The sequence below is a fragment of the Coenobita brevimanus genome, chromosome 106 (genome assembly GCF_032717465.1).
Source record: "Coenobita brevimanus isolate Jiangsu-jjx chromosome 106, ASM3271746v2, whole genome shotgun sequence".
NCBI classification, from domain to species: Eukaryota; Metazoa; Arthropoda; class Malacostraca; order Decapoda; family Coenobitidae; genus Coenobita; species Coenobita brevimanus.
In genome coordinates, this window is record NC_137059.1 from 15,590,654 (window position 1) to 15,651,601 (window position 60,948).

Below are 60,948 nucleotides of genomic sequence, written 5' to 3' on the forward strand. Positions count from 1 at the left end.
TGATGCCCCATTGCACGATTTTTACATGGGCGGGCCAGTCATCGTTTTTGGTGGCTTCTATCCGGGTGCAGAGCTGATTCATTAGTGTGCGATGGCTGCACTTGGGTACGGCATTTCCTTTTGGCCAGTAAGAGGATGAGTGGGAGATGTGATAACTGAAGATATGGGCCGGATCCTCCCAGATCTTACTGGTGAATTCGGGTGCGTTATCTGCGTGAATCCCTTGTGAGATGCCAAAGTAGGGGAACACGTACCGAAGGAGGGCGTCAGCCACTGGGACAGTGTGGTGTTCCTTCGCTGGGCAGGCCACATTGAATTTGGAGTACGTGTTGATGAAAGTGATAACGTACCTATAGTCTGATTTTGGAGGTAAGGGTCACACCAAGTCGATCGCCAACAGCTGCCAAGGTTTGTGGGCGGTAATATGGCCCGACGGACCTGCGGTATGGGTGATGTCTTTACCGAGGGCGCAGGGATTGATGTGCTCGTGGCCCTCTTGGACTTGTGCTAGCACAGCACTGATTGCAATTAGGGAGACGTTGGTATAGAGCCAGAACGGGAGGGCATTGTCAGGAAAGGCCATGATGGGGGCGGAAATGAGCTTATCTTTAAGGTGTTGGAAGGCGGCTCATCTCTCATCTGTCCAGAGGAATGGTTCCCCCTTACAGGTCAGGTCATGGAGTGGTTTAGCAATGTGGGCAAACCCCTTCACAAAACGGCGGTAATAGGACGTCAAGCTGAGGAAGGCCCAGATCCTGTGAATGTCTTGTGGTGGGGGTATGTCCACGATGGTGCGGAGTTTGTCTGGGTTGGGAGATATGCCCGCCTGGGAGATGACGTGCCCCAGGAATGAGACGGTTCTGGCAGCCAGGTCGCACTTGGTGGGCCGGAGTTTGAGGCCAGCCTGTCAGATCCTGGTGAAAACCCGGTGGAGGCACTGCAGGTGGTCGGCCCAGGTCTGGCTGAAAACGATGACGTCGTCCAAGTATGCGAGACAAATCTCCCACATGAGACCACTGAGGATGGATTCCATTAACCTGGAGAAGGTGGCAAGGGTGTTACAGAGGCCAAAAGACAGAACATTATCCTCATAATGCTTCCCATTGCTGGTTGAGAAAGCAGTTTTGCCTCTGTCCTCCTGGCGCACAGGGACCTGCCAATACCCCAACTGGAAGTCGAGGGTAGAGAACCAGGAGGCACTGTATAGGGAATCCAGGGAGTCGTCTATACGCGGGAGTGGAGTGGCGTCCTTGGTGGTTACGTCGTTAAGCCGGTGGTAGTCAACGGAGAACCGCATCGTGCTGTCCTTTTTCTTCACGGCGACGACAGGGGAGGACCAGGGGCTGGTGGAGGGGGAGATGACTCTGGCTTCGTTCATCTCCTGTACCTGGCGGTCTTCCTCTTCCCGCTGTTTGGGGTTCTTCCAACAGGATGGCTGTCAAATCGGTGGGCCCATTGTATGAATCTCGTGAGCCAGGTAGGTGGTGTGTCTGACGTTGGCTGGTCCTGCCGCGAACAGATCCTGGAAATCCAGGAGTAAGTGGCGAAGGGTGTCTGGTGGGTGGAGAGATGGTCAGGCTTAGGGGGGGGGGAAGTGGGAGGAGGAGGGGGCGCAGGGCTTGGCTTCCTCCATCTCTCTGATTATGAGCCCTTTAGGGAGGGTGAGGGGCGAGGAGGCAAGGTTGGCAATTTTGGACTGCCGTGTGATGCGGGGGAAGGAAAGTTGGGGGCAGAAGGCAGGCCAAGAGGGTTCTGGGCGGCAGGAGTTGGGAGAATAGGAGAAAGAGGTCGGAAGGCCGGTTGAGGGTCACCCAGGATTCATGGTGAGGGGGAATGGTGATGGCGGAGGAAATGGTGGCAGGAAAAGATAGGGGGGTAGGGGGCGGTGGGAGGATGAAGGGGTGGTCAGTCTTCCGGCCGGGGCCGTGGTGTGCAGGTGCAGACGGCCTGAGGGGAGGGGGGTTGGGTAATTGACAGAACTGGAGCTGTCTGTTGCGGCAATCTATGGTGGCTCCTAACTTCTGCAACAGTTTCAACTCCAGGTATCTGTCGTAATTGTGGCAGGAAGAGTCGAATATTATGAACTGGTGTTGGGTTGACACTGGTTGATGGGTGTCGACTCTCGGGGCCCGTATTTCCCCACGGATAGGCAGGGGGCCATCCCCCACATCCACAAGGTGGGTAGCCATTAGGCGGATCGGGCCAAAGGTCGATTTGTGACGAGAGAAGTAGTGGCTATATAGGCAGGATCTGGCCGCTCCCATATCGACCAGAAAACTGGCGTTCACCCTTTTCAACTTTATCTTGTGGTAAACTGGGGGGCGATATGTGAGGGAATGGCCCCTGCCACCGTGGGAAGGTGCGGGGACGGTCCTAAAACATCCAACTGTCTGGGGCCCGCTTCTTCTTGCTCCGGCTCCTGTTCCCTGGCATCAGTCTCCTCCACAGGTGCGGGTTTGTCCTCTGTTACCTCATCCTTTAGAGAGGAAACATTGTGTTGACCTAGGGTAGTAGTTTTTTGTTGTGCAGCTTTTAACTGATCTCTGATATCGTGCAGTGGGCACCTGGAACTGCACGCGGAGAATTCCCAGGGATTCACTAAGATAAGGTTGGGGTTCTCCCTGTTGGTGGGGCACCGGTGGGTGGGGTGTGCCCTAGGTGGGCTGGGTGCTGGGGTGGGGTTGGTATGGGCCATAGGCGGATGTGGCTTGACTGGAGGAGCCGGAATCTTTGTGGGAAACTTCCTTACCACATTGATTTGTTGGGGTGCAGGGCAGGAGGTCAGGAAGCGCCGTATCAGTTGCACATCCTTATCTACGTCTCCAGTCAGGTCATAGATGGTAAAGTGCTCTTTGACTATGCTGGGAAGCACTCTCAGAAGAGAATTAAAGGTGTGTTGCTCCCGGGTTTCATCATCTGCCTCTGGGTAGGCAGCAGTGACCAAGCGTCTCGCCTGGATTAAAGTATCGTTTAAGATGCCATCGAAAGTTAAACTATCCAGTTGGGATAGCGCCACCACGTTCCCTAGTGATGGGGTGATGGCTTGGATCATGAGATTCGTGAAATTCTGCCAGGTGAGCCCTGGGACGATTTTGGGTGCTATATTAGTTGCCGCTTTGACCAGCAGTGGGAATGTGATTGCAATTTTCTGCTTGTCATCCTCAAAACCGATATCTAGCAAAGGTTTAATAATTGCCAGGTATGTGTGAACATCATACTGTTCGGGGTCGAACTTAGGTAATTGCACATGTGGTTTGGTTGCCATATTCCAGTATTTCCTGATTACCTCTCTCGTATGCCCAGCTCAAGATACACCACTGTCCACCAGTGTAATGCTAGGTGTTTTAGGTCCAGCTTCCCGTCCCGTAAATGCCTAGTGTGTAGCAGGGCTCTCCTTCTAGACTGGAGCTTAGACAAATAACAGAGAGGTAGGACACAAAAACTCAAGGCAACAACCTTACACGTGTATTACTAAGTTGGTCAGGGGAACGAGTAGATATCGCTGATACAGATACACTGGGCAATTACAACTCTTATGTCTAGATATGGGTTATCAGTATCATGCAGGATACTGCTCGGGTCACAGTGAATAGCACTTGAGGCAGTGTTATTAATTATGGGAAGTCCGGGTTTCCTATATTCGGGGAGTTACTAAAGTTATTCCTTGCTGGTAAGTGTTTCATTGGCACTGGGGTCTGAATATGGTCTTAGTATCAGGAGGTATTTTCTTGTGGTAGCATATTCACTCTGATAGACTCGACTCTCACTGGGTGGCCGTATTTGTGGTTACACTGTCACTGTTACTCACTCCACCACTTTGGTATTATCACTGACTTCTATTAGAGGGTTAGTTCACTGTTCTGCCTTTATATCACTAGGTCACAGACACTGTACTATCACTGTCACTCCTTTCGGGTCCGGGCGTCGTGACAGTCAGTTACAAGGGTGGTGGGGTGTCACAGCTCCACTACTGATGGGGCTGGGTTCCGCCGGGGGCCTCTATATCCAGAGGCCACGGGATCATGCGTAGGGGCGTCCGTTCTCGTCCAGGGCTGTGGGTGGCGAAGGGTCCCGCACTCTTGGAGCTGGGGACTGGAGTACAGCCCTCAGGGCTGGGGCCGAATAACTGCCTGAACCTTTCGTTCAGGCTCCTGATGGAGAACGAAGATCTCTGACATTGAGGTGTGGGGAGTTCCCACCCAGGAGTCCTGGAGGCAGTCTGGGGTTCCTCAGGCATGCGATCCCCAGGGCTTGGCGGCGCCATCAGAAAGGGACTGCGGCACCGGTCTCCGTCGGGGTCCGACAAGTGGGTCTCCTCCAGATCCGGTTGTAGGGAGAAGAGGCCAGGGGAGACCAAGGAGCCTCTCCAGTACTCCTCTAGGCCTGAGACTCCCTCTGGGTCGTGGGTCGTGGAACAGGCGTCAGCTTCAGACGGAGGAGCGGCTAAAGGCCATCTCCTGCTGTAGGGCCCGGCTACTGGCTGTGGCCACCTGGGGGCGCGGCTACCGGCCGTTGCCAAGGCCTGGCTACTGGCAGTGGCCTGGGGGAGTGAGCAGCTACCAGCAGACCAAAAGGCACCTTCAGAGTGGCTACAGGCCATCTCCTGACGAAGGCGGGAGTGGCTACAGGCCGTCTCCTGGTTCCCCTCAGAGCAGCTACAGGCCATCTCCTTCAGGAGGGTTGAGCAGCTACAGGCCGTCTCAGGGAAGACACCTTCGGAGCAGCTACAGGCCGTCTCCTGACGAAGGCGGGAGTGGCTACAGGCCATCTCCTTCAGGAAGTTTGAGCAGCTACAGGCCGTCTCAGGAAGGACACCTTCGGAGTGGCTACAGGCCGTCTCCGTATTACCCTCAGAGCGGCTACAGGCCATCTCCTTATTACCCTCAGAGCGGCTACAGGCCATCTCCTTATTGAGAGGTGAGCAGCTACAGGCCATCTCAAGAAAGACACCTTCAGAGTGGCTACAGGGCATTTCCTGATGAAGGCAGGAGCGGCTACAGGCCGTCTCCTTATTGCCCTCAGAGCGGTTACAGGCCGTCTCCTTAGCAAGGGGTGAGCGGCTATTCTGTCTCAGGGGTGCTGGCAGGAGCTGGAGAAACAGTTCCACCCCAAAGCTGGTTGGGGAAGGCTCGTCCGGAAGGTAGTCTAGTATTCCTGTTATGGTTGTGGCGGGCGAGTTCTGGGTCATAGGGGTGCACGGCACGGGCTGACTTGTGCCGTTGTTGCTCCGAGTCCCGACACACCGTCATTGCTCCTCTGTGGGCTCCTTGTGGGGGTGTCTGGGAGCTTTTGGGGGTACTATACTGCATTTTACGGCTGTTCTTCAATATTCACTTACTTTGGTCTTTTCTGGCCTCACTGTGTTCACTGTGAACTCACATCTATACTCTTAGTGCCGATCCCACTGTTTACTATGAATTCACTGTCTTTTCGTGCACACTTGGTTTCACTCACTGGGGGAAGGGAAGGTCCAGGGCTCACAACTCTCGGCCCGGGGTGGGTGAAGGCCCTGCGGGAGTCCCTTTGTCCCGCGGCCACGGGACCACTCTCAGGGGTGCCGTCTCTGTTCTGGAGCTCGGACTGTGTGTGGCGAAAGGCCCCTCACTGTTGGGGCTGGGGACTGGGGTCTGGCCCTCGGGAATGGGGCCAAACAAGCATTGGAGGCACTCACTCAAGTGCCTGGTGAAGGACGGGCGTTGCCTTCATTGGGGTGGGGAGTGGGCCCGGCTGGGGGTCCAGGGGATGTCCTCAGAGGGGCACCAGCTGCAGTCTTCTGCTGGGGGCTCCGCCGTCAGGGCTGGGCTGCGGTGTCGCTCTCGGCCGGAGTCTGTCAGGCTGGCGTCCTCCTCCTCCTGATGTAGGGAGAATAACCCCGGGGACAGTACAGGGCCACTCCACCAATCCTCCAAGTAGTGGTCTTCCTCCTGGAGGTTGCCTTGGTCTGGGTGGACAGGTGGGTAACCTGTGCTCCTGCCAGAGGGCAGGACTGAGCACAGCTCACCATTTCGTTGTGGAGTCACAGGGGGCAAGAGACTTTGGTGACTTTGCCCGGCATGGGTACAGGCTGTCACTAGGTTCCCTTGGGCAACAGACGGAGGGCGGCTACAGGCCGTCCCTTCGCTGTCAGCACGGCTACAGGCCATCGCCGGGGCCCGACTGCCTAACGGGCACTCAGGCAAGGTGTGGCTATAGGTCTTTGCCTGCCTGCCGGTGCGGCTATTGGCCATCACCAAGGTCCTGCAAGGAGGGCACTGTGCAGGAGAGGAGTAGCTCCAGGCCAGCTCCTCCCTACGGGCGCGGCTATAGGCTGTCGCCGGTGGCGTGCCCTCCGAGGCAACTACAGAAGGAGAGGGGACGTACCTGTCTCTCCCCATCGCGGCTATAGGCTGTCGCTGGTTTCTGTAGGGGGTGTGAGCAGCACTTGGCAGAGCGGCTATAGGCTGTTTCCTAATTGACGGTCCGGGTATAGGCCGTGGCCCTTTCTTTTTGTGAGCGGCTATAGACAGCCTCTTTATTAACTGAGTGGCTATCGGCTGTCCCAGGTGCCCAACTATAGACCGTGGCTGGGGTGTTGCTCGGAACTGCTAGGCCAGTTCCACCCCGATCCTGTCGGTGGTCAGCTTACCCGGAGGGTAGTGCACTTTGATTAAGGTGGTGGTGGCGGGCAAGTTCCGGGGAATAGGGGCGCGTGGCCCGGGTGATCTTTTGGCCCTGTTGCCTGGGCGCAATCCATGCGCCGTCCAGCCCTCCGTGTCTTCCTCCTGGGGGTGTGGTGGCAGCTTGTGTTGTTATCGTTGGCATTTTAATTTCTTACCTGTGAAATGTAACGCCATCTCTCCTCGATGCATTCCTGTGCTCATTTTTGTATCCATAAGCTGTACAGTGGACCGTGGTACTATATTTTCTGGAATCATCAGGTGCTTTCAAAAACCCAAAGAGCAGCTCAGTAGAAAAATGCAGTCATCAGGCGTGGTGTAACATGGCTGCCACTACACCAGCACCGCCCTGGATGCAGCTACATAAACTATACTGTGCTACCCATGACAAAGCCTCTCCATACTATAACGCCCAGTGAGATTACCATGATGGCGATGACGAATGCGGGTGTTTTAATATGGCGGCCGCAAGTCACACGCTCGCTTGGGAGGTAGCCCTCCATGTTATACAGATGAGTGATGTGTACACAGCACTGAGCTCTGTAACAGAGTGGCTATATCATGGCTAACACAGCGTAACTGATGTAGCCACCGCCAGGGAGCACTGGTGTAGCGGCAGCCATGCTACACCTCGCCTGATGCCTACGGTTTTTGAACCAAGGTGTTCGTTGGATTTTTAACCCTTACACCGCAGGCTTGTTTTTCAATGTTTTGCATGTCCCGCGGGCATATTTGGGCTCCGACAGACTCTGAAAAAATATTTGCCAAAAATCAGTTATTAGTCCTAGAATATTAAAATTACATACGCATATGGCACATACCTTCAGCTTTCTCCTGGGATGTTTGTTGAACCTTCGTCGATTACTGTAGGACTTGTGGAGACCTCTGAAATTGGGTAACGAAGTTTCCACTTTACACTTTCCGACAACCCATAATATGATTACCACAGCCAGATATTATCACTAGAAACACTATTCTATGATTATCAAGTAGTTTGGGATCCATACTCCAAAAAAAAGCCACTGTGAAAACAATGAAAATTACGAGTGCGTGTGACCTTCCCACTTGCGCTATTATAGTTCGCTGTTGGTATTCTGTCATTTATTATTCATAAAACCCCTCACACTTTATATTTCTGTTACTATATAACACTTATATATATCTGCAGTCTTTATCCATAAGTTTCCTTCAGTAGTATTAGTTTATTGTCACTGAAGTCATTCAATTTTTCATCCAGTAAAATACGTAGAGAGCCACGGATTCACTTTCACTGTTATAACCTCAAGTATTTGTACTCATATTCTTATATTACTAATTACTTACATTTCTATTTACATTTTCTATTGTATTTTCAATATTTACACTTCTATTTCACTTACACTATGTTATTCACTGTCACTTGCAGTAACATAAAACTATATTACACTGTTCAATCATATATACTGTAGATCCATTGCTTTCACTTGCTATTTACACATTATTTTCCTTTCCCACTTGCACTTTTAGAACTGCTTCTGGCTGTGGTAATCAAAGAAGCAGGTAACACAGAGGGGAACCTGGCACTCAGCGCACTGCCAAGAGGTGCGTTTGTGCTCAGGTGTGCGTCGGGTGGTATGTGCACACACCTGGCACCTGCGGATCGCAGCCTTCCTCTTGGTTGTGGCAGGCATTTGCACCAGTCTGTGCCGATCCATGTACGCCCTCTGCTCAAGTCTGTCGGAAAGTGTTACTGCATGGTGCCTTGGAGTTGCTGCTGTCACCCTACCATATCTTTCAAGCAGCTGCTGAACACAAGTCCTGGCAAACAACCTCAGGGAGAAGGACTTGGGTGGCTTGACCTTCATCTTGTACAGGATGAAGGCTTTCAGCATCGTCATGTCTATGAGATGCAGAAAAACTTTCCTGTACCACCTAGTATTCTTCCTGAGGCAGTCGATCTCTCCAATCATCATGTTGGACTTGTCCACCAGCCGCATGTTGATATTGTGGTCTAAGACAGCATCAGGTTTCCTCACAGGTTCGCCTGTCCTACGGTCGACCTTCCCACTGTCTGTCATTTACCCCTTGTGTACGGTGGTGAGTAGGTGCATGACCCTCTTGTCATGCCACCGTATTGCCAGCATCTTCTCAGACTTGCTAGGTGCACGTCTCCTCGCTGCGAGGTTCCTGCCTCTGGGAATTTAGGGAAGTGGGCACGATTACTCTTGACAGTGCTGCAGGAGCCGATGTCGTGCTCTGAAAGGTATTTGGGAAGTTTCGGTGCTGTATAATAGTTGTCTGTATACAGCACATGATTCCCACCAAAATACCTTTCAAGGAGCACTTTCACTACACAGACTGAGAAGCCAAGGGGGTGTGTTTTATCAAGATCGACAGTGCTGGCTGAATAAATGACGAAGTCAAGGATGTACCCCGTCTTACAGTCTCACAGTACAAAGAACTTGCTTCCAAAGCGATGGCGTTTGCTTGGAATGTACTGCACAAACCTAAGACGTCCTCTGAACAAAACCAAGGATTCGTCAATGAGAACCTTCTGAAAGGGGTGGAAGAATGTCATAAACTTATCCTTCATTCTGCTCAGAATCTCCCGGCTCTTCCAGAGTGGGTCGGTTTGGGAACGTACATCGTTGTCGGCAAAGTGCAGGTTTCCCATGATGTTCCGGAAGCGATCTCTGGCCATGTACTTATTGAAGGTGGGTGAAGGTAGTAAGAGGTCCATGGACCAGTATTCTTCCAACTAATGCTTCTTTGAGTGTGGCATGAGAAGCATGAAGGCGAAGAACACATACAGCTCCTAAACTCCCAGTATGGACCACTGTTGCATCTTGGCTGCACCTGTACCACTTGCAGCACATTGTGATTCATACCTGTTGGTCTCATCACATATGTGCTGCATGACTTCGTCATCGAGGAAGGCCAAAAGGAAGTCCACACACTCAGCATCATCATCAAGAGTGAAGGCAGGCTGTATTCCTGAGGAACTCTCGTCAAAATGGAGATGTTCAGGGACAAAATCGGACCCTTCCGTCCATGCGAAGGCGTCCAAGATTCCCTGTTGTGGCGGTGTAGGGTGGGTGAGGGTGGAGGGTGGCTGTGAGGCAGATTTATCTGGTTCAAGGTCACTCGCACTGACCCTGGGTTGCCGTACAGCACTAGCAGCCCTTACTCTACTAGCAACTCTACTTTTACGGGTCAGGGATTTACCTCTTCCTCTACGGCCTGCCTTCACTGTTGATGCTGGTGGTGACTCCGACGACGAAGACTCCAGAGAAAATTCAGCAGAAGAGGAAGAAATGAGTGAAGTGGGGCTTGGGGAACAGGGAGGTGAATCACCTCGGGACTCATGGCAGGCTGGGTCATGCAGGGCCATTGTTCCAGGGCTAACCCGCCGCCTTTTCATTCCCTTCCGAAATTCCTTCCCTTGCTGCACTAACGGCTCCTTTCCCTTGGAGCTAGGGATAACTTGGGACACTGAAGCACTCGTACTAGTAGTTTCTGGCACGATGTCCTCATCCGGCTCATCACACGAATCCCCCGAAGGGACATAGTCACTATCCATCATTATCATTGATAATTCGGCTAGTTCACGTTCCACTGCAGAGTCACTTAGTCCTTTCCTGCTTCCCCCACGAGTTTTTCTGGGTGTAGAGGTCACGGGGTCCTTTGCAATGGGTAGAGAAGCGGCAGAAATGGCGGGGCGCAAGTGCGACATGCTTTGACCACAGAGGAGGACAAGGAACTAAATGGTGCGGCTTATCTGAGAAGGCAAGGGTTGACAGTGACAATGGGGCTGACAGCTGCTAACTTACATGCTAAGAAATTATTGATAGAAAATCTCGGCAATACATAAAGAAATAGGTAGTTCCAGGTGAATGTAAACGTCACTTAGTCTTCTCCCTTCCTTTCTGATATATATTTTTATTACAGAAATAGATTACAAGGCATAATTCAAAGGGGAAATTACCGTGGGAATTTAGCGAATGAATGCATGTGAGGTGTTGTCAGGTGATAATTAGCCAATTCCTGGTGTATACCACTATCACTTACCTTATTTTTTTTGGTATACGACGTTGAGTACACCGCTTCCCGTCTGATCAGCAAAGTTAAGCAATGTTGGGTCTGGTTAGTACTTGGATGGGTGACCGCTTGGGAACACCAGATGCTGTTGGCATCCCTACGTGTCAAGTGGGGTTGGTGGAGGATTAGTGCCCCTCCCTGTAAAACAACTAACTCTAAGCCCTTGGCCACCTCGTTCGGGATACATGGCGTCTGGCAATGGATGGATGGGATATATTATTTTGTATAAGTATAGGGCATAGGGCTTATTTCAATGAATGAAATCTGTGGAAAAATCCGGGGGAGATTTGCTTAGCGCAGCGCGGCAGGGCAGGCGATAGGAAAGGAGGTGAGGTAGGGAGGGGTGAGAGAGTACTGGAGGGGAGGTAGGGAGGGGAGTCAAGAACGGGGGAAAATGGCTAAATCGTCAACAATGGATGGGAGTACAGATGAGATTGGGAGTGTGGACTATTGGTGGACAGTAGCAGTACATGCTAAAAAATGATTAGTAGGAAATCTCGAAAATACAGAAAAAAGTAGGTAGTTCCAGGTGAATGTAAATGTCACTTTGGCTTCTCCCTTCCTTTCTTATATAAAATTTTTTTTACGAGAATAGATTATACGGCATATTTCAAAGGGGAAATTTCCGTGGGAAATTAGCGAACGAGTGCACGTGAGGTGTTGTCAGGTGATAATTAGCCAAATCAAGGTGTATAGCACTATCACTTACCTTGTTTCTTTTTGGTATATATTATTTTGTATAAGAATAGGGCATAGGGCTTATTTCAATGGATGAAATCAGTGGATAATTCCGGGGGAAATTTGCTTTAGCGCAGCGTGGCCGGGGAGGTGAGAGGACAGGGTAATGGAGGGGAGGTAGGGAGGGGAGTCAGGAACGGGGAAAAATGGCTGAATTGTCAACAATGGATGGGAGTACAGATGAAATTTGGAGTGCTGACTAGTGTTGGACATTGGCAGTAATGACAGATGATACAACCCACCACTTGTAAGCCCGGGATAATTCAAAATAACACAGAATCACAAAAGTGACGCCCTGTGGTATGATCCATTGCACCTGAGCGTCATGAAAGTGACACCCCGTGGTTAAGGGGTTAAAAACAGCTGATGATTCCATAATATAGAGTGCCACGGTCAGGTGTGTTGCTTCTGGATGCAAAGGATGCGGGAATTCATCAGAGAGAGATGGCATTACATTTCACAGGTAAGAAATATATCTTGTTGCTAAATGTTATGCAGCGTATTCTAGGTTCTGACTTCTCGGTCCTAGGTATGGTGCAATGTGGGGTTCTTTGTTCGAGACCGGGTCAGGGTCAGCCAGGAAGGGAAAAACACAAACACCTTGGGTCCAAGAGTACACTTATATATTTACTAAAAATACACACATACACTATTCCATGATCAAAGCTGGGTGGATACAATAGCAGTTACAAGGATCACTCTCAATTCCTAGTTCGGCTCGTCTAATATGGGATCGCACCTGACTAATTTTACAATATGTCCATCCAGTATCACAACAAGTATTCCACAGAATATTCAGGCACATGACATGTGACACATTGATATACAACAGGGCTTAGTGTCTCCGGCAAAACTGAGATGATAATATAGATATATACTCAACCTTAAGCCTAGGTGTCCGCGTCACAGAGATGAAAGCCTAGCTAATATAATATATTGCGTCACATAGACGAAGCCCTAGCAAACTTAGTCTATGCCGCGTCACATACAAGAGACTATATATGTATATGGTCTCACACTGGCAGTCACCCGAGGGGGATTTGATGAGGCTGGGGTGGGTGTATTCTCGTGGGAGTGGAGGGAGGGGGGGGGATTTAGTGCGAGTCCACGGGTGCGGTTACACTGACGTCTGTTGTCCAGTGGGGGAGGTGACACTGGGGGAATATTGGTCACAGTTGGGGGGAGGAACCGACTCGTGCGGGTGTGCTGAGTACTCCGTGTAATAGCACTTTGAGTAATAGGGTACACTAGAATGCACAGGGGGTGTGCATACTGGGGAAAGATCACACGTTATTTGCGGGGGATCACAGGGAGGGTTCACTGTGGGGTGGGGCTGGTCACACTGGGGGAATGTAAAGGGAGGATTTACTACTCACAGTTTCTGACAGAGAGGAGGGTAGGGCCCGCTATGACGGGAGTTCCAAGTGACGGCCTGGCGTGGGAGGGGGGCTGCCCGGTGAGTAGTATAGATGAAGGTGGTCCATTGGGTTGCCACGAGTGAGAGAAGAGTGGGCCGGTGGTGTGTAGGGCGGCTCTCTAGTCGCTATGGCCTGACAGGAGGCCGGGCTCTTGGGGCTGGGGCCAAAGAGGGCCAACAGGTGCACAGCTCGGTGCCGGCCCTTCATTGTTATTGGGGTTCTGGGAGAGGACCTGGGGAGGCCGGGGGCTGGGGTCGGGTGCAGAGGAGGCGGCGCTCTGGCATGTCTGCTGCTCCTTCTGGGGGATAGCAACCCTTGAGGCTCCTCCTGAGTCCTCTGTCAAAAAGAAGACAGGTCCAGGGGACTCAGTGTTCGAGGGTCTGCTTGGGAGCTTGTCTATGCAAGTCCCACCCCGATTCTGGTGAGAGTTCCCTCTGCTTGAGTGTAGTGTCGTTTTCCTGCACGCTGCCGGGTGGTCTGGCTGCGGAGAAGTAGGGCATCGGGTCGCGAGGGACATATGACGCTCTTGACTGGTAGATGTGACAGGTAAACCAGCCTCCCTGTCATCCCCTAGTGGGGTTGTTATCGCCCCCCTCCCCCGTACTCTCCTCCTGGGGTGGTGGTGTCTGGCTCACCTTGCCGCGCGGATATTTAACTAATTCTATAAGAGTGCTGCTCCATGGGGTGGGGCGGGAAGATTCTTCCACAGTATCCCTGCATGAATGAGGCCTCTAAAATGGGCCCATTTATCTTCAGTCTTTCTCTCCATGTCCTCTTCTCTTCTGTTCACATTCTCTTGTAGATATTTCCATGTTTCTTCCGGCCTTTATCAATCTGGACATTCGGTTTCATAACATGGACAGTGCCATAAAGGGTAAGACCTATGGCGTTGTTTTATACTCATTGGCAAAATGTACCCAATATAATTCGATGCACTAGGCAGGAAAAAAATCATAACCCATATATGTTTTTGTATTATAAGCAAAAAGTGTCTCTTTATTAATAATCACTGCTTAGTGGAAATAAAGTATTTGAATTTGAATTAGAGTGTCGGTGTTTCAATATGACCGCCAAAATCACACGTCTGCGGCGGGCGTGTGGCCAAGGCCTTCTAAAATTAGAAGGCTTCTCCAATCCTCTTGTGACGTCAGCCGCGTAGGTCAGGGGCAAGGTGCGTGGTCAGGTAGCGGTCAAGGTTCTGCCTCACTAACTCTTTGTTGTGTGTGTGTGTGTGTGTGTGTGTGTGTGTGTTGTTTAAATGATATTATATATTAATAGACTTATTGGTACTCATAATTTTATTCACATGAAAAATTTACAATGGTAAAAGAAGAGTTACTACAAAAGAAACGTATGTAGTGAAATCTGAAATCTGGCATTATTTATTATATATATATATATATATATATATATATATATATATATATATATATATATATATATAATATACGTATTGGGGCTGTTATATTGGAGGTATATTGGGGCTGTTATATTGGTGGTATATTGGGGCTGTTATATTGGTGGTATATTGGGGCTGTTATATTGGTGGTATATTGGGGCTGTTATATTGGTGGTATATTGTGATATTATATTGGTGGTATATTGTGATGTTATATTGGTGGTATATTGTGATGTTATATTGGTGGTATATTGGGGCTGTTATATTGGTGGTATATTGTGATATTATATTGGTGGTATATTGTGATATTATATTGGTGGTATATTGTGATGTTATATTGGTGGTATATTGGGGCTGTTATACTGGTGGTATATTGGGGCTGTTATATTGGTGGTATATTGTGATGTTATATTGGTGGTATATTGGGGCTGTTATATTGGTGGTATATTGGGGCTGTTATATTGGTGGTATATTGGGGCTGTTATATTGGTGGTATATTGGGGCTGTTATATTGGTGGTATATTGGGGCTGTTATATTGGTGGTATATTGGGGCTGTTATATTGGTGGTATATTGGGGCTGTTATATTGGTGGTATATTGGGGTGCTATATTGCTGGTATTACATTGGGGTATTATATTGGTGGTATTTTGGGGCTGTTATATTGGTGGTATATTGGGGTGCTATATTGCTGGTATTACATTGGGGTATTATATTGGTGGTATATTGGGGCTGTAATATTGGTAGTATATTGGGGTGTTATACTTAGAATCTTACTGTGTATTGGGGTGTTATATTGATGGTATACTGGAGGTATTATATTGGGCCTCTTATATACGGGGTGAACAAGGTAATGCAGATTTCGTTTGAATTCGATTCAGTTTCTTTATAGAGGAAAGCTGTGAAGATATGTAGGAAAAATGAAGGGTTATATTTTCCTCTCTTATCCAGCTTCTGTGGGTAGGGTGGTTTTCAAGAATACTCCCCCAGTATCCCTGCTTGTCGTAAAAGGCGACTAAAAGGGTTGGCGGAGGGTTAGTGCCCCTCCCCGGAAAACAACTAACTAAAAAAAATGAACAAGAAGCCTCGGACAAGGACTGATCAAACGATGACGACCCAGGACCGGACAAAGGATTTGGTAATGAGTACATGGAATGTAAGAGGAGCGAATGATGAGGTGAAAGAGAGAGAGATTGTCCAGGTGCTTGAGGGTGCGAAAGTGGATGTATGTGGAATAACTGAAACAAAATGGAAAGGAGAAAGGGTGAGAGAATGGGAGTATGGATGGGGTATATGTGCATGAGTAGGTGAGAATGAGAGGGCAAAGGAAGGAGTATGTATAGTTGTGAGTAAAAGATGGAAGAGGAGCATAAGACAGTATGGATCAGTTGGGTCAAGGATTGTGTGGGTAAAGTTGAAAGTTGGAATACAAATGTGGGCGATTGTGTGTGTGTATGCACCAACGCAAGATCGTGCTAGGAGAGTGGGAGAAGAGTTCTGGACAAATGTGGAAGTGTGCATGGAAAAGTTTGGAAGGAATGAGAGAGTGTTTTTGATTGGTGATATGAATGGTAAAATTGGGAATGTGAAATGGATGGAATAGTTGGTGAGTGGGGTCTGCCTGCTGAGATATATGAGAATGGGAGTGCGTTAGTGGACATTTGTGCTGGGAGGGGGTTGGTGATAGCCAATACCCTCTTCAGGCATAAAATGATCCACAGGTATACATGACGAGTGATGAGAAGGGTGGGTGGTGAACTGAATGAAAGGAAGGCAATGATTGATTATGTGTGTGTGGATGAAAGGATGCGAAGATGTGTAAAGGATGCAAGAGTGTATAGAGGTTCGGGGAGTGGACTTTCTGACCACTACTTGGTGGTGGCCAGAATTAGAATGCAAGTAAGATGGAGGAATAGAAGAAGGGAAAGACGAGAGGAAGGAGTAGTTGTTGTCCATTTCTCCTTTCTCTGAAATCTCCATTCTTGGAGATTTCAATGTTCACCACCACCTTTGGCTCTCCTCTCCTTTCACGGATCCACCTGGTGAACAAGCCTACATCTTTTCTATCCTTAATGACCTAGAGCAGCTTGTACAGCACCCTACCCGTATCCCTGACCGCCTTGGAGAGAGCTCCAACATACTTGACCTCTTCCTCACAACTAATCCTTCTGCTTACTCTGTTAATCTTTTCTCTCCGTTGGGCTCCTCCGATCACAACCTTATTACCTTAACCTGTCCTATCGCTCCAGTACGGCCTGCGGACCCTCCAGGGAAACGTCATCTCTGGCATTTTGGAGCCGCGGACTGGGAGGCCCTCAGGCAGTACTTCTTTGATTTTCCCTGGAATGATTATTGCTTCCATGGCCGTGAGCCATCTGAGTGTGCCTTGCGCATTACGGAGGTTATTCTCTCGGGCATGGAAGCATACATTCCTTTCTCATATCCTTTGACTAACACAAGAAAGCCTTGGTTTAATCACGCTTGTTCTAATGCTGTCCGCAACAAGGAGAAGGCCTACAAAAGGTATCGGAGCCAACCCACCCCTGAATCACATAATCTTTAAGTTTCTGCCCGGAATCGTGCTAAGTCTGTTCTTCGCTCTACTAAAAATAATTTCATCCATACTAAATGCTCTCAACTCTCTAACTCAAATTCTTCCCGCTCCTTCTGGCACCTTGCCAAAAATCTTTCTAACAACTTTACCTCATCATCCTTCCCTCCTCTTTTCTACTCTGATGGTTCTGTAGCTATTTCTTCTACTGATAAAGCAGATCTCTTCGCACAGACTTTCTCCTCCAATTCCACCTTAGACGATTCCGGTGCTGTTCCTCCATCACTTCCCCCCTCTGACTTCCTCATGGCTGACATTAAAATTTCTTCAGTTGATGTATTTTCTGCCATTACTGGCCTCAGTACTAACAAGGCATATGGGCCTGATGGGGTCCCTCCTGTTGTTCTCAAAAACTGTGCTTCTGTGCTTACACCCTGCCTAGGCAAACTCTTTCGCCTTTGTCTGTCAACTTGTACCTTTCCTTCTTGCTGGAAGTTTGCTCTCATTCAGCCAGTCCCAAAGAAGGGTGACCACTCCCAACCCTCCAACTATCGTCCAATTGCTTTAACGTCCTGTATTTCAAAAGTTTTCGAGTCAATTCTTAATAGAAAAATTTTAAGGCATCTTTCCTATCACAACCTTCTTTCTGATCGTCAGTATGGGTTCCGTCAGGGACGCTCCACTGGCGATCTCCTCACCTACCTTTCAGACTCCTGGTCATCCTCCTTTCGGGACTTTGGCGAAAGCTTTGCCATTGCACTTGACATATCAAAGGCTTTTGATCGAGTCTGGCATAAATCTTTAATTTCCAAACTGCCCTCCTACGGTTTCTATCCTTCTATCTGTGCCTTCATCGCTAGCTTCCTTTCTGGTCGTTCTATAGCTGCTGTCGTAGACGGCCATCGTTCTTCTCCTAGATCTATCAACAGTGGTGTTCCTCAGGGCTCTGTCCTATCACCAACTCTCTTCCTTTTATTCATCAATGATCTTCTAAGCTGTACATCTAACCCTATCCACTCATACGCTGATGACTCCACCCTTCACCTTTCCATTCGGTTCCCGCAACGCCCATCTCAACAGTTACTTCAAGAAACAAGGGATGAGGCTATGGCACACCTAATGTCTGACTTGGCTCATATCTCTGACTGGGGTAAAAATAATATGGTTGTCTTTAATGCATCTAAGACTCAGTTCTTACACCTATCAACCCGACAAAATCTTCCACAGGTATACCCACTAATGTTTAATAATATTCAGCTTAATCCTGCATCATCCTTGAACATGCTTGGGGTTTCATTTACTCGGGACTTATCTTGGAAAGATCATATTACATCTCTTGTAAAATCTGCTTCCAAGAGATTGGGTGTGCTAAGCCGACTCCGCTCTTTCTTTACCCCTGCACAATTGTTGACTCTATACAGGGGTTTTATCCGCCCCTGTGTGGAGTACAACTCTCATGTGTGGGGAGGCTCCTCACATACAGCTCTTCTCAATAGGGTGGAGTCAAAGGCTTTTAGTCTCATTAACTCTCCTCCTCTTACTGACTCCCTTCAACCTCTGTCTCTTCGCCGCACTGTTGCATCTTTATCTCTTTTCTATCGCTACTTTAATGGTCACTGCTCCTCTGAACTGTCTGCTTGCATTCCTCCACCTCTACGACGGGCGCGTAGCACTCGTCTGGCAGCAAACTCTCATCCCTTTTCTGTCCAACTCTCTAATGCAAGAGTTAACCGTTACTCCCAGTCTTTCATTTATGCAACAGGTCAGCTCTGGAACTGTCTCCCTCTGTCTGTATTTCCTTCTGCCTATGATCTCCAGTCTTTCAAACGTAGTGTGTCCAGGCATCTCAAAATGATCGGATCTTGAATTTGGCTCTCTATTGTATTTTGTTTTTCTCTTGGAGGGAACTGTTACTGCGGGCTCATGCCCTTTGGTTCCTTCTTCCTCGCATAAAAAAAAAAAAAAAAAAAGGAGAGTGGAAAGGTTACAAGAGGATGAGAAAAAGGCAGAGTATAAGAGAGAAGTGGAGGAACGATTGGGCAAATATGAATTGGAGCAGATGGCAGACGTGAAAGGTGTGTGTAAGATATTTACAGAAGAAATATGTGCAGCATGTGATGTGGTGTGTGGAAGGAAGAGAAGACGGAGGGGGGTGCAAGGAACAGCATGGTGGACTGAAGAGGTGAAACAGGCTGTGGTACAAAAGAAGAAAGCATACAATGAATGGATGAGAAATAGGGACGTGGAAGAAGTTGAGAGGCGGAAGAGAGAGTTATATGTGGAAAGAAAGAGAGAGGTGAAAAGATTAGTAAGAGAGAGTAAGAAGAAAGTGGATGAGGAATTTGGAAGGAATTTGAGTGTAAAGTAGAGGGACTGTAAGAAAATGTTCTGGAGAGAAGTGAAAAGAGTAAGACAGGGTGGAAGTGAAGTTAGCAGGGGAGTGAAAGATAAAAATGGTAGATTACTAGTGGAGAAGGGAGAAAAAGTGAACAGATGGAGAGAACACTTTAAGGAATTGTTGAATGTAGAGGATGGAAGTAATGCGAGTATAAGTGGCTGGGGAATGGCTGGGAGAAGGAGGGAGGTGAGAAGACAGGAAGAAATCAGTAGGATAGAAGTTGTGGAAGCAATGAAAAAAGTTAAATCGGGGAAAGCCCCAGGAATTGATGGAGTGTGTGGTGAAATGCTGATGCATGGGGGAGAGATAGTAGTAAAATGGATGTGGAAGATGTGCAGATTGGCCTGGGAGGAAGGTAGAGTCCCGGAGGATTGGAAGTCAGGTATAATTATTCCCTTGTACAAAGGAAAAGGGGAAAAAAAAGTGTGTGGTAATCATAGGGGCATTTGTCTTCTTAGTATAATAGGAAAAGTGTATGGTAGGATACTTATAGACAGAGTTAGAGAAAGAACAGAGAAATTAGTTGGAGAAGAACAGGGAGGCTTTAGGAAGGGAAGAGGTTGTGTAGATCAGATATTCATTCTTAGATCTTTAGTGGAAAAGTTTTTAGAGAAGGGAAAGAAGTTGTATGTGGCTTTCATGGATTTGGAGAAAGCATATGACAGGATGGATAGACAAGGATTGTGGAAAGTGTTAAGAATATATGAAGTAGATGGGAAGTTGTTGCATGCTGTGAAGAGTATGTACAATGGTGCGAAGGCTGCAGTGCGTGTGGATGGTGAACTAAGTGAATTTTTCTCTTTGAAAGTTGGTTTGAAACAGGGATGTGTCATGTCTCCATGGTTGTTCAATCTGTACATGGATGGGGTAATAAAAGAGGTACAAGGTAGGGTAGTGGATGTTGGAGTGGCCCTGGTGAGAGAGGATAGTGTTTGGAAACTCCCTGTACTGTTGTTTGCAGATGATACTGTGTTGTTGAGTGAAGACGAAGGGGAGCTGCAAGGCTTGGTGGATGAGTTTGAGAGAGTGTGTAAGAAACGGAATCTAAAGGTGAATGTAGGGAAGAGTAAAGTGATGGTCTTTGAGAGAGGTGAAGTTAGTGAATGTACAGCGAGGTTGGATGGTGAGGAATTGGAAAATGTGAGTACGTTTAAGTACTTGGGTAGTGTGATGAGTAAGGATGGAGGTTTGGAGGGTGAAGTGCTGCAAAGGGTACAGCAGGGAAGAAAGGTTGCTGGTTCTTTGAAAGCAGTGATAAGAAACAGGGAAGTGAGCATGGAAGTGAAAAAGCTACTACATGACAGTATTGTGATACCAACTCTAACGTACGGAAGTGAAGCTTGGACATTGTTGGAAGGACACAAGTCAAGAGTGAGAGCAGTGGAAATTAGTTATTTAAGAGGAGCCTGTGGAGTCACGTGGAGAGACAGGCTGACGAATGAGGATATAAAGGAGCGTTGTGGTGTGGATGTGGATGTGATAGGAAGCGTTATGAAGAACACACTGAGGTGGGTTGGCCATGTGGAGAGGATGGAGGGTGAGAAACTGACGAAGAGAGTGTATGTGAGTGAGGTGGAGGGGGGAAGAGGGATGGGGAGGCCGAGGATGAGATGGAGGGATGGGGTGGAGAGGTATATGAGAGAGGGGGGTGTGAGCTGGGAGCAGGGCAGTGAAATGGCGGGGGATAGGGCGACTTGAAGGCGATTTGTTTGTGGCCACCCCAAACGGGATTGAGGAGTCTGGCAATAGATAGATAGATCCAGCTCCAGCCACGTCTGTGTAATGGCTTTGGTCCTACACCCTAGTATGGCTAAGGCCTCATTTTTCTTATATTCAGTACAATTACGATGACTTAAAGCTTCTCACTGTACTCTCTACACTTTTCTGATAATAATGAACAGAAAATAATGTTGTACTTACCCTGCTGTTCCGATTTGGAGTGAACTGGTCGCGCTTAATGGCACGTAGCCACTTGGAGGCAAGTTCTTTATCTTGCGGGAAGGAAAATACACTTACTTTTGGTCCATTTTTATAATTTCCCTTACATCTGGGAACACAACACATGTAAGGCATTATTACCTTAATAAAACATACAAATAATGTAAATATCAATATATAATACAATGTTTTTCCGTCCTTATTGTTACTGAACCCACAGCGTGACCTCTGCCGACCATAGCTGACCCAACACTACCTAGACCTACCTATAAGTACGTCACGGCTTACCGTCCCCCCCACCGACGAGGCCTTCTAATTTTAGAAGGCCTTGGTGTGGCACCACAGAGTTATGGCACAGACACATCATTGATACTTCCTAACTAAAGGGCAGCATTGAATTATGAAGCAATATGGCCGCCGTCTTTCTGAACAATAATCCTGTTCAAGAGGTCACGTACTTAAGAGCACTTGAAATCTAAATATTTTAAAGTATGCGTTCAAAGATATTAACATGGTGCTTAGGAATGTATGTAACTTTTGCCAAGTTCTGATGGTAAATCTATACAGCACAAGCGATAAATGGAGTGGAAAGATGGCGGAGTCAGCATCAGTGGTGTGATTGTTGTTTGTCTTGTGGCGTCAGCTGTCTGTAATTATTGGTGAGCCGAGGCCCGAGCACCGAGGTGTACTTGATCATTTCCCCGTCAGGACGATCGTGTGGAGGGTGTTCACTGCGTCCTTCAATGATAGACTCCACCAGTAAGTTACTGTGTTAGCCATGTCAGATGTGCTAAATTACAAATGTATACACAACTGATTCATTCTTTACCAAACGGCCGCGGCCTTTCCAGATTTTCTATTGAATGTTTCACAGGTTGATTATTAGGTCAATTTTTACACGTTGCCCTCATCCTATTTTTTCATCCAACCTGAGTGTTTGCTGTTGTTTGTGGTGTAATTCGATCGATTTTGACCTTCGTTTCTATCGCAAGTCGCTAGTTTTTGTTGAACGACACTAGCGACTTACGGTGGAAAGGACCGGTCAAAATCAACAAAAATCACACCAAAAACAACAGAAAACACTCAGGTTGGATGCCTTTTATCACGTGAAACGTATTTTTTTTGCGGTTCTTCCCCCCCCCCCTAAGAATACTGGGGGACCTGTGGGAAACCAGGGTTTTGCGTGGGGGAAAAACGCAAAAGCGAGTGATTTCCTACTGGAACTGTTATCAAAATCAAACAAAAAACACTAAAATCCTTCGGAAGAAAATAATTTTAAGCTTCTTAGGGAGTTCGTGTTTCCTAACTGGAGGGCTTCGCCCCCCAGACCCCCCAACCCTGGCCGTGCTTCCTAACTGGGGGGCTTTGCCCCCCAGACCCCCCATGACATTAACCAAACCTCATCTAACCTAACCTAACCGGGTGTAAATAAGAAATAATGCATTTACCTAGCAGTTTACAGTTCCTCGTCTGCATCTGAAGAGTCGTCTGTAGCTGTAACGGCAACTGGTGACGGGCGGCAGTGCAACACTTTCTGATCCTCACGTAAAATGAGACTTTTGCCTTGATTTGGGTACTTTGTTCCTGTTGAAGGTAAAACACCATGCAATCGCACAAAGGCTACAGTTTTATCTTCTTCCTGGTAGAACTGTACAATAGCAGTGAAGTAATAAATTTTGCAGGCTTCCCAGTCCTTGGTTGGAGACGAACTGAGTTTCAAATCTTGCGGGCCCTAGCGTGGGGCATTTGAAATTCTACTTTGTGATTGGCTGATTCATGTGCCACGCATGCGCTTTATCCACCCACACACATAACACGCACCAACGAACACACAGAACTGTCCGACCACGGCAGGGAAAATTTTTCTCCCATAGGAAATAATAAGTGTAGTAAATTGCACAACTTATCAACGGTTGATTTAAGACAGAAGTGTCATAGAAGAAAAAATGCTTAGAATTGTGCAAAGTATAAGGTGAGTTAGCCACTTTTGTTGTCAGTGAGTTGGGTGTAAGTACGAAAAAATACCACCCGTCATTGTGATTGGCGGAAGTAAATTGCGTTTAACTCGTTTATTATCAATTTGCGAGAGAAATGTCATAGAAGAAAAGATTCTTAGAATGACCAATTCTACTAGAAAATGTTAACAAAGTCAAAAATCGGATGAGGGCAACGTGGAAAATTTGACCGATTATTATTCCTGGATTACCACAGCTACTGGGGATTTTTATAAACCTGCCTCTAAAAGCTACAAATGAGGTTTTAGAAAAGCGTTAATGTTTCGCCGTGTACCAGCAGCTGACCGTATTTAACATTCATGATGCGCATTTTTATATGTGAAAGCTGGCTGTCAAATGCAAGTGAGGTTAAGTTGGATTAGGTTAGGTTTGATTAAATCATTAAATTTGCCATCGCTTTGACACGGGATACACTGATGCATCCAGTCAGAGAGACGGTTGGTAAACAATGCTGGCAGTCAGAGAGACCTTCGGTAAACACTGCCGCGAGTGACCTGGCCGCTTCCTTAACTACCCAAAAATAGGTTTATTTTGTCGTTTTCCAATCACTTCATGCAGTCACAACTCATTAGTTAACTATCTGTGTTGCATATGTACCAAAATTACTTGAGATTGTGGGTTTGTTATAATGCAGGTGGAATCACCACACCCATTTGGGAAAGAATTACCCTGTATGCTTATTTGGATCAAGTTTGTTTTAATGTTTCATTCTCTTTCAAATAATTTTTACGATGCTGTAAAGTTTTGTGTGGTGTAGCTACTAATTATCCAGTTAAACATACACTTGTACCAGTAGAAGGACCTTACCAATTCACTTCATATTCCTCCAGTTTGTTTTTTGGGTATAACTTTAGAAGTAACCAACGTTACCAATTTTCATTATATTACGTCCCTGAACTATTCTAACTAAGACTTACCTTTTAAACCTAGTTTGAGTTGGGGGAGCAAATTTTGTAGGGATAGTCATATAGTGGCTTAGGTTAGGCTGTCGCTCAGTAACGGATGAATGTTGCGCCATATTGGCTGGTGCAGGCTTGTGCATTTGGTCTATGTCAGGCCCTAGGTTAGGTTAGGTTTGGTTTGGGTTAGTTTAATGCAAAAAAGTGTGTTTTTAATTAATCTTGATCTTAATTTTGGGGGATAAACTCATTTTTGGAAATCTTACTCAAAATTCCAAAAGGGGGATTTTCCCCCCAAAATGAGGGTCAAAACAAATTAAAGCACAGTATTTTGCTTTGGAAACCATAAAAATAATAATAAAAGAAAACATTGGTTACTTTTAAAAATTTTCCTTTTTTTGTATTATTGTGACTGTTTTCAGGGTGGTAAATTACCTTTCCTGCAGAAAATTTCCCACTGTTTTTATCATCACGTTCCTAAAGCCATACCTATGATTCTTTGTCTTATGGTACTCTGCATACTCAAAGGCAGTTTTCATGTCCTAACTTTCCAACTTGAGGCTAGGTTAGGTTAGGTCAGACTAGCTAAAATTAAATTATTACGTACAGTTAAGGTAGATTAGGTTAGGTTAGATTAAATTAAATTATTAGGTACAGTTAAGGTAGGTCAGGTTAGGTTAGATTAAATTTAATTAGGCAGACATGGGGTAATCGTAATCAATTACAGACTTTTGTGTAATTGTAATCGTAATTTACTTCGGCATTTTTTTCAAAGTAACCGCAATTGTAATCGATTACTCTCATGTTGTAATCATAATCATTGTTACTTTTACGATTACAAGGCCCCAGATAAATTATTCTTCCACAAATACTTGTCAAGAATAAAATACTGTAGTTCAGTGTCAAACAGTCAAATATACACCATAAAAGTCCATAAGTAATATGAAAACAAAAGTGAATTGTAGGTTATCACTCTGAAGCTTCCATATAATATCCTGCCTAAGCTAGAATAATATCACCTGGGAAGATCTCAGTTGGTAGAAAAGTTAATAGAATGAAAGGGTCAAGGACAAAGTGAAGAAAAGTCTTGGTGCTTGAATTATTAAAACACATTTGTTTTGTAAATTGGTAAAAAAATAAAGGAACAACTTACCAGACATAGCACTGTACAGTACAGTATATTTTATCCAGAGTAACAGTCGCCATAGGTCCTTCAGAGCTTAACCCTATGTTCTTCCTTACTTAGGCAATTCTTATTAAAATGATTTGCATATAAGATATATATCCCTAGAAAATATCAGTTTTATATTACTGGACGATGTTTTTGCTTTTAAAAACTAACCAGCTATTTAGTTAATCAATGTCAAGTATGAAAGAAACATGCTCATAATTACATAGTGCATAACAGTACATGTAATCTTGAGTACTTCTTACGTACCGGTAATCGTAATCGATTACTCTTACTTTAATCATAATTGTAATCTGAAGTTTGCAAAGTAATTGTAATCGTAATTGATTACAATACCCCTGTAATCACCCCATGCCTGTTATTAGGTACAGTTAAGCTAGGTTAGGTTAGGTTAAATTAAATTAAATTTAATTAATATATTAGGTACAGTTAAGCTAGGTTAGGTTAGTTTTTGTTAACACTTACGTTAGGACTCCTTTCACCATTATAGCAGACAGATTGAAAAAGTTGACACAGCAGAACACAGCTAAAAACAAAGGCGAAACAGATTTTGCATGAATCGTTTATGTACTACCGCAGAAAAGTATATGTAACAGACTATCAGGAAGAAGAACTGGCTGTGGAAGATGCTTTTACTGCTTCATATAATGCGTATCTTTACCGTTATCTAAAACTGACTCGTTTTCACGACTAAATGAGAAACTTGGCATTAATTTGGGGAATTATTTTACACTGTGGATTTTGAAAAGGTCTTGATGGTTGACTTTTTTTTTTTCTTTATTTCACTACACAGGCTTCATGAGTACTGTCCCACTACACAGGCTTCATCAGTACTGTCCCACTACACAGGCTTCATCAGTACTGTCCCACTACACAGGCTTCATCAGTACTGTCCCACTACACAGGCTTCATCAGTACTGTCCCACTACACAGGCTTCATGAGTACTAACCCACTACACAGGCTTCATCAGTACTGTCCCACTACACAGGCTTCATCAGTACTATGCCACTACACAGGCTTCATCAATACTATCCCACTACACAGGCTTCATCAGTATTGTCCCACTACACAGGCTTCATCAATACTATCCCACTATATAGGCTTCATCAGTACTATGCCACTACACAGGCTTCATCAATACTATCCCACTACACAGGCTTCATCAGTATTGTCCCATTACACAGGCTTCATCAGCACCTGTAGGCTACATCAGTATGCAAACTTCATCAGTACATTAGTAATACTCTGTACAGTATTTGCAAATTCATTATAAGTAGTAAAGAAATCCACAGATTTTCAAAATCTGGCAAGTCAGGCTGGCTTTTCAGGAATTGAAATGAAAGAGAATTGTATGTTTTATAATTGTGAAGGTTATTTAAGGCCCTGTGCGGTGTATGATACACAAACGGCATTTTTTATAAGTGCCAAAAAACACGGTCAGAGTTTGTAATGTTTGATTAGGGATAACGCCAAAACTATTATAGCTAAGGTTATGCTGTTTGCAGTGTGTTAAAGCTCAATGTCTCTACATTATCCAACAACTTTTTGGTAAAGAAACTATTATTTTTTATATTTTTCCAGTCAATTTGGAAAAATATTAGACATCGCGGTTTTACGTTGCATGCAGTTGTGTGATCTTTGCACAGCAATAACACAAAAACTAGTACCATAGGCCTATAGCAAGAGGATTCCTTTATGTTTTAAAATGAAGTTGAATTTCAGTAGACTGTTTGCAAAATTTTATGCAAAGTTATCATCAGTGAAAATAACTTTCATAAAATTTTGGAAAGATTATTCATAATTGTTGTTTTATTTGCTTACCAAGTACTTGTACTGTGTGATTTGTGAACGGTAGACATTCTTGTTCTGTGAAAATAGTTGACACAGGCACAACACCATGGTTGTACATACTTTGGTGTTGTGTTACAATCCTGGTATTTTACAGGTTGTAGGTGCAAGCAAACCTGGTAATAATAACAAGAAAGGTTCCTAAACCAAGGGATTTCCCCGGATGGAGACAGTGCGGTATTAAGGCAATAAAAACAAAAGAACATAATAATAATAAGAAAAAGAATGTAAGTACAAGAAAAAGACATTGTTGCATTAAAAAGCAACATTGCAATAAAAATAATAACCTTATTGACAGAATTAATAAATAATAAAGAATAAATAACCAAAAACAATGACACAGGAAAAAACAGTATTAATGGTTAGTATTATAGTGGTTATTCTTTTTACTGACAACACAATGTCAGCACTCCTGCAGTGGTGTTGTGTGAAGAATTGGTCAATTATCCATTCCATTAGCTATCAGTACCGTAGGCTGTGTCTAGTCCAAAGTCATCAACAAAAGGGTCAATCAGGCGAGGGATATGGCACTTATCCAGTGTCTTTTTCATCAAAGACATAGTGCATGGTGTTATAGTCTGGGTCATCCACCTCCTGGTCCTCATCATGTGCACATACATGACCACAAAGCTGTTGTTGCCGTGCCACAAGCCCTTCCAGCCGTGCCCTTTTTAGTGGAGGGACAAAGAATGGCAGGAATAAGTTCAGGTCCTTTGTTTTTGTCTTCTTCAGCAAACGTTCCTCCTCGTATTTTGGATTCATCGTCACAGTGTCCAGGTGGAAGTTCCCGTGCACAAAGGTCTAGGGACAGAGTCCCTAGAGAGGTGGTGAAGTGGGCAATGAGAAAGCTTGGCTTGGAGGAGTGGCTGGTTAGGGTGGTTATGGCCATGTATGTGGGTGCTCACACCCAGGTGAGAGTGAATGGAGATTTGAGTGATGAGTTTTCCGTGAATGTTGGTGTGCATCAGGGGTCAATCTTGAGTCCCATGTTGTTTATCATGGTACTTGAAGCCCTTTCACGTGACTTTAGAAACGGACTCCTGTGGGAGTTGTTGTATGCTGATGATTTGGTGTTGATTGCAGAGAATGAAAGGGAGGTGGAGGAAAGGTTTAGGAAGTGGAGAGATGGTATGGGGCAAAAGGGTTTAAGGTTAAATGCAGATAAAACAAAAGTGATGATATCTAGGGTTGGTGGTGGTACTGTCAAAGACGAGGGAGAGTGGCCATGTGCAGTTTGCCACAAGGGCGTGGGAAGTAATTCCATCTTGTGCGGTGTGTGTGATAAATGGGTGCATAAGAGATGTAGTGGTATCAGAGGTAGACTGCGAGATAATGCTGATTTTATGTGTACGGCGTGCCGGGGTGAGCAGGTGGAGATCGTCAGACGTGAAAGAATTGAACTTGCTGGTGAACCTCTTGAGTGTGTGGAAGAGTTTTGTTATTTAGGAGACATGTTGTGTGCTGGAGGTGGGGCTGGAGCTAGCTCTGTGGCTAGGGTGAGAAGTGGTTGGAAGAAGTTCAGGGAGCTCTTGCCTCTCCTGACATTGAGGGGGCTCTCCCTACGTGCTAAGGGGTCTTTGTATGCAGCGTGTGTTAGGAGTGTAATGCTGTATGGCAGTGAGACCTGGGCAGTGAAGGAGGAAGACATTCGCCGGCTCAGACGTACAGAAATGACAATGATTAGGTGGATGTGCAGTGCGTCCCTGCGTCCAAGGCCTGGAGGGGCTGGGTTTACAATGGAAGATTTGAGAGGTAGGATGGGACTGGAGTGTATTGGTGTTGTGATGAGGAGAGGTAGATTGAGGTGGTTTGGACATGTGGAGAGGATGGGGGATGATAGTTGGGTGAGGAAGGTGAGAAGTGTTAATATTGGGGGTGGGGTTATGAGGGGTAGACCGAGAAAGACATGGGACAAGGTCATTAAGTGTGACCTTAGGGTTAAGGGACTGAACAGGGAGGCTGCAATGGATCGTGCAGCATGGAGAGCCGCCATTAGGTGACCAAGGCCGACACATGTAAGCATGTTGGAGCCTTTAAAAACGAAAACGAAACGAAAACGAAAGGTTTGCTGGTGAGGCTGCATGCGTACTTTGGTGGCCAGTGCATCACTAGCCCCATAGTGGTCCTTGAGGAGTTATCCTTCCTTGTACGCATCTGTTATCATGTTTCAGTTGCCTTGGAACATATACCCTCAGGCCCTCTGGATTGTTACAGCCTTAGTGAGGGCTTGGAGTTCTAAAAAGTCTTCTCACTGCAAGTGCAAGACCCTGAATTTTTTGCTTGCAGAACGGATGATGTCAGCGTAGTCATCTAGGGTCAGATTTACATCATGCAGCCATATACATTTCTCAGTTACCCCAAATGACCCATCACACTTTAAGTAAGAGTAACTAGCAACAAAAATAATGAACTCAAGGCAGTTCAGTCACATGCACACTGGCCATGTCCCGGGCACTTGGTAACCAAACTCTGCGCATGTTTCAGCCAAGTGCTCATGGGCACTTGAGTATCACATTCCTCCAATATTTTTTCCAAATACAGGTTGAGCACGCTTTGGTCGAAATTGATGTTTGTTTTCATGGCTTTCCAACCTTATGGTCAAAGGAGTTTCATAACATCCATCACCTCCACATGAAAATACAGTAATCGCTCATTTATCCGGACTTGATACAGCCAAAGGCATGTCCTGGTAGTGGCAATATCTGGATAATGAACACTATTCCCCTATCATACCCAGACCCTACCAATGCCCAACCTCCATCCTATACCTAACCTATTTGTACAGTACCTGTGCTTAATTTGACAGTGTTTTTGGGCAGTTCAGGCAAATTTAGACATCAAAACACTCTTAGGAATATCCAAAGTAATGCTAAACTCCAAGAAAACCATGCAGGAAAAAAAAAATAAATGAAAACCCCAGAACTCCCTACCTATACACTACTGTATGTACAGTACCCCTCCTAATTTTGTCACTGTTTTCCAGTCATTCTGCCATATTTTGACATCAGGACATACATATGATTACCCAAAATAATTTTCAATACCAAGAAAACCATGAAAAAAAAAAAATGAAAACAAAAAACCACCCTACCTATCCAGTACTGTATGTTCAGTAGCCCTGCTAATTATGGCACTGTTCTTAGGTCAATCTGACATATTTAGACATCAAGCCACACATAGGAATATTCAGTGTAATGCTAAACACCAATAAAACCGTGCAAAAATACGCTGAAAACCAAAAAACACCCTAGCCATTCACTACCGTATGTACGGTAGCCCCCCTAATTTTGGCAGTGTTTTCCAGTCATTCTGCCATACTAAGACATCCAGACACACATAGGATTATCTATATTCATGCTAAACATCAAAAAAACAATGCATAAATAACAATATCCACAAAAACCTGAAGACGGTTTGAAAATCAGATATCTGTGACGAGTGATTGCTCTTAGGGCTGAAAAAAAAAACATCCACAGCCAAATATGTCACTGGAAATTGATTATATTGGTATAAATGATATACCATCATCTTTGCTGGTGTTTATACTATAATATAAGCTAATAAAAACACAAAACTGATAAGTAAAAGTACAGAAATGGAGTGAGAATAAAGTGTTCAGGAGTAAAATTTACCTTAATATAACTTCCCACCATCCTAGTGCAAAATTTTGTCAGCATCTCCCAAGAGTTAAGCATATGTCTAGATGCAAAATTTCATGAGCTTGAGGATTCAGTGGAATTTTGATATGACCAATAGTAGTTGAATAAATCGCAAATCTTTAAAAGCTCACAAGTCGGTGTTATCACGTGTTACCACCACAGAGTAGGGTAGGGACTGAGGAAGCGAGGGGGGAGCCAGGAGTGTATGGAGGAGGGATGGGACGGGGGGGAGAAGCAAGGATATGGGCAGGATTCTCCCCCTTCTGTCAAGAGGCAGACGGGCGTTTTTACCGTACATTTACTTGTGGCTTGCAGTCTGTTAGACGCTGAGTGGCCATGCGGAAACACATCTCATTGTGTTCAGGTGACTTTAAATGTTTAGTAGAGAGGCAGATGGCCGCTGTCACTGAACGTGTACCCCTGGATTGCGGTCTGTGTTTGTTGGTGGTGGCAGCTGGGAAAGACTAAGCCTGGTGGCCGTGTGACTTTGGACATTCATTGGGGATGTGTACGGACGTTTTGACACCACTTGTGGGTTACAGTCGTATTACTCAGGTGCTGGAGGTTCATTGGGAGTGATTGGATGCGTGTGCAGCTTTGATCGTTCAGTGCAGGGGTGGACGGATATTTTAGCTCTGGTTGTGGGTTACGGCCTACTTCCCGCTCACGGCTGGAACCCAGCGGCCACAATACCAAATGTTTGAACATGTCGGCTGGCCGGCCGAAGTTCTCAGAGACATTTATGTCTGGATAATAGCAAGTTAATTTGGATGATGGTTTAACAGAGCCAAGGTCCAGCATCCAGGTAACGAACACGTCTGGATGCTGCATGTCTGGATAAACGAGGGACTACTGTACATACTTTGATGGACTGTGGGATAGCATTATCTTGATTTTAAGGGGGATGACGCTTGTGTATCATACTCCATACAGACCTTATTTGTCCTTGGATAGGTTTGCCATGTATAATACAGTACCCATAAATAATTATGGATTTTTTTTTTTTTACCTCCCCTTTGTTTTTATTTTTTATTATTGGTTCAAATGAAACTTTTCATGTTTCAGTTGTTTTAATGATCATTTTTATTGGAAATGCCTTATCTTACCATTTTCAACCCCCTCCCCCTTTCCCATGGCGAAAAAAGGTATTTCTGACAAAAACGATGATTTAAAAATTGATCGAAACAAAGAAAACTCCCCCCCCCCCAAAAAAAAGAAAAAGAAAAAAAAGCCATGGCAAAACCAGGGCCTGTATTTATCATTAGCTGGCAACATTCACAAGGGGCCTGGTAAAGTCCCAAGCCAGTGAACCGTTCACAAATATGCGAATGACCATAAGAGTTATTTATCAACCTTGTAAAGTGGTCCTAATGCTGCGAACTCATCCCAGCAGTGTGGCAAGTCTGCTCATGGTGCAGTCATCTTTTAAGGAGTTAGGAGGCGTTCACAAGAGGTGAGTCGGCGACGGTATAAACACAAACAGTTGACCACTGCTTACACCAATCGTGGAATTTTTCACCACGGAGTGGCTTCCTCAGTGGATGTGATGATGAAGAGTTAGGAAATGATACCATTTATACTGGGAATGAATTATATTTGTGACAGACTTGGTGAGAAATGAGATAACCAGCTACATACGATGAAGTAATGCTGTCTACCCGGAAATGAAACGTGCTCTGACCCTTTGGTATATGGCACAGTGTGGCAGTGCAACGATGACAATTTTAGGTTGTCACAACCAACACAGCCAAGTGACCATGCTGACGTTTGAAGTTCTGGTTACACTGGAAATAATAGTCATTTGCTTCCAATGGATACTAGAGATATTCAAAGAAAGCAGGCAGAATTTTCAGATAAGGCGGGCAGAATAATCAGGGAAAGCAGGCAGAATATTCAAAGAAGGCAAGCAGAATATTTGAAGAAATCAAGCAGAATATTCAAGGAAAGCAGTCAGATGATTCAAAGAAATAAGGGAGAATATGTAAGGAAAACTGGCAAACGTAACACAACTGTTAACATTTTAGTTTATTAATCTGAAATGTATGTCAGGAAAGGAGATTGTGCAGTTTTGTAGTTCATAGTTTAAGCATAGAGATGCACACAAATACACTTGGTACTGACAGATTATGTTCTTGTGTACAGCGTGGTGCTTGACAGTGTTGTGGATACGAGAGTGGTGAGAGGATGATTGGGAAGTCTGTCATTTCATATGGCTGTGGTATGGAAGGTAAAGCTGGGAGGAATAAGACTAAAAATGAGAGAGAAGAGCAGTCAAGGCAAAAAACTGAAAGTGAAGAAACAAAGAAAACAGCAATTGTCTGATGAATATATGGAGGAGGTGGGTGGAACAGATAAAATGAATGATAAAACATGGTGGGGTAAGATATAGGGTGGTGGGATAAAGAGGGAGAAGTGGCAAGAGTGGATGCAGAAAGGTACTCATATGAAAGAAGAGAGCACACTGACAGTAAAGCATTCAAAGAGATTAATATGAAGGAAAAAAAATAGTAGGTAAATGAGGATCTTGGAAGACAAATGAAAATAAATGAACAACTCTTAGGAACATTTCACAGTAGTGAAATGTTTTGGAGCTTGGGAATGGACTCTTGTGGAAGGGGAAGGCCACTGTGATAAAGGGGCCCCAGGTACCTTACTGGGGGAGACTTCATGCTCCAGACTCCCTCATGACATCAACCATCCAGACTGCCATTAACCCTTTCTGTGCTGGAGCCTATGTTGGCTTTTGGGCGTCCAGTGCCAAGGGTGTGGGAGGCTGAGTAACCCTCCAGTGCCAACCGTTTTCAAATGTTTCCATTTTTCCATGAGGCATTTAGTAGGAGGTGGTTGGATGTGGTATATGTGCAGGAAGTCAGGTATAGCAGAGGATCGGCCAGAATGATTGCAGGGAGGGATTGTTATTACAAGTTGTTTTGGCAGGGTAGGACAGATGGATATGGTGGTGTGGAGACGTTGGTTGGGGAGAAATGGATGGAATATGTCATGAATGTTATGAGAGTCAGTGATAGCATAATAGTAATGAAAATTTTGTTTGGTTGGATAATGGTTGCTTTTATATTGGTGTATGCCCCACAGGCAGGCTTGGTTGAGGTAGTGAAGGATAGATTTTGGGATGACTTAAGACGTGTAGTAAGTGGTATGGGGGCCAATGAGATTGTAGTGTTAGGAGGGGATTTAAATGGTCATGTAGGTGAAGAAGCTCAAGGATATGAAGGAGTACAGTTGCCTCCACTGCTCCATTGACCACTCAGTGTTTTCATTGTGTGGGCTGTCTGAGGTGTGAACCACCCGAGTATTAGAACGTGTATTGGAAGCAAAGTTGGGCGAGTCAGGCAGTGGATGGTTGGTGCTTTTATGCGGAGGTAGAGGAGGTAGAGGGTTTGAAAAACTAGTGGATGTTTGAGGGGGTGAGGAAGACAGTATGAGGTGCATTATTTATGTGAAAAGGAATTACAGTCATTAAAGTGTGTTACTCCTCACTGTGGTGGTTACAGTTAATAAGAAACCTTTTAAGATATAATGCAGAATGTGGGATGAGGAAAGACCTAGCTTCGGCCAGGTCCCTCATGGCTGTTGCGAGAACCTAAGAGCCATAGAGATGTAATTTCATTGTCTTTTATGTAAGATCAATGAGGTTGTATAAATATGACACATAACCATTGGATTTCTGGACACATTGGAATATTACTATCTATTCTATCTGTCTATTGCCAGACGCCTCAATCCCATTTAGGGTGGCCACAAACAAATCCTCCAAGTTGCCCTGTCCCCCGCCATTTCACTGCCCTGCTCCCAACTCACACCCCCCTCTCTCATATACCTCTCCACTCCATCCCTCCATCTCATCCTCGGCCTCCCCCTCCCTCTTCCCCCCTCCACCTCACTCACATAGACTCTCTTCGTCAGTCTTTCACTGTCCATCCTCTCCACATGGCCAAACCACCTCAGTGTGTTCCTCATAACGCTACCTATCACATCCACATCAACACCACAACGCTCCTTCATATCCGCATTCGTCAGCCTGTCTCTCCATGTGACTCCACAGGCTCCTCTTAAATAACTCATTTCCACTGCTCTCACTCTTGACTTGTGTCCTTCCAACAACGTCCAAGCTTCACTTCCGTACGTTAGAGTTGATATCACAATACTGTCATGTAGTAACTTTTTCACTTCCATGCTCACTTCCCTGTTTCTTATCACTGCTTTCAAAGAACCAGCAACCTTTCTTCCCTGCTGTACCCTTTCAAGCACTTCACCCTCCAAACCTCCATCCTTACTCATCACACTACCCAAGTACTTAAACGTACTCACATTCTCCAATTCCTCACCATCCAACCTCGCTATACATTCACTGACTTCACCTCTCTCAAAGACCATCACTTTACTCTTCCCTACATTCACCTTTAGATTCCGTTTCTTACACTCTCCAAAACTCATCCACCAAGCCTTGCAGCTCCCCTTCGTCTTCACTCAACAACACAGTATCATCTGCAAACAACAGTACAGGGAGTTTCCAAACTCTGTCCTCTCTCACCAGGGCCACTCCAACATCCACTACCCTACCTTGTACCTCTTTTATTACCCCATCCATGTACAGATTGAACAACCATGGAGACATGACACATCCCTGTTTCAAACCAACTTTCAAAGAGAAAAATTCACTTAGTTCACCATCCACACGCACTGCAGCCTTCGCACCATCATACATACTCTTCACAGCATTCAACAACTTCCCATCTACTCCATATATTCTTAACACTTTCCACAATCTTTGTCTATCCACCCTGTCATATGCTTTCTCCAAATCCATGAAAGCCACATACAACTTCTTTCCCTTCTCTAGAAACTTTTCCACTAAAGATCTAAGAATGAATATCTGATCTACACAACCTCTTCCCTTCCTAAAGCCTCCCTGTTCTTCTCCAACTAATTTCTCTGTTCTTTCTCTAACTCTGTCAATAAGTATCCTACCATACACTTTTCCTATTATACTAAGAAGACAAATGCCCCTATGATTACCACACACTTCTTTTTCCCCTTTTCCTTTGTACAAAGGAATAATTATACCTGACTTCCAATCCTCCGGGACTTTACCTTCCTCCCAGACCAATCTGCACATCTTCCACATCCATTCTACTACTATCTCTCCCCCATGCTTCAGCATTTCACCACACACTCCATCAATTCCTGGGGCTTTCCCCGATTTAACTTTCTTCATTGCTTCCACAACTTCTATCCTACTGATTTCTTCCTTTCTTCTCACCTCCCTCCTTCTCCCAGCCATTCCCCAACCACTTATACTCGCATTACTTCCATCCTCTACGTTCAACAATTCCTTAAAGTGTTCTCTCTATCTGTTCACTTTTTCTCCCTTCTCCACGAGTAATCTACCATTTTTATCTTTCACTCCCCTGCTAACTTCACTTCCACCCTGCCTTACTCTTTTCACCTCTTTCCAGAACATTTTCTTACAGTCCCTCCACTTTACACTCAAATTCCTTCCAAATTCTTCATCCATTCTCTTCTTACTCACTCTTACTAATCTTTTCAGCTCTCTCTTTCTTTCTACATATAACTCTCTCTTCCGCCTCTCAACTTCTTCCACGCCCCTATTTCTCATCCATTCATTGTATGCTTTCTTCTTTTGTGCCACAGCCTGTCTCACCTCTTCATTCCACCACGCTGTTCCTTGCACCCCCCTCCGTCTTCTCTTCCTTCCACACACCACATCACATGCTGCACATATTTCTTCTGTAAATATCCTACACACACCTTCCACATCTCCCATCTGCTCCAATTCATATTTGCCCAGTCGTTCCTCCACTTCTTTCTTATACTCTGCCTTTTTCTCATCCTTTTGTAACCTTTCCACTCTCCTTGCAACTACTCCTTCCTCTCGTCTTTCCCTTCTTCTATTCCTCCATCTTACTTGAATTCTAATTCTGGCCACCACCAAGTAGTGGTCAGAAAGTCCACTCCCCCAACCTCTATAAGCTCTTGCATCCATTACACATCTTTGCATCCTGTCATCCACACACACATAATCAATCATTGCCTTCCTTTCATTCAGTTCACCACCCACCCTTCTCATCACTCGCCATGTATACCTGTGGATCATTTTATGCCTGAAGAGGATATTGGCTATCACCAACCCCCTCCTAGCACAAATGTCCACTAACGCACTCCCATTCCCATCTATCTCAGCAGACACACCCCACTCACCAACTATTCCATCCACCTTCACATTCCCAACTTTACCATTCATATCACTGATCAAAAACACTCTCTCATTCCTTCTAAACTTTTCCATGCACACTTCCACATTTGTCCAGAACTCTTCTCTCACTCTTCTAGCACGATCTTGCGTTGGCGTGTACACACACATACAATCGCCCACATTTGTATTCCAATTTTCAACTTTACCCACACAATCCTTGACCCAACTGATCCATACTGTCTGATGCTCTTCTTCCATCTTTTACTCACAACTATACAAACTCCTTCCATTGCCCTCTCATTCTCACCTACTCCTGCACATATACCCCATCCATACTCCCATTCTCTCACACTTTCTCCTCTCCATTTTGTTTCAGTTATTCCACATACATCCACTTTGGCACCCTCAAGCACCTGGACAATCTCTCTCTCTTTCATCTCATCATTCGCTCCTCTTACATTCCATGTACCCATTACCAAGTCCTTTGTCCGGTCCTGGGTCGTCATCGTTTGGTCAGTCCTTGTCCGAGGCTTCTTGTTTGTTTTTTTTAGTTAGTTGTTTTCCGAGGTGGGGCACTAACCCTCCACCAACCCTTTTAGTGTCCTTTTACGACAAGCAGGGATACTGGGGCAGTATTCTTGAAAAAAAAAAAAAAAACTACCTGCAGGGGGTATATTAGGTAAATACATAAATATTTGGAACGACTTAGACGAAGAGGTGGTGCATGAGAAAAACATTTATGTGTATAAAGGTAGACTTGATAAATGTGGATTTGGAGACAGGACAACTCAAGCACTGCTCAATTCCTGTATACTACAAATACAGGTAACTCGCACGGAACACGATCTCACGGAACGCGCTCGCAATTATACACGGTAAGGGCTGGGATACATATAAGACAACGTAAGATTTAAAAACCATTATGAAAACTTCAAATTAACGCAGGAGAGGCCTTTGAAAGATCAAATCCTCGAACGTCACGTGACGATCTAGGCGGGAAATTATTCAGTGAGTGAGACATTCCCGAGTACAGTAGCACAGTATTTGTAAGTTAAATATTTACAGTACCGTACTGTTCTGGTAAGTTTATGTGCAACTTAAAGTACTATTAAATAACGTTAAAGCAAGAAATAAAGTCTTATAACCAGTTTACCTGATAGGCGTCAGAATATTGCCTTTTTTATTTGTTCGTTTTTTCCACAGTGCTGTTCAGTATTTGTAAGTTAAATATTTACTGTTCTCGTATGTACTGTACTTGTAAGCACTTAAATAAAGTTAAATCATTAAATAAAGCCTTGTAACCAGATAACCCGAATTATATGATTACCCATGATCGGCGTCGGAATATTGCCGTTTTTGTTTGTTCGTTAAACTCTTACTGTACTGCTTTTCTACAGTACTGTATTTGTAAGTTAAATATTTACTGTTCTGGTATGTACTTGTAAGCAATTAAAGCATTAAATAAAGGAGTTAACCTGATTTATATGATTACCCATGATCGGCGTCGGAATATTGCTTTTTTGTTTGTTCGTTAAAGACTTATAATAAGAGAAAATACATTTTTGTCTTGGTATCTTTACCTATTTGCTCAGGTTTGCTGTAATGGTTTGCAACTTGTAGAAAACTGTGAAAACTTTCGGGAAGTGAAACGAAAATCTGGGACATGACCTTGACTTCACCGTCTCAAGTATCATCTGTCACTACTGTCAGTTCACCACCGCTATCGTGATGAGTGGATGTACGATTTTTTCGCTCGTGGCCATGCCTAACCACACATAGTTACACCCATTATCTCGACCCAGACAGAAAATACAACCTTTTTCCTCCCTTGCAAAACACAAACAACCACCCTGTTTACGAGACAGCAATATATATTGCGAAAATAACAAGGTAAAATGATAAAGATGAACGTAAAATGATTGAGAAAGATGAACATGTTATGACGGAAAAAATACGTTTTCCCTGTCTGTAAACGTATTTATTTCTGCTTTGCATCTGTATTCGTAATAATTAGACTTATTGTTCGTTCTGAAACTGCATTACGATTCTATTTTTAGCCATTCTCGTGGTGTGGGAGCTGGAAGTTGTGACACAACTTCCTTATTGCTAATCGGACTGACCCTCCACTTTATTCTCCCGTGGCAGAGTCTAGCCTTGGAGGACGAACAGTTTTCTCATTTAGGACTGAAAATTCAACTCTTTCGCTCCCTTTTCCAAGCATGGGCACAACGATAACGTAAAAAATAACTCGAAACTACCATAAACATATATCAAAAAGGTGAAAATGTATTCATAACATTTTTTTTTTCCAGCCATTCCTAACAGATTATGTACTGAAATCATTCGATATCACAGTACTGCATTTCTAAGTTAAATATGTACTGTTCTGGTATGTACTTGTAAGTTAAAGCACTGGTACCAGTTAACCTAATTTATTACCTATGATCGGCGTCGGAATGTTTCCTTGTGTTTACGTACAGTATTTGTGTGTGGAAGTTTTGCTAGGAGTACTGTATTTGTGAGTTATAACATTAAATAAACCTTCTAACCACTTAAAGTGCTTTCTAGTGACAGATAACAGCAAAACAACACATTTGGGGGGTCTAGGGAGCAAAATACGGAGTAGTTTAAATATACGCGATTTCGCACCTAACACGGCACGGTAGGAACGAAACCCTCGTGTTCCGTGCGAGTTACCTGTAGTTAAATACAAATAGGTAAACACACACACACACACACACACACACCGCTCGCTGGTGCAGTGGTAACGTTCTCGCTTGCCAACTGGTGGACGAGAGTTCGTGCCTTGCTCAGGTTTCGAAAAGTTTCACTGACGAAGTGGGTGGTTACTGTCCCCCTTGAGCAAGGGGACGGGTGTGTGCGTGTGTGAAGGTCACAGCCTTGCCCTTAGATCGGACTATATGAGCTCTCAGCTCCCTTCTGGGAGGGTAAAAGCTGACGATCACGACCATCAAGTGATCCTGACCGACCCGGTGAATTACACACGCACACACACCCTAAGACAAGAGCATGGAGTGATGATGAATACCAGGAAATGTTATCAGACATGGCTAGCTATTTACAGAAAATGATTGAGAAAAGTAACAATATAATTTTAACCCCTTAACCGCGGGGCGTCACTTTCGTGACGCTTGGGAGCAAGAGATCATACCGCGGGGCGTCGCTTTTGTGATTCTGTGTTATTTTGAATTCACCCGGGCTTCCAAGTGGAGGCTTGTATCATCTATCAGTACTGCCAATGTCCAACACTAGTCAGCACTCCTAATCTCATCTGTACTCCCATCCATTGTTGACAATTTAGCCATTTCTCCCCGTTCTTGACTCCCCTCCCTACCCCCCCTCCATTACCCTATCCTCTTGCCTGCCTGGCCGTGCTACGCTAAGTAAATCTTCCCTGGAATTTTTCACTGATTTCATCCATTGAAATAAGCCCTATGCCCTATTCTTATACCAAATAATATATACAAGAAAGAAATAAGGTAAGTGAGAGTGCCATACACCTGGAATTGGCTAATTATCACCTGACAACACCTCATGTACACTCGTTCGCTAATTTTCACTGTTTATTTCCCCTTGAAATATACTGTATAATTATTTTCGTAATAAATATACATATAAGGAGGGAAGGGAGAAGCCTAAGTGATATTTACATTCACCTGGAACTACCTAATTTATAATGTATTGTCTAGATTTCCTGCCAATCATTTCACTGCTATAAATTAGCTGTGTCAAGAGGCTAAACGTTGTCAGTACTTATTTCCCTAGGTAGGCCACCACCCCGGTCCACCCTTATCAGTTCACTCTCATCTTCCAGTGTAGGGGTACGTCTGTTCGCTCTTGCTAGCTTCAGGGCCTTTTCACCCCCGTGCAAAGGGCCCTGTGACCTTTACCCCCTACTAAACCTCGTGTGGAAAGAGGTAGAGGGCTGACAATTGATAAAAGAGTGACTACGATCTTTCTATTGAGTAAAACAGTGCAAGTGGAATTGTAAATAATATGTAAACAGCAAGTGAAAGTAATGAATGTAAATATACATGAACAGTGGAAAATAGTTTTATAAGTTACTTCAAGTGACAGTGCATAACACAGTGTAAATAAAATAGAAATGTAAATAATGTAAATAAAATAGAGAACGTAAATAGAAATGTAAATGAGTAGTATTATAAGAATACGAGTATATACCCTAGGAGTAATGAAAGTGAAAGTTTCACTCTAGCATGTATGAATACTATGAGTTATGAGAGTGAAATTGAAAGTGACATTCACTCTCAATGCTAGTATACAGGACGAGAAAGTGAATGCTACGTATTTTACTGAAAGAAATTGAATCCCTACAGTGACAATAAACTAATACTACTGAAGGAAACTTATGAATAAAGACTGTAGATATATATAAGTGTTATATAGTAATAGAAATATAAAGTGTGAGGGGTTTTATGAATAATAAATGACAGAGTACCAAGAGCGAACTAGCGCAAGTGCGACGGTCAGACGCGCTCGTAATTTTCATTGCTTTCACAGTGTTTTTTTTTTTTGGAGTATGGATCCCAAACTACTTGAAAATCATAGAGTAATGTTTATAGTGTTAATATCTGGCTGTGGTAATCATATTACGGGTTGTCGGGAAGTGTAAAGTGGAGACTTCGTTACCCAACTTCAGAGGTCTCCACAAGTCCTACGGTAACCGACGAAGGCTCAACAAACATTCCAGGAGAAAGCTGAAGGTATGTGCCATAAGCATGTATAAGTTTAATATTCTAGGACTAATAACTGATTTTTGGCAAATATTTTTTGAGAGTCTGTCAGAGCCCGAATAACCCTGCGGCACACGCAAAACATTGGTAAACATGCCCGTGATGTAGGGGTTAATGGGTGACTTGTAAAGAGGTGAACTGGGCGGAATGGGACTCAGGAGGCTGCGAAGATTCGTGGGACACTACATTATTAAATATAACAATGAACAATGTGATGACCCAGTGGGTCAAAGAAGAGACACGGTTCTGAGGTGAGGACACACCAGCAAGACTAGACTTACTGTTTGCCAAAGAACCCGATGTAATAGAATCATTGGAGTACCAGTGTCCTATTGGAAAAAGTGATCATGTGGTCATTGAGTTCCAGATGATAACAGGGAACGTGGAGCCAAGAGACGAGCTTTATAGGCAAGAAAGATACAACTTTGGGAAAGCATTTTTCGAAAATGCAGATTGCAGGAAATTCAGAGTAATGAGAGATACGGAGGAAGTGTGATATTTTTCAAGCCTTCTATAATTTGGGAGTGGAAAAATTTGTGCCAAGATTAAGGGAGAAAGAAAACAGAAAAATGAGTGGTTTAATAAAAAGAATGTGAAGGTGGATGGAATAGTTGGTGAGTGGGGTGTGCCTGCTGCGATAGATGAGAATGGGAGTGCATTAGTGGACATTTGTGCTAGGAGGGGGTTGGTGATAGCTAATACCCTCTTCAGGCATAAAATGATTCTCAGGTATACATGGCGAGTGATGAGAAAGGTGGGTGGTGAACTGAATGAAAGGAAGGCAATGATTGATTATGTGTGTGTGGATGAAAGGATGCGAAGATGTGTAATGGATGCAAGAGTTTATAGAGGTTGGGGGAGTGGACTTTCTGACCACTACTTGGTGGTGACCAGAATTAGAATTCAAGTAAGATGGAGGAATAGAAGAAGGGAAAGACGAGAGGAAGGAGTAGTTGCAAGGAGAGTGGAAAGGTTACAAGAGGATGAGAAAAAAAGGCAGAGTATAAGAGAGAAGTGGAGGAACGATTGGGTAAATATGAATTGGAGCAGATGGGAGACGTGGAAGGTGTGTGTAGGATATTTGCAGAAGAAATATGTGCAGCATGTGATGTGGTGTGTGGAAGGAAGAGAAGACGGAGGGGGGTGCAAGGAACAGCGTGGTGGAATGAAGAGGTGAGACAGGCTGTGGCACAAAAGAAGAAAGCATACAATGAATTGATGAGAAGTAGGGGTGTGGAAGAAGTTGAGAGGCGGAAGAGAGAGTTATATGTAGAAAGAAAGAGAGAGGTGAAAAGATTAGTAAGAGACAGTAAGAAGAGAGTGGATGAGGAATTTGGAAGGAATTTGAGTGTAAAGTGGAGGGACTGTAAGAAGATGTTCTGGAAAGAGGTGAAGAGAGTAAGACAGGGTGGAAGTGAGGTTAGCAGGGGAGTGAAAGATAAAAATGGTAGATTACTAGTGGAGAAGGGAGAAAAAGTGAGCAGATGGAGAGAACACTTTAAGGAATTGTTGAACATAGAGGATGGAAGTAATGCGAGTATAAGTGGCTGGGGAATGGCTGGGAGAAGGAGGGAGGTGAGAAGACAGGAAGAAATCAGTAGGATAGAAGTTGTGGAAGCAATGAAGAAAGTCAAAATGGGGAAAGCCCCAGGAATTGATGGAGTGTGTGGTGAAATGCTGAAGCATGGGGGAGATATAGTAGTACAGTAAAAGTCCAATATTTCGGCATCCAATTCCCCGGCAAATCTGGCATTTCGGCAGTTTTGAGAAATAGTCCCATTTACGAAAATCTCCGATCGTTCGGCAGATTCTCCGATTTTTTTCGTCAGTCTTGAAATTCTCCATGAGGCTCGCCAGTTAGCTACCTGCCTTTACCCGCCGTAGTGAGTGAGATAGTGAAAGTGATGGAACGAGTCTACCACTGCCATGAAGCTCAGAGGCTAGCTCTTTCTCCTATAGCATAAAGAGAGGACAAACATGTAGTGAGTCTAGCATGGGAAAGAGAATCTGTTTCGCCATTCTTCCGAGTTGTTGTCGTGCTGCTGCCGACTTCTCTTGATTCTTCTGTGTGCTTTGTGAACTTCGTACCGAAATACCTCTGAAATTACTATTCGAGTGTGCTGGGGACTTCTTCCAGCAGTAGCAGACTCCAATCAAGCCCTTCTATTGTACATATGTAAATAAGGACCCTACTATAAGTTTAGGTAAGTGCATGTGAACTTGTAGGCCTACTGTACCAAAACATTTATATACAGTATGTTCACTAATTTCTTTATTTTTCATATTCATGTACAGAGATAGCCCGATTATCCGGGCTATATGGTGTTAAGGGGTGCCTGATTAATCCGAAAGCACAATTAATCCGGCGGAAACACAAGTACTGTACTGTTAGACTGATTTATTTACCGGTAAATGTACACTTAAGTACCAGAAAGACCTTTCCAGTTCAATGTATATTCCTCCAGCTTGTTTCAGTATTTTTCAGACTATATTCAGTTCGGTAAATCACGTTTTCTTACTGAATGATTTCCTCCCTGTTAGTATCGTCACGTTCTAAAGCTGTACCTACGATTGTTTCCAGCACAATGGACGAAACTCATCGTACTCAAATGTGGACTTTGTTTCCCAACTTCCCAACTGAAGATTAGGTTAGGTTACATTATTAGGTGCAGTTAAGCTAGGTTAGGCCAGGTTTAAACACTTAGGTTAGAACAGTGTCTTCTGCCATTACGTTAACGAATCAAAGTGTCGTCACACCAGAACAGATAAAAACAGCGGGGAAAGATTTAACAAGAAATGTTTCTTTACCAACCCAGAAATAATCAGAAAAATATAACAGACTATCAGGATGAACTGATTTGGTAAGGTGCTTTTACTGCTTACAGCAAAGCGTATGTTTACCCCCCTCAAATACTCAATGTTCGTGAGTTCAGAAATTTGTGTGCTCCCGTGGCAGACCTTGAAACCATTTTTTCAAAGTTATAAAGTCAGTTTCTTTTTCTTACAGATGTGAAAAGACTCGTCTGGTACACCTGGCTTTTTCCCCTCCTCCCTAAACCCATCTTGTGATTTGCTATGATTCGTGAAAGAAAATTAGGGGGCATGTTACATTAGAATTTAAACATAAAGTTAGGGTGCATGTTACTTTAGCATTTAAACATATCGGCGAAAACAACTGGGATGAAAGGACCGCCGAGCTGTTTGGGATTGTAGAGTAGGGTCGTATAAACATACCAGTGACCTTGGTTCCCTTCCCATAATTGTTCGCAGTTTTTATGGCTCTCCCTAACTTAACGTTACTGACACCGGTACAGTAAAGCATTGTTCAAGGCTAACAGCCATAAGGGGTTAATGGAATACATTATTGTTTGTATCAATACTCTCTCTTTCACACATACACGAACGAACAAAAGAATGTGCAATAAATGTACACTTAACTGTAAGGAGCAGAAATAACTGTATGCTCTGTCGGTCCGCAATGTGTTGGGAAGCGACATCGAACAATGAATGTGGAACTGAATGCCACCTTACAAGAACACTTGAGATGAAAGTATTTTTTCTTATTAGTAAACATAATTGTTCCATTTCGTCCCCTATAATTGTGAAACTCTTAAATTTTCGTCCAAGCATACAGCGTAATAACCTTACCAATTCAATTCATATTCTCTAGTTTGTTTTTGTATTTTTCTAGTTTGTTTTCTTATCATAACGTTCCTTAAGCCTTACCTACGTTTGTTTCCGGCATATTGGAAGAAACTTACTCATAATTAGGGTGCATGTTACATTAGCATTTAAACATATCGGCGAAAACATCTGAGATGAAGTGGCAGGCCGCCTGACTGTTTGAGATGGTAGAGGAGGGTCGTGAAAACATACCAGTGACCTTCGTTCCCTTCCCATAATTGTTCGCAGTTTTTTATAGCTCTCCCTAACCCAACATCCCTGACACCGGTAGAGTATAGCATTGTTCGAGGCTGACAGCTATGATGGGGTTAATGGAATGCATTATTGTTTGTATTAATTCTCTCTTTCACACATACAGTACACTTAAGAACGAACAAAAGAGTGAACAGTAAATGTAAGAGGAAGAAATAACAATGCTCTGTTGGTCCGAAATGTGTTGGGAGGCGCGATACCTAACGAAAAATGCAGAACTCAATGCTAACTTACGAGAACACATGAGATGAGTATTTTTTTTTTTTTTCTGATTAGCAGACATTCTTGTTTCATTTCGTTCCCTAAAACTAGGAAACCCATTACTTTTCGTCTAAGCATACAGCCTAAAGACCTCACCAATTCACTTCATATTCCTCCAGTTTGTTTTCTGTGTTTTTCTATTTTGAGGGTAGTAAATTACCTTCTCTTGCTGAAAGATTTTCTCTTTTATCACGTTCTTTAAGCCGTACCTACGATTGCTTCGGGCATAATGGATGAAACTCACCGTACACAAATGTGGATTTAGTTTCCCAATTTCCCAACTGGAGCCCAGGTTAGGTCAGGTTAGGTTAAATTATTAAGTAGTTAAGCAAGGTTAGGCTATGTCAGGAGTAACAGTTGCCTCACCAAACTCCATCCTACCACCCTTGTGATCGAGTTGTGAGCATGAGGTGTGGGTGGGGGCAGGGTGAGCAAGACTCTCTCTGGTTTATCCATGCCTCTCTCCCTAGAAACTGGATGCTTCCTGTTTAAACCGTAGCTATCGTACGGATAATTCTATGAATTACTATACCACTGAACCATTGGGTCACGGCCCGGATATACCGAAAGCTGGATAATCCGAGCCTGGATAATCGAGCTTCCACTGTATAGTACTGTATTCATTACAGTATTGTACAGTATCAAACAGTATACAGTACTCTCTCCAAACACATTTGTAATGATATGAGTAATGATGATAGTGTTCACCGAAACATATAAGGTACTGAGTGGGTAGGGTTTTCGATAATTCGGCAATTTTGATATTTCGGCACTTGCCTGGTCCCATAGATGCCGAAAAATCGGACTTCTACTGTAGAATGGATGTGGAAGATGTGCAGATTGGCCTGGGAGGAAGGTAGAGTCCTGGAGGATTGGAAGTCAGGTATAATTATTCCCTTGTACAAAGGAAAAAGGGAAAAAGAAGTGTGTGGTAATCATAGGGGCATTTGTCTTCTTAGTGTAATAGGAAAGTGTATGGTAGGATACTTATTGACAGAGTTAGAGAAAGAACAGAGGAATTAGTTGGAGAAGAACAAGGAGGTTTTAGGAAAGGAAGAGGTTGTGTAGATCAGATATTCATTCTTAGATCTTTAGTGGAAAAGTTTCTAGAGAAGGGAAAGAAGTTGTATGCGGCTTTCATAGATTTGGAGAAAGCATATGACAGGGTGGATAGACAAGGATTGTGGAAAGTATTAAGAATATATGGAGTAGATGGAAAGTTGTTGAATGCTGTGAAGAGTATGTATGATGGTGCTAAGGCTGCAGTGTGTGTGGATGGTGAACTAAGTGAATTTTTCTCTTTGAAAGTTGGTTTGAAACAGGGATGTGTCATGTCTCCATGGTTGTTCAATCTGTACATGGATGGGGTAATAAAAGAGGTACAAGGTAGGGTAGTGGATGTTGGAGTGGCCCTGGTGAGAGAGGATAGTGTTTGGAAACTCTCTGTACTGTTGTTTGCAGATGATACTGTGTTGTTGAGTGAAGACGAAGGGGAGCTGCAAGGCTTGGTGGATGGGTTTGGGAGAGTGTGCAAGAAACAGAATCTAAAGGTGAATGTAGGGAAGAGTAAAGTATGGTCTTTGAGAGAGGCGAAGTCAGTAAATGTACAGCGAGGTTGGATGGTGAGGAATTGGAAAATGTGAGTACGTTTAAGTACTTGGGTAGTGTGATGAGTAAGGATGGAGGTTTGGAGGGTGAAGTGCTTGAAAGGGTACAGCAGGGAAGAAAGGTTGCTGGTTCTTTGAAAGCAGTGATAAGAAACAGGGAAGTGAACATGGAAGTGAAAAAGTTACTACATGACAGTATTGTGATACCAACTCTAACGTATGGAAGTGAAGCTTGGACATTGGTGGAAGGACACAAGTCAAGAGTGAGAGCAGTGGAAATGAGTTATGTAAGAGGAGCCTGTGGAGTCACATGGAGAGACAGGCTGACGAATGAGGATATAAAGGAGCGTTGTGGTGTGGATGTGGGTGTGATAGGAAGTGTTATGAGGAACACTCGGAGGTGGTTTGTTCATGTGGAGAGGATGGAGGGTGAAAGACTGATGAAGAGAGTGTATGTGAGTGAGGTGGAGGGGGGAAGAGGGAGGGGGAGGCCGAGGATGAGATGGGGTGGAGAGGTATATGAGAGAGGGGTGTGTGAGTTGGGAGCAGGGCAGTGAAATGGCGGGGGACAGGACGACGTGGAGGCGATTTTTGTATGGCCACCCCAAATGTGATTGAGGCATCTAGCAGTAGATAGATAGATAGATAGTATGATAGCAAAAAAAGAGAGAGACTCAGCATGGAACAGTTGGAGAAAGAGAGTTAAGAACAGAACAAAGGAAGAATATAAAAGAACTAGAAATGATTACACAAGAATATGTAGAGAGGAAGAAAGGAATTTTGAAAAAGGTATAATAGACAAATGTAAGGATGAACCCAAACTGTTTTATAGATTTGTCAGTGACAAACTGAAACAAAAGGAAGGAATTACCAAATTGAAAGTAGAAGGAGAGGTCTATAATGATGCAGCAGTGCAAGCAGGAATAATGAACAAATGTTTCCAGTCAGTTTTCACTAATGAAAGTGAGTTTGTGGAAGGGGAGGGAGTGACTGGAAATCTAGTGATAAAAGATATAAAAGTGGAAGTACAGGAAGTGTATAAAATACTGGAAACTCAAGATGTGAGGAAAGCCCCAGGACTGGATGGAATTTCTAATTGGGTACTGAAGGAATGCAGAGACCAACCGGCGGATAAGATTCACAGCTTGATTGTGTGTTCTCTGGAAGAGAGAAAATTGCCTTGGGAATGGAAGAGGGCAAATGTGGTATTAATCTATAAGGGAGGAAACAGGGAAGAACCCCTAAATTATAGACCAGTGTCCCTGACCAGCATGGTCGCAAAATTGTGTGAGAGAACCCTGAAAGATAGATGGATAAAATATTTGGAAGAGATGAACATTTTGGCTGAAAGTCAGTTTGGAGTCAGAAGTGAAGGTCATGTGTTTCCAACTTGCTGAGCTTTTACTCAAGAGCGATTGATGTGCTACAGGAGAGAGATGGTTGGGTGGATTGTATTAAGATTTGGAGAAGGCCCTCAACAAGGTACCCCATAAGCGACTATTGTGGAAATTGGAGCTTATAGGAGGACTGAAGGGAAACCTCCTGGAATGGATGAAAGACTTTTTGAGAGACAGACAAATGAGGACAGTAATAAAGGACAGTATGTGTGGATGGGGGGAAGTAACAAGTGGAGTCCCACAGGGTTCAGTGTTAGTGCCAGTAATGTTCTTGATTTATGTATTTATTTAAGTGATATGGTAGATTGGTGGTAGGTGGTGGCGACCATCATCCACTCACTTGATGTAGTGCTGCCTACTTCTTCCTTAGCCTTTATCATTCTTTTTCTGTGCCTGCCCTCCTCTCTTCCTATATCTCCCATCTTTCCTGTCACTTCTTATTGCTCTTCTTTCCTTAACAGGTGGCTTTACATTGAGTGACAAGCCAAATGGTTTCCTGTAAGCCAAGAAACCATTTACAGCGCTGGGTGGTAACCATATAACCAACCCATACGTGCTCCCTACGTGTCAACAAGTGGGTTGGTGGAGGGTTAGTGCCCCTCCCCATGAAACCAATAACTCAAAGGCAAATGTCCATCCCTTACGGGATTGTGGCATCTGGCAGTAGATAGATAGATATGGTAGATGGAGTGAACATTTATGCAGGTCTTTTTGCTGATGATGCATAGATCTTGAGAAAAGTAGAAGCTGAGGAAGACTGTAAAATGCTGCAGGAGGATCTGGATAGGATACATGATTGGAGCCGGATGTGGGAAATTAAATTTAGCGCAAAAAAAATGTAAAATATTGGAAATGGGTAAAAGTACCAAGAAGCCATCACCGAATTTTTTGATGGGTAATGAACCAGTCACAAAAGTGAGAGAAGAGAAAGATGTGGCAGTGCCGGTTTAGGATAGTTTGTCACATGAAAAACACATTAACAAGACAGTTAGAGAGACATGTAAACTCTTGACTAACATAAGAGTAGCTTTTCATTATATGCATGAGGAGATGATGAAAAAATTGATAGTGGCCATGATCCGCCCCAGGTTGGAATATACAGCAGTAGTGTGGTCCCCACATAAAAAGAAAGATATAAACAAGATTGAGAGAATACAAAGAACAGCAACCAAGATGGTCCCCAGTCTGGCAGATCTGTTGTACAGATAGAGGCTGGAAAAGCTCGACTTGTCTTCCTTAGAGGAAAGGAGAGAGAGGGGTGATATGATTGCAGTGTTCAGGACCATGATGGGAGTAGATAAAACTGATAGAAAAGATTTGTTTGTATGGGATACGAGAGTAACAAGAGGACACGGAATGAAACTCAAGACGCCAAGCTGCTTGAAGGATATCAAGAAATATAGTTTTTTTTATAGATGCATAGACCTGTGGAATAGTCTGGACAAAGAGATCATCTAGTCTAAAAGCTTAAATGAGTTCAAAGCAAAATTTGACTTATTGAGAAACAGAGATGTGATCCCACTAGCGAAGCTCATTTCTTGTATATCACAGTTAGGTAAATACAATTAAGTAAATACAGGTTGAGGAGGCTGGCATGAAGGCCACCAACAGTCAGAAGCAAATCACTCAGTGCCCTTACTAATTATTAATAACAGTTTCAATAATGGAAACTTAGATGAGCATGTATTATCATAAATACACATTAAGGTACGGTAAGCATTCTGTGGGTTACATAAGCACACACATCATGGATCAGGGTACCGCACCATGCCAGGCCCAGTGATAATTGGTAAACAAAAAACAGATGATTCCATTGAATGTAAGGGGGTAGTGAAAGACTTGTAGTTCTTGTATTGCCATCCATCCATCCATCATCCAATCCTACATTGCCCCATGAGGAGTGTAGGAGCCTGGGGCTTGGCAGTTGGTCTCGACATTTAAGATGAGAGGGACCAGCCTCACTCATCCCTGAGTGGCATTACTGTTCATCATCATCATCATCATCCAATCCTACATTGCCCCATGAGGAGTGTAGGAGCCCGGGGCTAGGCAGTTGGTCTCGACATTTAAGATGAGAGGGACCAGCCTCACTCATCCCTGAGTGGCATTACATGAGCAATCAACCCCAACCACCCCTTGGATACAAACCTTCACCGGCTCAGTCCGACTGGAGCGCAATAATTACCACCAGGTGCCATATTTGGTTATATGGTTACCACCCAGCATAGTAAATGGTTTCCTGGTGTACAGGAAACCATTTGGCTTGTCACTCAGTGTAGAGTCACCCACAGGCAGAAGGAAAAGGAAAGAAAGGCAGAAGAGAGAGTGTAAAGTCACCCGTAGGCAGAAGGACAAGGAAAGAATGAAGGAAAGAAAGACAGAAGAGGATGGAAGGAAAGAAGGATGGAAGAGAGGAAAGGGCAGACACCCGAGAGCAGCACTACATCGAGTGAGTGGATGGTGAGCGTCCCCACCTACCACAACCACTTTAAGTAAATAATTTAATGCCAGATTATTATTCTAACCTAATTTATGATATTACAGTGTGTTTGGATAAGTTACCATAGGTTAGTTTCGGTTAGATTAGGCTAGGTTACGGTTAAATAAAGTTTGTTTAGACTGTGTTAGATTAGGTTAGGGTTGGCTTGGTTAAGTCAGGGTTGGGTTGGTTTTGGTTGGGGTAAGTTATATTGTTAGGTTAGACAATTTAAGTTAGGTAATGAAGAGGTTAAGAGAGCAGTGGAGGAAAAGAGAAAGAAGTGGCTAGATTGGGTACAAGACAGGGGTTCAGCTGAAATGAGAACTGAATATACTGAGAGCAAGAAGCATGTAAAGAGACTAGTGAAGAGGAAAAAGGAGGAGGTAAATTATGATCTAGGAAGAAAAATGAATGCAATCAACTATGAAAATAGGAAGTTATTTTGAAAAGAGGTGCAGAAATGTGGAAGTGGAAGTGGAAAGAAATGTGAAGGTGTGAAGGATGTAGGTGGTAGATTATTAACCCATGGGGATGAAGTAAGGACCAGATGGTAAGAATATTCTGAAAGCCTGATGAATGGGAATAGAGAGAGTAGAGCCACTGTAAACATGATTGGTTTGGGGTGTGTGCAGAGAAGGAATGCAGTGCCAGGAAACGTGACCCTTCCACAGGTGAAGAGTGCTGTGAAGTGGCTGAAAAATGGGAAAGCAGCAGGGGTTGATGAGGTGTCTTCAGAGATGATGAGTGTAGTGGAGAGAGTGGAATTAAGTGCTTGTTGGAGATATGTAGGAAGGCATGGTTGAGTGAAACTGCTAGCAGAGTGGGAAAAGGCTGTGATTGTACCCCTGTGCAAAAATAAAGGTGAGCGAAGTGAGTGCAAGAATTATCGTGGCATAAGTTTATTGAGTGTGGTAGGGTAGGTACATGGAAAAAATATTATAAAATAAGAGAGATATCAAAAGTCCTAGTGAGTGATGAACAGGGTGGCTTTAGGAGTGGCAGAGGATGTGTGGGTCAAATATTTGCAGTGAAACAGATAGTGGAGAAGGCTTGTGAGAAGGAGTATAAGGTGTTTATGGCATTCATGGATCTGGAAAAAGCATACAACAAAGTAGACAGAGAAGGATTGTGGAAGGTGTTGCACACGTACGGTGTAGATGGTAGGCTGCTAGGTGCCATCAAGAGTTTTTATGATGGTAGTGAGGCATGTGTCAGGGTTAATGGGCATCTAAGTGAATGGTTCATGATCGGTGTGGGCATGCGTCAAGGTTGTGTGATGTCCCCATTGTTGTTCAATATATATATGGATGGGGTGATGAGAGAAGTAAAAACAGGAGTAATGGAGAGGGAGATGGAGTTGGTAATGAATGGTGGTGGATGGAATATCTCAAATTTGTTGTATGCTGATGATGCAGTGCTACTTGCAAATACTGGACATGAACTTGGTAGACAGGTGCAGAGTTTTGCTGATGTCTGTGAGCGTCATGCCTTGAGAGTAAATGTAGAAAAGAGTAAATGATGGTTATTGAGAGAGAAGGTGACTCCCAGTGCGATGTTACAGTGAATGGAGGGAGACAGGAATTTCCATTCGTATCTCCAATCAAAAACACTTTCTCATTCCTTTCAAATTTTCCAAGTATTCATCCATGTTTGTCCAGAACTCCTCTTTCTCTCTCCTTGCACGATCTTGCGTTGGCACATACATGCACACAATCGTTCACATTTTTAGTCCAACTCTCAATCTTACCCACACAACCCTAAAGCCAACTGATCCATACTTTCTTATATTCTCCTTCCATCTGTTACTTACACCAATACACACTCCTTCTTTTGCTCTCTCATTCTCACCTACTCCCGCACATATTCCCCAACCATACTCCCATTCTTTCACACTCTCACCTCGTCATTTAGTTTCAGTTACTCCACATACATCCACTTTTGCTCCCACAAGCACCTAGACAATCTCTCTTTCACCTCATCATTTACACCCTGTACATTCCAAGTAGCTATCTGTACCATGTCCTTTGTTCGGTCCTTAGTTATCACCTTTTGGTCAGTCCTGGTCTGAGGCTTCTTGTTCGTGTTTTTAGCTGATTGTTTTCCGGGGAGGGGCACTAACCCTCCGCCAACCCACTTATTGTCATGTAGGGAACACGTGTTGATTGGTTATAAGGTTACCACCCAGCGTTGTAAATGCTTTCCTGGTTTACAGGAAATCATTTAGCTTGCCACTCAATGTAGAGCTACCCTAAAGACAAAACCACTACATTAAGTGGGTGGAAGTATGAAATACGTCACATGTTTATTGGAAAATATATGTTATTCATAATTTTCCCGTCCTAATTCTTCCGTATCACTTTCGAGAACATGGGCAGACGTGGTCGTAGAAGCTACCACATAAGCTTCCCTGTGCATTTCAGCCTGTCTCTTGAGACTTTCGACATCAGCTGCCATTTTTTGGCATCTCCTTGAGTCGGCTCTATCAACAGGGCCCAACTGGAAAGAGTCTTTGGTCCCCACTTTAGCTCTCTGATCATCTAGGTATTGCTTGTCCTGTATAGGAACCAGAAATAAGAAATATGTGCATTATATTGCATGCCCAATGGGATTCAGCTGAATAATGCACACATAGAACCAATTATAAATCAGAGAAAATATTCACCTTCTTTCTAGGAGGACAAGTGCAGACAATATGCTGGACTTGACGGTTTTCTTTGCTGCACTTCACAGATTTGTCATCACAGTTACGGACAGGCAATTCACATATACAGGCGGAAATATCAAAAAGCTTATCTAACTTTGCTTTCTGTTTCTGTTCCTGAACTGTAGGAAGAGATTTCCTGTTGATGGCCTTTGCTTTCTTGAAGCACACTCTGTTGACCATTTTCACCACGTAATACTCTCCATGCAGGGTAAGCCGTGGGTTGACTGTCTCCCAGATGTCGATGACATCCTTTGCTATCATCTTAGCAGTAGCGTAATCTTTTACATGGGGATGACTGTTCTGCAGATAATAGCAATACTGTATTACTTGGCAGAGTGTGGCGGTTCGATTTTATCCAGTGGCGAAAGGTGACTGCAGAACTTTCTGGCTGTACCAGTCCAAGTTGACACTGCAGAATTGTGAGTTCTTCCCATTTTCAAGAAATGTATCACAACGTAACATACCTGCAACATGACAAAAGTCAGGCTCAGTGAATGCACATATACTATGCTTTCATACAAACGAAAGTCAGAGTAAAATTGTGAAAAAATTCAATGGGTCACTGATATTTGTATTTGTCTTTAGATCGATTTCCTCAAAAAACTATACAAGTGATGGATCTAAAACTTCTCGTCAGACATCATAATACTGAGTCCTAACTATCTCTACTTGTCCAAGATAGTAGTTTTATAATGAACCTACCCTACTGAGCATAGAGCCACCTGATATGGAAAGAAGAGTCATAAAAAGTAACAGAAAGGGAAGGGAGAGGTAAGATGAGAGGAAGGCAGACGGAAATAAAGTGAGAAAGGGGAAGGGAGAAGTTCAGTACTACCATACATCAAGTGAGTGGATGATTGTTGCCACCACCTCATAATTTCAGTCATTGTTTAAATTATGTAATTACAATTGCTGTATGTATCTTTGTTTTAGAAATGCTTTACATTTAAGCTTTACTGGTTTCTGTATTTCCTCAGGATGTACACATTAATCTGTTGATTCCAGATCAATGACTTATAAAAGTATTACATAGTTGCATTGATGTACCATGAAGTACTTGCCCACTAGATAGTGTACCGTTGTGTATGTAATGAAGTGATCTGTGATTCAGGTGTGTGGTGAGAGGGCAACTGGACATGCACAAGGCAGCTTGCAGTCAGTTCATCTGAGGAGCTGATGTTGACCCCTGCTAAAAGGTAATGACTGTGCCAAGACTCAAATCTTCATGTTTATGTTTCTGCCTCTGCCTTTATAAAGTGTTGTACTGTAAACCATTGTTTTGCATGGCTATAATGTATTACTAGGTTGTACCATGCATTGTGTAAGTGAAATCTGCACAGAAAAAAAAAAGGTTAAGAATCCCCTTGTTTTGGTATTGGGGAAAATTGAATTATAAATATTCCCAAAGATTCCTCTTTTGGCTCTTTAAAGTTTTTGTTATCTTCAATACAGGAGTGATTCCAGTATTGTGTGGCTTACTGTCAAACTGTGCCACAGTTGATGCTATCCATGTCTCTGATGCACAATAATGAGGTGGTAGGAAGTTCAGAATACATTCCAAAAGTAATATAGCAGTTACTTGATGATTACACATTTTAAGGGTTAAAGATGTATTGGTCATGAATGAAACAGTAAAGTGATATTAAATGTTAAATTATATATTTTTTTTTATAAAAGTTCATGTTGTACACAGATTTGCAAACAAGCCCCTAGTAAGACAAAGACACAGTATTTTTTCTTTAGCTGTTTTAATATACATTTCTATATGTCTTTTATTGCTTTGCAAATTGAATAACCATTAAAATGAACCTGAACATTTTTTTTTCTTTTTTGTCAGTATAAATGAGCTCCATGCAAAATAAGGGTTCACTGGACCATGTACTTAACTTCATGGAAATGCTGGTCTAATGGCGGCTGTTGTTCCAGGTTCACAGCTGGAGTCAGAGCAGTAAAAGTGTCATAAACACTGTCGTCACTGCCTCAGTAATGGATGATAAGTACAAAACAGGACTGAGGGCACATCTTATGTTGTGTTAGCACATCCAACAAGAGGTACCTCAGCCAACAAATTATGGGTTATTATCCATGTAGTGTCCTGTGGAAGATTTTTTTTTTTTTTCACAAAGCTGATTTGGATTATATACCTGGTGTGGTATCCTTTGCAGTATCTTTTACGGCAGAGACAATGGGTAACAGCATTTGAAGTAAGGAAGATGGTGGTAATATGCCTGAATTGACTCAGCAGTGATGGCCTGTATGTTTAAAGTTACGGTTCAGAAGCATTCACGTGTTAGCAATATTTAATCCTTTGGCCGTGTTAGGTGACTGTGGTCGCCCTACCAATTATTCTTTGTGGCAAGTCAGGCAACCACAGTCCACAGCCGAAAAAAACACATTTCCATCTACACGTCTGTTGTTTTTCTCTAAATACAGTAGGTTTTGATTTCTTTTATGTGCCAACAAACAGTATACATGTGTCTAGTGTATATATACAAGTGAAAAACCATGTTTGAAGTAAATATCTTGTCATTATAGCAAAATTAGAGAATAGCAAAAATTATTTTTTCATTTTTTTCTCAGAAAATTACAATGTTCTTGTACAAATATGGTTAGTTTTGATTTCTCTTTGTGTGCCAACAGACAGTGTACTGTACATGTGTCAAGTGTAGATATACAAGTGAAAACCTTGCTTGACATAAATAATTCCCTCATTATTGCAAAATCACACAATTGCAAAAATTAATTTTCGCATTTTTTTCTTATAGCCTTAAAGTATTTTTGTAGAGAAATGTGCATTTTTTACCATTATCACACTAAAAAAATTAGAACTTCACAGTAATTTCCCATTGGAAAAGTAACAGTATAATTAGCACAATTTTTTAGGGACTTAGGCCGCAACCAGGGGAATGACCGAGAAATGATAGGTCGTGACCAAAGGGTTGAAGGAATAATAGTCTGTGTTGAAATTTTATCCATTTTTTATGTTTTGAAATTTTATCCATTTTATATATGTACTATTATTATCCAGTAATAGTGATGAATTTTTGACACTGTTCATTGTAATGGGAGCATCTTATGACTGAGCATGGGTACAATGAGGGTAAATCATCCTGTTGGTGGTAGACAGTAAGATTAACACCAAGGTAGAGTAACTGAAGTATAGTGGAAGTTGAGAGAGGTGGAAGGAATGATATAATGGAGGTGGTAAAGGAAGAACCAGATGTAAAGTTAGAATGTGAGGTGAGTTACAAAATATTGGAGGTGGTAAAGGAAGAACCAGATGTACAGTCAGAGTGTGAGGTGAGTTACAAAATATTGGAGGTGGTAAAGGAAGAACAGTCAGAGTGTGAGGTGCGTGACAAAATATTGGAGGTGGTAAAGGAAGAACAGTCAGAGTGTGAGGTGGGTGACAAAATATTGGAGGTGGTAAAGGAAGAACAGTCAGAGTGTGAGGTGTGTGACAAAATATTCCTCAGTGACAATGAGACTGTCCTGGACACAGTGTCCTCAGCTGAAGTTGAGCAGTTCAGATGTTTAGAGTCTGGTAAAGCATTTCCTTTTAAGAACAGTCTTACCCAACATGCAGTTATTCATTCAGGAGTGAAGAATTTCAAGTGTGATGAATGTGGTAAACTGTTTTCTCAGAAGGTTGGTCTCACTAAGCACCTATTAATTCATTCAGGAGCGAAGAATTTCAAGTGTGATGAATGTGATAAACGATTTACACGGAAGGATCATCTCACTCGGCACCTATTAATTCATTCAGGAGTGAAGAATTTCAAGTGTGATGAATGTGGTAAACAGTTTACAGAGAAGCGTAGTCTCATCGAACACCTAGTAATTCATTCAGGAGTGAAGAATTTCAAGTGTGATGAATGTGGTAAACTATTTGCACGGAAGCATGGTCTCACCAAACACCTATTATTTCATTCAGGAGTGAAGAATTTCAAGTGTGATGAATGTGGTAAACAGTTTACAGAGAAGCGTGATCTCATCAGACACCTAGTAATTCATTCAGGAGTGAAGAATTTCAAGTGTGATGAATGTGGTAAACAGTTTACAGAGAAGCGTAATCTCATCAGACACCTAGTAATTCATTCAGGAGTGAAGAATTTCAAGTGTGATGAATGTGGTAAACGATTTACACGGATGGATGGTCTCACCAAACACCTATTAAGTCATTCAGGAGTGAAGAATTTCAAGTGTGATGAATGTGGTAAACTATTTGCACGTAAGAGTATTCTCACTCAGCACCGATTAATTCATTCAGGAGTGAAGAATTTCAAGTGTGGTGAATGTGGTAAACGATTTACATGGAAGGAAAATCTCACCAAGCACATATTAATTCATTCAGGAGTGAAGAATTTCAAGTGTGATGAATGTGGTAAACTGTTTGCCCAGAAGTCTGGTCTCACTCAGCACCTATTAATTCATTCAGGAGTGAAGAATTTCATGTGTGATGAATGTGGTAAACGATTTACATTGAAGGAAAATCTCACCAAACACCTATTAATTCATTCAGGAGTGAAGAATTTCAAGTGTGATGAATGTGGTAAACTATTTGCACGTAAGTGTAGTCTCACCAGTCACCTATCAATTCATTCAGGAGTGAAGAAGTTCAAGTGCAATGAATGTGGTAAGCATTTTGGTATGAAAAGTATTCTTACTAAACACCTTTTAAATCATTGTGTAGGGAAGAGTTTCTACTGTGCTTAATGTGGTAAACAGATGACTCAGTTGATGTCATGCAACACTGTTTAATTCATTAAGGAATGAAGAAATTCAAGTGTAATGAATGGGGTAAACAGTTTTATTATAGGTTCTTTCCAGTATCAGTTCAGGAGTGAAAAAATTTCAAATGTCATGACTGGAAAGCTGTGTAGAAAAATAAAAATTCTTATTCACTTGATATCTGACAGTTCATTCGGGTGTGGAAACAATTATATAGTTATGATATATGTGGCCATATGGAGAGGATGGAGAGTGAGAGACTGATCAGGAGAGTTTATGTGAGTGAGGTGGAGGGGGAGAGAGGGAGGGGGAGGCCGAGGATGAGATGGAAGGACGGAGTGGAGAGGTATATGAGGGAGGGAGGTGTGAGCTGGGAGCAGGGCAGTGAAATGGCAGGGGACAGGATGACATGGAGATGATTTGTTTGTGGCCACCCTGTATGGGATTAAGGCATCTGGCAATAGTTAGATAAATGTGGCAAAGCTTGAAGAAGAAATTAGGCTTTAACCAGGCATCCCACCTGTTTCCTTGCTCGCTGTTGTCGTGGGGAGGCTTCAGAGACGTCGATTGGATCTTGACGAGTGGTGGAGCTATGGTGGGGTCTCTGCTCTGCGCCCTCCCCTCTCCTTGGGTCCCTGTCACTGTCTCAACCAATTTTGCGAGGCTCTTTTTCTTATTTTATTGCTTTTTCCTTCCTTTTCCCCTGTCATCACCAAATAGTAGAGGCCTTTAGTTATGATACTAGTCTCAGCCCCTTTTGTCATTTCGGGCAAGACTGCTTCCTCTCCACGTGTTTGCCGTACATGGTGACCTGTATATTGCTTGCCCCCCTCAATTTGGGAGTTGAGTCCACCATGAGGCAGGGTGCAGTTCCCTGCTGTGGGCAACATGCTCCTTTAGTAGGTGGGTTGGCATAAGACAGGCGGTCCAATGTGGACTTGCTGGACAGATCGGCTGGCCATGTGTTTGCTCAGTCAACCTTGCCTAGGGTCAAGCAGGCCCTGTTTGATGGGCACCGCATTGGCCCATAGCTGCCACTCCACACCAAACCGTGTCCGCGTGTACCACTCCCGCTATCCCTGGGGCTGTTGGGTGAGTTGGACCCAACATTAGCCTCCCCTCATTGGGCTCTGTGGTGGGTGGGGGGGGTGAAGTCTACCAATTCACATTATATAGATACAGTTACTTCTCACCTGATTATGGTGACGACCCAGGACTCCCTTTTGACTGTGGCCTCAACTTCTTCCCCGTCCCTACACATTCGGTTACATTAACCCTGGAACCCCAACGTTCATTTTGAGTCACACTAACCACAACCCTGGGAGAATTTCACCCGTTTTTGGAAAATCAAAAAACCATACTATTTTTCAATTAAGGTTTATTACAAAATATACATTGAAAAAATAACTCTTTAGCTTTGGAATGATGCCTAGTATACTTAATTTGTACTTTATCTTAATACTGATACTGATTTTATGGTGAACTAGATTAAAAGTGACTAAATTTTAAGATGTGTTTAGAAAAAAATTCGCCAAAAAAAAAGTACTGCAGCTGGCGACTTCTCCTTTTGTACACTGGTCCTGAGGTAGTTGTACCCTCGCCTGAGTCAGGTACAGCCTTCTACTGCCACTGGAAGCTGTATGGGAGACACGCGAAAAATGGCTATATTTTTTGTATCAATTTTTCATTTCATTTGTTTTTCATACTTTTTCCAAAGATGATAGTCATTTATTTCGACACAAAATGAAGACACAATGAAAAATGGACTTACCTTTTACACGCAGTCACCACAGGTGGGGTACAGGTGCCGAGGGCACTTTGGTTTGGCACACCTGTTGCAGCGGTGCTGGGTCTTCCTGTCTGACTTGCTAGGGCAGTCAGAACAGCGTACCAGGGGTGACTTAGTGTCAGCCAATGACGTCCCTGGCGACCTGGCAGCGCTGCCCAGTGATGGAAGGTCACACACGATTGTTATCAAGGTTTGAAGTTGGCGGGACAGGACTGGTGATGACAGGCGTGACTGAGCCCAGGTAGTGATG

At 43.6% G+C, this 60,948-nt stretch overlaps 1 protein-coding gene and 1 pseudogene across 1 annotated transcript; both read left to right on the plus strand.

Annotated features, from left to right (window-relative positions):
* The first annotated feature begins 10,708 nt into the window (after positions 1–10,708).
* Positions 10,709–10,827, plus strand: LOC145416588 (5S ribosomal RNA; annotated as a pseudogene).
* Positions 10,828–32,154: 21,327 nt separating this feature from the next.
* Positions 32,155–58,894, plus strand: LOC145416547 (uncharacterized). The gene is made up of 2 exons (XM_080285512.1): positions 32,155–32,237; positions 57,655–58,894. Exons 1-2 carry the CDS (start codon positions 32,155–32,157, stop codon positions 58,892–58,894), a joined length of 1,323 nt encoding a protein of 440 aa, XP_080141638.1.
* Positions 58,895–60,948: the final 2,054 nt, after the last annotated feature.

What these genes read in the sequence shown, in the direction of transcription:
- LOC145416547 (XM_080285512.1), top strand. Translation starts at nt 32,155, where the DNA reads ATGCTGCGAACTCATCCCAGCAGTGTGGCAAGTCTGCTCATGGTGCAG. An exon ending in TTAGGAGGCGTTCACAAGAG is followed by an intron (nt 32,238 to 57,654) that starts GTGAGTCGGCGA and finishes AATATTCCTCAG; the next exon opens with TGACAATGAGACTGTCCTGG.